The sequence below is a fragment of the Neoarius graeffei genome, chromosome 28 (assembly GCF_027579695.1).
Source record: "Neoarius graeffei isolate fNeoGra1 chromosome 28, fNeoGra1.pri, whole genome shotgun sequence".
In the NCBI taxonomy this organism is placed as follows: Eukaryota; Metazoa; Chordata; class Actinopteri; order Siluriformes; family Ariidae; genus Neoarius; species Neoarius graeffei.
Window position 1 is genome coordinate 39,280,272 of NC_083596.1, and position 60,948 is coordinate 39,341,219.

Here is a 60,948-nt window from a genome sequence, read left to right on the forward strand (position 1 = left end):
AATACGCACTATAACTGGGTGTGCAGTTAGAGAAAAATAATCAACAAAGAGGTAGCGTGATATGACCTGACATGAAGCGGGGCGACTGTTATCATACCAAAAGTTAATTATTTTCCATTAGCATAAATACTCAGGTGATTATAGAAAGGGCGGCACGGTGGTGTAGTGGTTAGCGCTGTCACCTCACAGCAAGAAGGTTCTGGGTTCGAGCTCAGTGGCCAACGGGGCCTTTCTGTGTGGAGTTTGCATGTTCTCCCTGTGCCTGCGTGGGTTTCCTCCACAGTCCAAAGACATGCGGTTAGACTAATTGACTACTCTAACTTGCCCATGACCAAAAGCAGTGTAGCAGGAGTGGCTAGCTGGCCGTACTTAGCCAAGAAACCCTAGGAAAAGGGACCCAACCCGGACTACGCTGGACAGGTGAAGATGATGATGATTATTATAGAAAATCGTGCATGCTGATTGGTTGAGAAACTGACTGTTTCTCAATAAATCACCTCGAGCGACTCAGCAAAATGGTGGCCAATAGCTTTTTCACCGCAAGTGAGGAAGAATTACAAATTATGAAAGAAAATGCTGTTCCTAAAAGCACTAAAGATTCTAGGAAGTTTGGTCTACAACTATTCAAAAGGTAAGGTGGAATTGTGATTTATTTCAAAACAAAGCATTTTATGAGAGTTGGTATGGATAAGTGACAAGTCTGCACCGTGCCGCTTTTGAAGGTTGAAATAATTTTTTTATTCGATTTTTTTAAATAAAACCACCTGTGTATTTAGACTAAAACAATTATCTGCCTCAACTTTAAAACTTTACCCAAATGTTAATGGACTCATCGAATAAGAGGATTGATTCGCTGGTTAGGGAAGTCCAGGACCTAAAAACGTCCCTCCAATACTCGAAAGCCGAAACAGACTCACTTAAAGCTTCAATCAAAGACTCAAGTAAGAATTCTAAACCGGAAGATGAATCAGAGATGGCCAAAAAGGTCGACTACTTGGTGAATCAAAGCCGACGCAACAATTGATGGGATTGAAGGAGACAATATCAGGGAAACTTGGGCAGACACTGAGGTCAAGGTAAGAGACATATTCACAAAGAACCTAAAGTTGGAAGTAAAGGATCTCGAGATTGAAAGGGCACATCGGAACGGCACTATCAACAAGGAAAACCCACGACCGAGACAAGTTGTCGTTAAACTCCTATGGTACAAAGACAAGCAACTTCGTCTCGGTTATTATTCACTTCAGCTTCGGCAAATAATTATTAAATGACCGCACATCCTGAAGTGTGAGACTGTCAACAATTGCAAGTTTAATTCATCTCATCTCATTATCTGTAGCCGCTTTATCCTGTTCTACAGGGTCGCAGGCAAGCTGGAGCCTATCCCAGCTGACTACGGGCGAAAGGCGGGGTACACCCTGGACAAGTCGCCAGGGCATCACAGGGCTGACACACAGACAACCATTCACACTCACACCTACCGTCAATTTAGAGTCACCAGTTAACCTAACCTGCATGTCTTTGGACTGTGGGGGAAACCCACGCGGACACGGGGAGAACATGCAAACTCCACACAGAAAGGCCCTCGCCAGCCACGGGGCTCGAACCCAGACCTTCTAACCACTACACCACCGTGTAGACTCCTTCCATAAAATATGTTAAATAAACATTTCACAGAAAACATCACCATATCAATCAAAGATGATATAGCTTTGTTTAATTTTTTTTTTTTTTTTAAAGGAAGGTATTTAAAAATCTGGTTATTAGGATTAGATTATGTAGAACTTCTTCCATCCTGAGTAAAGTGTTACTAGTACTGTATAGTAGAGCAGCGTATTAATATTAACCTGTAGTTTGCCTTTCAGCCGGAACTACTTTCAGAACCGCAAATGACCAATCAGACTCGAGAATTCAACAGCGCTGCGATTTAATCAGACGTCTATAATCGGGTGCAAAAGTATACGCCCCCTCTCAAGTAGGTTTTTATTGCTAAAATCCCTATGATTTATGGCAAGTGAGAAGAAAGGTAACGATATTTTACGAGTTGGTATTGTCTCGTCCCTTGTGCTACATTTGACTGCTCATTTTAAGCATATAATAAAAGCACATAATATAAACCGGAAAAACAGGGCGTCAAGGATTAAAGGAAGGCGGAATGAAGGTGGATGGAAAGACGAGTGAAGTGCTTTGGATTGCAAATGTGTGCACAAAATCAGTCAGGATTGAGGACCAAAAAAAAAAAAAAGCCTACATGACGTGTAGATAAAAAGAGAGCAATGTTTATCAACGTTGTGTGTACAAACAGGACTAACCGTCTCTCAGTCGAGTAGCAGGTGGTGATTAATGCTAACTAACTGAAAGAACATCCTCCTCACAATTTTTTTTTAATATTAAAGATAAAATTTAAGATATATTGTACAGAATATAACACTCAGACTGCTAGTCCGCTGACAGCGATGCTAACGTTATTCAGTCAGCTTAGCACGAAAGCTAGCTATTATTTCTCTGTATGCTAACCAACTTGCTAATGAGTGTAACAGTCACTTAATTTTTTTAATATGGCCAATACTAAACAATGAATTAATAAATTCAACATTTTAAACAGTTAAAGAGGCCAGAGACGGTCATCTTCCCGCTTTCCTGTCTCCACTCCAGGCTAACAGGCTAACACCTCAGCTCAGCTTCACTGAGCACTTCCTTACCTTTCCGCCTAAAAAACGACATTTTCACGCTGCGACTGCTTCCTTAGCTCACTGACAGCATCTCGTGGACTCCCGGGTGCCTTCATTCATTACTCTTTTTTGCAGACAGACTCCAAAAACATTCATACGGATTTTAATACAACGCCAAATCAGATATATATATAGATATATTTTTTTTAATGCCAATTAGCTCCAGAGCTGGTCGTGCCACCATACCGCTTCCGGAATACAGGAGCAAGGGCTGAATCCCAAATCACTGCGTGTTGGATATGTAGTGCACTACACGAGACGCAGAATCCGTTCGTTCGTAGACTGTGTAGCACAATGATCTAGGGAGTAGTGATGGGTTTGAGATTTAACCAAGATTCCTGTTAATGGTTAACGGTGAAAACGTAAAAGATGATGTCCATTCATTTTCTTGCGCTGTTAAAATGCCTCCACGTTTGACTTGTCTTTCCTGAATGTTGACAGGAATAATTAATTATTTGCATAATGCATTTATGTTTAGCCACGTGATGGCAGGCTTAAACCGCTTTTTGCAAGTATGTTTTTTTTTTCAAAAATAGTTTCCTGTATGTACATTTCATATATAGATATCTGTCAGTTGAAGTGACAGTCTAATAATAATAATAAAAATAATAATAATGTACGATTTTGTTGTGGTGAATAGACCAATAGAGAATGTACCTGGCTTGTGGTTGAAACGCGCATGCGCAAGAACTTCTGAGCACACACACCAGGGGGCGCCATTTCGACACTTTTATTCCTCTGTAATATTAACTACTCTATTATGAAACATATATATTGTACTGATGCACAATAACAGACTGTCTGTTACTTTTGAAAATTTTTTTAACCCCCCTCTACTATCTCCATTAATAGAGCATAGCTGATCTAGTATTACGTTGTGGCACAGCAGGGACACTGATTCACCATATGGCCAAAAGTTTGTGGACATCTGTCCATCATACCCAAATGAGGATCATTGTAAGCACACAACTACATACAATGTCCTTGTATGCTTTAACATTATTACAATTCCCCTTCACTGTAACTGACAGGCCCAAAACCTGTTCCAGCACGACAATGCTCCTGTGCACAAAGCTCCATGAAGACATGCTGGACTGGAAATGTCAAATGCACCCCAAACCTTCTCACCTAACATCAGTGCACGACGTCACGAACGGTCTTGTTGTTGAATGAGCACAAAACCCTCCAGACACACTTCAAAATCTAGTGGAAAGCCTTTTCAGAAGTGTGGAGTGGAGGTTATAATAACGACAATAGGGATCTAAATCTGGAAAGGGACGATTAGAAAGCATATAAACTGGGATGGATGCATGGATGCTGTCAGTCCCCCACTCGCTTGCTCACTCAAGTTTGTTGACGGCATAGTGGCTGGCTGCTTTATGTCCCGGCTCTCCCCTTTTAGTTATGCTGTCATAGTTAGTCGCCGGAGTCCCTGCTTGTACTCAGTGCAACATGCATACTGTTCCTACTTATTCAGGTGACACTGGGCATACCTAACAACCTGTGTTTTCTCTCCCTCTGAGTTACAGGTCAATCCTGGGATCAAGATGCTGACCTCTTCTGCTCCTCGGACCTGCCTGATCCATCCTGGTGCCGTGTCTGGTTGGAATCTCATCACATCGCTCCTGTGGAGGACGGCCCTATATGGACAGTTGAAAGTCACACCTAGAGGACGCTCTGGACTCTTACAGTAATGCTTTTATGGCTGAGGACTACAGCTGACTTGTAACTTTAGGACTGCAGTTGTCACGAACAGTTGTCACGAACAGTTTTGCACATCAATGAAGAGTTATAACATCAACATTGACTTCATGTTAAAACTGTTAATGTTATAGTCATGTTGTCTGTTGTTGCCTAAATGAGGATGGGTTCCCCTTGAGGTTTCTTCCTCATGTGGTCTGAGGGAGTTTTTCCTTGCCAGCATCGCCACAGGCGTGCTCATTGGGGATAGATTAGGGATAAAATTAGCTCATGTTTTAAGTCGTTCAAATTCTGTAAAGCTGCTTTGCGACAATGTTTATTGTTAAAAGCGCTATACAAATAAACTTGACTTAACATATGGCTGTACTGGTTAGGTGTCCTCACTCCAGCCATACAGTGGACATTGTGTAATTTGTGAGTTACCGTTCTAACATACACTCACCAGCCACTTTAATAGAAACTTATTGATTCTAAGAGTCCTGTTCTTGGCTGGCAGGAGCGGAACCTAATGTGGTCTTCTGCTGTTGCATGCCGAGATACTTTTCTGCTCACCACGGTTGTAAAGACTTGCTATGAGTTACTATATCCTTCCTGGCAAAAAAAAAAAAGCACGAACCAATCTGGCCATTTTCCTCTGACCTCTCTTATCAACAAGATGTTTGTTTACCCCCACAGAACTGGTGCTCGCTGAATGTTTTTTGCACCAAAATCTAGAGACTGTTGTGTGTGAAAACCCCAAGAGATCAGCAGTTTCTGAAATACTCAAACCAGCCCATCCGGCTCAAACCAACACCCATACCCCAGTGAAAGGAAATCACACTTTGAGATCACAATTTGTCCCAGTCTTATGTTTCAAGTGAACATTAATTATCTGAAGCTCTCGATTTGTGTCTGCATGATTTTATGCATTGTGCTGCTGTCAAGGGGTCGGCTGATTAGAGACCTACATCAAACAGTAGGTTCCTAATAAAGTGACCAATGCTTTGTGCTTATGGAAATTAATGTATGAAATCATACTATTGTGTATAATTTGCATGGAAACTAAATGAATGTCTCTTGCATTAACATTGGTTAAACCTGACTTAACACCATGTACAGGACACATATAGCCCGGGGGGGGGGGGGGGGGGGGGGGGGGGGGAGTGTACTACATAATTATCCTTACATGCCCCATGTAGCAAACTAATAAGGGGAGTAATGAGGCATCTAAGGTTTAACCAGGATTTCTGTTAATGAGATATTAATGGATAGCAGATAAAAGATATTTGCATAAAAATTAAATATTAAAACTGCCTATATTTAAAAGGTGGCCTTTATGTGTATTCCATAATAAGTAGAATAAATAGTAAAGACAGATTAAAGGAATGGTGCGTTATTTGCAATTTTCCACTGCACAAATGGACTTAAAAAGAGTACAAGTTAAGGAGTCATTGTAATAACTCGACCAATTTCATGAGCATGATGTTTAATGGAGACTACAAGGCATAAGGGCGTCGTCTGCTCTAAATGTAAATCAGTACAGATTTGTTTGCAGACCAAATATAATTTGCATAAAAGCCAAAAGGTCTCTTGCATTAAATTACTACTTGACAAGCAGTGAAATAAACACCATTATAAAGCTATAAGTTTAAAAAAAAAAAAAAAAAAAAAAAAAAACTGAATTGACACCTCAGTTGCTATATAAGAATTTTTTTTTTTTATTACATGAATGTTCAAAATCTTCCAATTTATGAATCATTAAAGAGTAAAGAAAGCTTAGATGTAAAACATTTGCATGGCTCAATTCTCAAAAGCATGACATAAAACCCTTTCCTGGAGTTTGCCCACTCGGAAAGTCTCCTCGGTGAAAGAGCAGAAGGCATCAAGTAACATCCGTGCCAGAGACACTTCGGAGATCACCATCATTGTTGCGCTTTCAGAGAGGTCAACAAACAGAGACGTACAAACTGAGTAGAAAGAAAGAAAGACAAAGTCAAACTATGAGATCTGGAAATTTGAGAAAAAAAAAAAAAACTAATGAGAGATTCGTTCAGCTGACTCCTCGTCTTCCTGCCCTCTATAACCCTTCATGGCATCTTAAGCAAAACACAATGATAAATTACGCCACTGATTTACTACCAAGTTCCATTTCAATTACGTATGCCGATATGAACATGGTAAAACTAATTTCAGTGCATGACAGGTTGTCTAGATATAAAGCGAGTTGCTCATCATGCATTGTTTTGTAGCAGACATTTGGTCACTTGCTGATATGTCAAGCTCTGGTTGCCGATGTATCCCTCTTATATCCAACGGCTCCTGTTGGATGTCTCAAAGTTGAGGCTCGTTACCCACCCACTTCACGTCACCAATGGTTATTTCACCCATCATCACTACAAGTCACCAAATTTTGACATTCCATAGTCTCTGGTTGCGGTCCGTTGAGACTGCCGGTCAACTGACTGCAGAAACTGATTGGCAGACACATCAAGTGTGGGAAATAAGGAATTTTAAAGGAGACTGTCACAGGACAGACAAGTCTGAAATGTCCGTCTATCCAAATTTCAGCCTGTCTAAATGACGGGCCAAAGGCCCAGAACAATGCAGAAGGGCTTTAGATGCCTGGCAATGGCTTCTCAGCTATTTCCAGGCACATTATGATCTTCAAAAGGCCAAAGGACACTACAAATTGAATATACATTTACAAGAAAAACCATGCTTAAAAGTTCTACCCAAGAAAACAGTAGCACACACAGATCAGTTCCATGTTTGGGGGGGGGGCGCTATGGAGGGCAGGGATGTTCCACTTGGTTACAACTTACTGGTACTCATACAGGTACTATAAATAAACAAACACTTACTCATGGAACAGTGTCAATGACTTTTATACCATGTTTATAATAAGTCTATAAGAAATTAACACCACAACTATTCTTACATGGAGTTAAAATTGAGCAACTTTGCAATAAAATGACTTAAAATGTCTCAAAACTAGACAGGGCCACATCATTTGGCATTCAGACTAAAATCCACTGGACTAGAACTTAAATAAAAACTCTAATAATAAAATATAAATCTACAGTGGTGCTTGAAAGTTTGTGAACCCTTTAGAATTTATACATTTCTGCATAAATGACCTAAAACAGATTTTCACACAAGTCCTAAAAGTAGAGAGCCCAGTTAAACAAATGAGACATTATACTTGGTCATTTATTTACTGAGGGAAAAAGTGATCCAATATTACATATCTGAGAGTGGCAAAAGTATGTGAACCTTTGCTTTCAGTATCTGGTGTGACCCCCTCATGCAGCAATAACTGCAACTCAACGTTTGCGGTAACTGTTGATCAGTCCTGCACACCGGCTTGGAGGAATTTTAGCCCATTCCTCCATACAGAACAGCTTCAACTCTGGGATGTTGGTGGGTTTCCTCACATGAACTGCTCACTTCAGGTCCTTCCACAACATTTCAATGGGATTAAGGTCAGGACTTTGACTTGGCTATTCCAAAACATTAACTTGATTCTTCTTTAACCATTCTTTGGTAGAACAACTTGTGCTTAGGGACGTTGTCTTGCTGCATGAGCCGCCTTCTCTTGAGATTCAGTTCATGGACAGATGTCCTGACATTTTCCTTTAGAATTCGCTAGTATAATTCAGAATTCATTGTTCCATCAATGATGGCAAGCCGTCCTGGCCCAGATGCAGCAAAACAGGCCCAAACTATGATACTACCACCACCACGTTTCACAGATTGAACATGGGCCCCCCCCAAGGATGTGTGCTGAGCCCCCTCATCTTCACTCTGCTGACCCATGACTGCACACCAACATCCAGCTCCAACCTCTTCATTAAGTTTGCGGACGACACGACTGTGGTGGGTCTCATCAACAATGGCGATGAGACAATCTACAGGAGTGAGGTGAGCCACTTGGCCATGTGGTGCAAGGACAACAATCTCCACCTGAACGTGGAGAAGACGAAGGAGATTGTTGTGGACTTCAGGAGAGCCCACACCCAGCATGCTCCACTAACTATCGACGGTGCTGCAGTGGAGAGGGTGAGCAGCACCAAGTTTCTGGCTGTGCACATCTCTGAAGACCTGTCCTGGAGCAACATCACATCACTGGCCAAAAAAAAGCCCAACAGCGTCTGTACTTCCTCCACAAACTGAGGAGAGCAAGAGCCCCGGCCCCCCATCATGCACACGTTCTACAGAGGCACCATCGAGAACATCCTGACCACCTGCATCACCGCATGGTACGGCGCCTGCATTGTGTCCTGCTGCAAGACTCGGCAGCGCATCGTGAGAGCAGCTGAGAGGATCATTGGTGTCTCTCTCCCTTCTCTTATGGATATCTATAACTCCCACCTCACCCACAAAGCCATCAGGATTGCAGGTGACCCCACCCACCCATCTCACAGCCTCTTCAGCCTGCTGCCGTCGGGAAGGAGACTGTGGAGTCTCCAGGCCAAAACCAGCAGGCTCAAGGACCGTTTCTTCCACCAGGCAGTCAGGAGGCTCAACTCCCTCCCTGTTCTGCCCCTCCTCCCCCTCTGCCCGTACACCCCCTGCCCCCCCTTCAGCATCTGACATCATGTCTCCCTCACAGTTCCCTCCCAACACACACCCTCAACATTCATTCGCACACTGAACTCAGGGACTGCACATTTCACTTTTACCTCACTCATTTGCACTATTCCACACTACCTCACCTTAACAGCTATTAGTTTATACTGCTATACCTCAAGTGCCCTTGACTTTATTTTATGTCTTTTTGCTCCAATACACACACACACACACACACACACACACACACACACGAGTGTTTAGTCTACGTCTATTTCTTATCTAGAGTGTTTATACTGTATATTGTTTATTTCAGTTATTCTATTTTTGTTTATTGCATTGCCTGTTTGCACCATGGGTCAGAGAGGACAAATTTCATCTGTGCTGTATGTCGAGCATGTATAGCATATTTGACAGTAAAGCTGACTTGACTTGATACGGGATAAGGCTCTATGCTGGAATTCAGTGTTTTCCTTGCTCCAAACATTACACTTCTCATTTAAAGCAAAAAAAAGTTCTATTTCGGTCTCATCCATCCACAAAACATTTTTCCAATAGCCGTCTGGCTTGTCCACGTGATCTTTAGCAAACTCCAGACGAGCAGCAATGTTCGTTTTGGAGAGCAGTGGCTTTCTCCTTGCAACCCTGCCATGCACACCATTGTTCATTGTTCTCCTGATGGTGGACTCATGAACATTAGCCAATGTGAGAGAGGCCTTCAGTTGCTTAGAAGTTACCCTGGGGTCCTTTGTGACTTCGCTGACTATTACACGCCTTGCTCTTAGCGCGGTCTTTATTGGTCAACCACTCCTAGGGAGGGTAACAATGGTCTTGAATTTCCTCCATTTCTACACAATCTGACTGTGGATTGGTGGAGTCCAAACTCTTTAGAGATGGTTTTGTAACCTTTTCCAGCCTGATGAGCATCAACAATGCTTTTTCTGAGGTCCTCAGTTCTATCTAATCTATCTTGTGAAGATCAGACTTTGATAGATCCCTGTTCTTTAAATAAAACAGGGTGCCCACTAGGGCTGTGCGATATGGGAAAAAATGAATATCCCGATACATTTTCTCCATTTCACAATATACATCTCGATATATTTAAATCTCCTCTAAAGGACCCCATGAAATCTTTTACTCTTTACTGTTTTCACTACAATCCCTGCAGATTAAATAACATTCTTGGTTAACTTTACAGGTGGTTTTCAACACATTTTAAATTTTCATGTTGGTGATTAATCACAATTGAGTTGAAATAAGACTATTTTTATTCAACAAAGATGTGGCACAAACTGCAAAAACAATCTTGAAAATTGCAACAAAGGGGCAACACAATACAGAGCTGCTCAGGGCTCAAGCCAATAAAGTGCAAGCTCAACACTGAGAAAGACATTTAGCTTAAATAAGAAAAGTGCTATTTCATTAAATATTATTTTTAAAAAAATAGATCTCCAAGCTATTAACCTGACTACTGAGAACCACTGGAACATTCACAATAGAGAGAGAGATTGAGGGAGAGAAGAGAGAGATCTGCAAAACAATTTTTCTCTTTGCACACTTTTGAACTGAATGTTTTCTGGCTCTGCCTCTCAGATGTGTATAATTCCAGCTGCTGCCTTCTCTGTAAAATGTCTGCAACCAGGCAACTCATATTTGGGATCAAGTGTGTTTAGTAATTTTTGGAAGCCTGGTTTTTCCACTATACTAACTGGGATCATGTCTTCGGCAATGAAGTTAGTGACTGCATCCGTTATAGCTCTCCATCTCTGACTCATTTTCTCATATGGGGGGGCTTTGGAGAACGAGGCCGCTAGGGTCATTTGTTTAGCTCGTGGGCAGGTAGTTTGGAGTTTAAGAGACTCTTCATACTGTACCGGGTGAGTTTCAGGTGATGGAACATATTTGTAGTGCTGCTGCCTTTCGTGATGACAGGGGGGTTTTTTTTGCACACTTTACAAACTGGCATTTGCTGTTCCACGTCCTCCTCGCGATATCCAAAAAAAATGCCAGATGACTGACCCCTTACTAGTTCTTTTAGGAAGTAATTTGTCACTGAAATTGACAGAGCTTACACGGTAGCCTATGCAACACCAGCGACTGCACAAACTGAGTCAGCGCTGTAAACCGGAACCAGGAAATCTTCCCGCCGGCAGTGTTGCCAGATACTGCTAACATTTTCCAGCTCAAAATATGTTCAAAACCCACCAAAATGCACTTAAAACCACCCAATCTGGCAACACAACCGAAACTAGAAAATCTTCCCGGAAGTTCCTTTCAGCACCGAGATGTCGCCCGGGATTGGTTGGCGAGTGTGTGACGTTATTGTTTTCTTTACCCTTAGGCAACCTCTCACATTACTGCCTGAGGGACAGGGAGAAAACTACCGGGAAATGTTTTAAACAAACACGAAACAAACGCAAGTCGGAAGATGACCATAAAATACTCGATAGTTACGATATAATAATTTTATGTATCGCACACAATTTGTGATATCGAGTATATTCAACATATCGCACAGCCCTAGTGCCCACTCACACCTGATTGTCATCCCATTGATTGAAAACACCTGACTCTAATTTCACCTTCAAATTAACTGCTAATCCTAGGAGGTTCACATATTTTTGCCACTCACAGATATGTAATATTGGATTATTTTCCTCAATAAATAAATGACCAAGTATAATATTTTTCTCTCATTTGTTTAACTGGGTTCTCTTTATCTACTTTTAGGACTTGTGTGAAAATCTGATGTTTTAGGTCATATTTATGCAGAAATATAGAAAATTCTAAAGGGTTCACAAACTTTCAAGCACCACTGTACATTCTACAAAGCATATGACTATCATTCTTATTATGAATAAAAAAAAAGGCACATAAAACCATTAAACAAATTCATACAACTTGATCAAATACGATGGAAAGGCCACTGTCAGGGTCCAAATCCTGACCTGTAGCAGTCCATTTTCTTTTAACGTTAGTGGTAAACCTACCCAGCTGATAACATGGTCACATGGGGTCATGCCAGAATGCTCTCCTTCTCGCTGAGATGAGACTTGTCATTCATGGAGAGCTTCCATGATCAGCCAATCACAGGCCACGTTACAACAACGTATCCGCCCAGTGTAATATTAGGAAGAGGATTAAGACCCATATCTTTACAAGTTTTCATGGGCCATCCGGTGTGATGCTTTTGCACTACAGACGGACAAATGCAAAAATTACTGGTAAATGTTCGCCGGGCTGACCTTATTTCCCACACTGCATATCAGGGACATGTCCAAAACTGCACGCACACCAATTGATTCAGAGGAATGAACTACAACTTAGTCTTTCTGGAAGTGCTAGCTGACAGAACGAACCTTTTGAACAAATTTCCGACGCTACCTGTAATAAATTGATATGCCAAGTTATACGTCACAGTGCTGCTGAATTCTCCATTCTGATTGGTCAGAAGAATGACGTTACAATTTCTACTACTACTACTAATTAATCGTTTAAAAAGATGAACTTTGTCCATAAGTGCAAGGACTATTTCTGTTTCCCCTCCCCCTCACACAGCCATCATAAAATAGAAAATGTTGCATCATGGCCATACTGACTAACTTCACCTGTTTCAGGATTCTGATTCTTGCCTAAATTGCTGGGTTTCTCGTGACGTCACATCCGCCTCATTAGTTATTCAAAACTTTAGCTGGTGGTCTACCAAAGCATTTGTACAGAGAAGGCGCGTCGCTCGCATGAAAAACGCCTTACGCTTGCATTGTTTTAGGTTGATCAAACCCTGAAACTAAAGGGTGAACGAACACAGGATTTCACAAAAAGACATCGAGAAAGGTGGCTTTTGAACCTCTCGCCAAAGTCAAAGGGAGCCGAGTCGAAGCCTGCTCGAGTTTGCAGTGATCACTTGGTGAAAGGTTTGTATCTCCCTCTCGGCTACGTCCTTAGTGTTTTCCAAGTACTTTTCTTGCTATGTGTCGTTATTTTACGGGACTTTTTTTTAGTCACGAAGCGCTAAAGTCCCCAGCTGTTCCTTTGTTTACGCCTCACAAAGTCCATATGCATGAAGGTTGCGACAAAATTCTTCCCCAGCCGTACAGTTACAATGCACCGTGATCACTTCTCTGTCTCGTTTAACGAAGATCCAGGTCTTTAAAGGGGTTTCTGATGATCTTTGTGAATGATTTACCTGAGAGATAAGAGCCAACACAAGGGAGAATCAAGCCAACTGTCATTTGTTTATACTTCAACTTGCAGCATGTCGTTGTAAAGACGTGAACAAAAAGCTTTTTTTTAAAAAAAAAACAAACATTACACGGGCGAAAACAATCCAGGATTTGGTTGGCAGCGACTTGATAGCGAGGTCCTTTACCCAGCCAAGCCTCCATACTCTTCCACGCTTTCATCCGTTTTGCGGTGTAGAAGGACGTCTGCAACACCAGATAGTTCGAGATGTCGGAGAACTCGACTGAAGGTTAGTTTTTGAGATTGTATGACAAATCCTTTCCCAGACTGTAGGCGTCGATTCCATTGCACATAGCAATCTGCTGAATGTATCTAAAGCCAGCAGTGGCTTCTAGATTACGAGTGTACTCTGATAGCTTATCACTAGTCGTTTGCGCTACGGCAGCCGTTTAAACCACCAGCTATTTCACTTCTGGTAAAATCACCGGGGGGGGGGGGGGGGGGGGGGGAGTCACATGACCGAAACCCAACAATAAACTCACTTTCTGCTTTTACATCCATCTGTCACCTACATTCCTGACACACACATGTCGTTATGGAGAAGACACTTAAATCCAAACTGCGATGTTTTGTTACCTCCAACAGTAGTGCAGGTTCATTTCCCTAAGGCATTCTCAATGGCGCGCACAACCTTGGCAGTCTTCTGAGCGTCATCCACAAAGCCGTCCCCGTTCTGTCAAAACCAGACATCTTGCGTTACATACGCAAGAGTTGCGTGTACTGAACAATTCTGGAGAGATGTTATGGTATCCTCACCTTCTTCGAGTGCACCAATGCGCCGTTCACCTGTACCTCAAACCACCCAGTTGTTGTAGGGGTGCTCTCAGCTGTCTGCAGGACAAAAGATGAACAGCAAACAAGAGGAGTTGACGAGGACTGGGCGAGCAACAGATTCACACATTAGAGCAGAGTATGATTTTTAACTTGGGTTCAAGAGGCGCAAATACTTTGACAACGATTTACCAGTGGACAACACGAATCAGAGAGGTGTGCACTTATAGGAAAGTAAATCAATGATGGGGTGGTGATGTGCTGGTATGTCATTTTCCCAAGAGAAGTTTGGTGGCGTTCTTATCCCCTTGAAATTTGCTTGTGATAACATTGTACGTCGTACTTTTTATCCGTTTATAGTTACGTACGTGTTGTGGAACGTCTATTACGTTACAGCAACTATAAACAGGAAATCGCACTTTAAAAAAAAAAAAATCCTTTACACTGTACAAAATCCAGTTCTTCATGTGCAAGTGACGTCACGCTTATTTTCCAAACCGGAAGGCCGCCACGTTGGACGATAACCACTAAGATAGCAGCGCTTCACGTATGAACTGCTGCAAAGCTTCGTGGTTTTTCTTTTGATTTCTTTACCTTTGAAGACAGACAATACCTACTTTGCGTGTGGGATACAATTGTGGTAATAATGCTACTTGTGACAAAGAGAACCAGTTCTTCAGAATTCCCAAAATAATTAAAAATGGCGACAAAACAGATGAACCTAATATTAAGTTCATTTATTATTCAGCCATAATAAAAATGGCTTAATAATAGTTAAATAAGCATACACACCCAAGTACTGATATTGCACACATTGTTTTGAATAAATGGCCAAGCACCATCTCTGCCTCATGACTCAGTAACTGTACACACAGAAAATATTAGGCATACATAATAAACCAGAGACTCTGTGCAGATTCATAATAGTGACTATTGTACTGTACTGAAACGTCGCCGTTCTGAGTACAGTGGGAGGTGTGGTATTACAGAGTCGGGCTTTTCCCAGAAAAAATAAATAAATAAAGCCACAGGTCTAAAAACCACACCCTACTCATTATCATACCTGAAATCCCACAATGCTTTGCAAACATTCAAACTACTGGATGCAAAACACCCATAATGGACGTCATGGTTTGTATAAGGGAGACAAGATTAAGGAACATGGAGTAGTACGATATTCAGACAGACATCGCTTTGGACACAGAATCCTTTCTACCAGCGTAAAAAGAACTTACAATCTCAAGGTCGCCTGGAAATTCGTCCTGAAGCAACGTCTTGAGTCTGGTGAACTGTGATGCAAACAACGACAACAAGAAAATAATCCAGTTTCACCTGAAATACACAACCAAGTGCTGGAATGCATGCAAAGTTAATTAACATACCTTGGCACCATACCCTCATCCACCACTGAGGAAAGAAGAAATAAATAAAGGTGAATTAATATTAGATTTTGACCTGCTTAAAAGCAGATACGCACAGCCATGGCTTCACTTTCGTTTATAAACACCTTGAGACCTCAAGAATGGCACAGGAATAGTTTTAAGCGATAAATCTAAGTCATTTTTACGATTAAAGTGACTTATATAGGTAGCGGTCTGAGTGAATGACCTTGACGTCCGTAACGTCACAGCAGGAAGTCTATCAGTCTCATTGCTATTTCCGCTATACTAAAAACACAGCTGACTGCAACTTCGATCCTCCATTTTGAGCCAATTTATCGCCATGCCACGTAGATGTGTTGCTGGCCAGCACAGCAACATGATAGAAGGTGGCTTTATGTTACATTCATGGCCCAAGAATGTTCAAACTGCAAAGATTTGGACGCATTTTGCGAGAAGTTCACGGACAAGTTGGGCAGCTACGAAGCGGTCTCTCCTCCGCTCTGCACATTTTACTGAAGACTCGGACGAGACCTCTGATCTGTTGAGGAGCGTTGGCTAGAAGCCCATATTGAAAGAGGGTGCAGGACCAACAATTAAAGAAAACAAGAAAAGTATTTATTTTTTTTAAAAGGAAAGGGAGTTCAGTTGCACCAGTCCTCCTGGAGTGAGCCAAGGGTTGTTGGTAAAACCGGGGACGGAACACATCGCTCGGGCAGTGACCTCCCCGCAGTTGTTGCTAAAACCGGTGACGTCCCGGGTTTTAGTAATTGCCTGAGCCCAGCAGTAATGGTGGAGTACTCCGTATGAAGAAAACAGTGAATGAGTGAAGCAGCAGTCTTATTTGTCTAAACTGGATATTGCTGCCATCTCGTGCTTACGTGGAAGAAGTGAATGAACAAATAGTGAAGTGAATAAATAAACTTTTTTAACACACATTTACCTGCATTTAGATTAATAGATGTAACTTGTATTGTGCGTTTAAGATTTTATTTGCTTCAGAATGTGATTGTCTCAGTTCATCTGATTATTTAAAGAGTCTTTTACGTTTTATCAGTGAAAATGCATGCAAGTTATAACACCTGTTTTAATGAGTCAACCCACAATCAATAAAAGTCAAATCAATCTTAGTTGAGCAAGTCGGTAATGGGATTTGTTACTTTCACCATAAATTTATTTATATACACGACTTTGGTCTATAGCTGTCAAAGGCCTCGGCCTTAAAACCGGTTACTGCTTTGACGTCACGCACGCAGGGCTGTGTAGCTTTATTTCGGTTTTATCCGTCTCTACACAACAAATACATTTCTGTATTCCAAATCTCACTACACCCTACATCTGGGCACCGCCTTACATTATATTAAATAAATAAAAAAAAGGAGTGGCTTCTAAGCACTATGTAGTGCACTAGTTTTGACAGAGATTCATTTGAGATTGAACCACTGGGATTTAAGGGTTAGATACCAAGATGATTTTATCTAATAAAGTTTTTATTTTAAGGAAAACTCCACCATGAAACACATTGCGTGTTTTATCTAGAGCAAATTGTGAGGCGTTTAGTAATGCTAATTTGCTTTGTGGCGGTGTTTAATCTAATTTGTTTAATCCAGCTCTTGTCTGGATTAAGCACTGACTGCAGGCAGCAGGTTGAGGGATGTAAACAGAGCTCAGTTTAGAGGCAGGATTGAGGCACTTCGGAGTTATTTCCTTTATTATAGTCTGGGCAGCTCGAATGCCAACTTTGCAGTCGATTTTAACAAAAAAAAAAAAGTTATTTACCAGCTGGGAGGGCCGTATCATGAAATACCGTTACCAAGGTCTGGAAAGGGTCAGTGTTCAAGGCTGAGGTCACGGTATCTCACCATACGGACTGACCTTAAGCTGGTAAATAATATATTTTTCTTTACCAAATTCTAACAGAAAACGAGAGTGCCCGAAAGGGAAAACCGAGCCGAGCCGCCATTTTGAATCCTCATTCACGGCGGTAATGTAATGCCGCTTTTCCACTACAAACGCGGCTGAGTCGGGCTGAGCCGTGCCGGGCTGAGTCGAGCTGAGCGGGGCTGTTGGAGTTGCATTTCGACTACAACCGCGCTGAACCGTGCTGGCTGGAAGTGGGTGGATACATTGGGTGGAGTTAGCAAAAGTGGGTGGACGTTACGTGATGTCGTTAAGCAGCGCAAACAGTGACATCAGTGAGCTTTTAAGCGGTAGTCTCACGACCCGAATAGTAAACAATAAACATGGAGGACATGGAGTCGTTAGTGTTGCTGGTCTTGGTTCTGTGGCTTGTTGTCACCGACAACGCCAACAGATACTGGCAAGAGCGTATAGATGAGGCGAGGCGCATAAGGCTTCATAATTCTCGTAATTCATAATTCTCCTTCTTCCGGGTTTATGGTGTTTACAGATCCCAGCGTGCTCGCGGGGCGTGTGTGGGCATGTGAGGACACTCCTCCTCACCAATCAGTGCACAGGGGAGTGTCTGCTCACGCCCCCAGCCTCACTCGGCACGGTTTAGCTCGCTTCAGCCCCACTCCAAAACGGTGCGAGTTTTAGGGGCTAAGCAGGGCTGAAGCGAGCTGAGTCGTGCTGTTTTTTGGTAGTCGAAACGCGAGCCGTGTCGGGCTGAAGTGAGCTGAAGCGAGCTGAAAAAGGGTAGTGGAAAAGGGCCATAAATGGCTTCCTCCTCGGTATACAAGTGCACTTCCATGGCAGGAAAACAACTACATTTTGCCACCCATGTAGTCCCCTATTTATACAAAATTGAATCATTCAGGATTCAGCCATGTTTTTTACTCAGCGTTAGCAAGTTAGAGGTTATCTTTCTCCTGAAATATTTTATTTTATTTCTTCAGGGTAGTAAAACTAGCCTTCGCTGTGAAGACTATCGTTATCGATATCCATGATGTAGAACTACTGCTATTCTCCTGAGAAATGCTTATCAAAAATCTTATAAAATCTTATTTAAAAAAAAAAAAAAAAAAAAGCTGCTACCATGTTTGTTGTGAAAGAGCGAGTCGCCAGAGGTCCGTAATGTAAGATACGGACCCGCTCACCAGCCAATTAGAGCGCAGGATTTGATGGAAACCGCACCGCAAAAAAAACCAAAACTTTATTCCCATTTATGCAGCATACAAGAGTCAGACTCTCCAGGATTTCGAGATTTGCAACTTCAACGCAAATTCAACCAATCCCCACGAATTCAGGGCGGTGTTGCAATAATATCCAATCACCGCAACTTTCCCACAAATTTGACCAATCGTTGGTGTCGTCTTCAGGTGACGTCGACAAACTACCTTCCGCCTTACTTCCAGTGTTTCCAGATTGGGCGGCTTCAAGTGCATTTTGGCGGGTTTTGAACATATTTTGGGCTGGAAAACATCAGCAGTATCTGGCAACACTGCTTACTTCCATGTTTCCGTTCAAGAGAAGCAGCATGTGCGAGTCAGTGTTTATGTCAGCTTAAATTCAGTTACTGAAAGTGTGTTTACAGTGAAGGACTGTGTGCACTTTACATTATTTTTTTTACTTAATACAAGAAATTAATGGATGCCAACATTTTTGCCAAAAAATGGTATTTTATTTTCCATTGTTTAGGCAGCTTCAGCATCATACTGTGAGATTCTGTTCAAATTGTTTTTTTTTTTCCTTCTATGAAGCCTGAGGCATTTATTTTATTAGTTTATAATTATTGTTTAATTTAGTCTTCAGGAGAGACTGCCTGCACACAGTACTAGTATTAATAGTGTTTTTCTTACATGAAAGCTGAGGCATTTATATTATATTTTAAGGTAACTTCATGTTGTGCTGTGAGGTTCTATGCACTTTAACTTTTGAACCAACAGGTGCATTTGGATAAGTAAAGCCTATTTTTCTGCATTTTTGTAGTCCTGGTAAAAGTTGTTTATAGGACCATTTCTCAGTGTCTGTTTTTTAAATCAATAGTTTTTCAGTAATAACTTAATATTTAACATATTACTCAATTTTAAATCACAAAAAGAGAAAATCGCAACAATTTCTCGCAACTTTCACTTCCTCCCGCAATGTAAAAGCAACAAAAACCTAAAAAACACCGAAACTTTCATCACAATTTTTTGGAAAACCCCCCGCAACAATCACAAAAAAGGCCTGCGGAATCCTGGGGGGACTGAAGAGTCAAGGATGGACATACTATCCACTCAGAAATTTATTTAAAAATAAAAGGTTCTGCGTATCTCTTAAAAAAAAAAAAAAGGCATTAAACTTAAAAAAAAAAAAGGTGACATGTTGCTCAAGAAAATAAGCAGGCGTGAACTCAACACCACTTCAGTGAAACGTTTCTCCTATTAAACTTCATTAGATTACTGTCGCCCTGTGACGTCATCAGGTACCCAACCACTAACTTCTCACAAAAATAACGAGTACACAAATTAAAAACAAATTAGCATTACTAAACGCCTCGCAATTTGCTCTATATAAAAGCGCACGCAATGTGTTTCATGGTGGAGTTTTCCTTAAAATAAAAACTATTAAATAAAATCTTAGCATCTAACCCTCAATAAATCCCAGAGGTTCAATCTCAAATTAATCCCAACGTCAAAACTAGTGCACTACATAGTGCTCAGAAGCCACTCCTTTTTTATATAACGTAAGGCGGTGCCCAGATGTAGGGTGTAGCGTGAGATTTGGAATACAGAAACGCATTTGTTGTGTAGAGACGGATAAAACCGAGATAAAGCTACACAGTCATGAAAGATTCACGAAAATTTAAGTTTATTTATGGAGTTTTATACACTTATTTTTGTTTTAATATCAATAAATCCCTCTCATCTCTATTCATGTTAGCACGATGAAGCTGCGGTCAATGAACCTAAACAGCTCCTGCGGCTAAAGTACATATATGGTGCATCTATAAATATCACTATGGTGGACTTACCAGTAAATTACATGTATTTTGACCCCCATTTCGGCGGTTGTCGCAGCTCTTGTCCGGATTAAGCACTGACTGCAGGCAGCAGGGTGAGAGATGCAAACAGAGCTCGGTTTAGAGGCAGGATTGAGGCGTTTCAGAGTTATTTCCTTTATTATAGTCCGAGAGGCGAGGCGGAGCAAACAGAGTAACATAGTGCCACAGATCGGCGCAATGACAAGCAAGAGGTGTCACTCAAATCAACTTCCTGGACACCTTTCTGTCACTTGTTTCGCAGTCAGAATCAGAATTATGTTTATTCTGTTTATTTAAGTATCTTGACACACGTAATATAAGAAAGTGTGTGTGTATATATATATATATATATATATATATATACACTAGTGCATCTCAAAAAATTAGAATATTGTGAAAAAGTTCAATATTTTCCATCAGTTATTTAAGAAAGTGAAAATGTTATATATTATAGACTCATTACACATAAACTTAGGCCCTGTCTACACGGCAACGGATTCAGGTGAATCCGATACAATTGTTTATCGTTTCGGCCTGGCGTCCACACGCCACCGGCGTTTTGGGTGCCCCAAAACGCAATCTTTTGAGAACGGGTTCCAGAGTGGAAAGATCTGGCAATGTTGCCGTTGCAAAGTCGTCTGGATGAGTAGAACGGATTTGTTTACGATGACGTCACAACCACATGACTGTGAGTGCTTCACGCCGGGTAGAAGTGTAACAAACTCGATGCGAGTTGTCAACAAATCCTATAACTTGGTTCATGAAACGCGCTTACAAAATATTTTCACTGTGAATATTTATTGTGTAATGGTGCAAAGTGAGAGAGAGAGAGAGAGAGAGAGAATAGCTCTTAGGGCAGAGTCAATCCCGCCAGCAAAAATAGGGAAAAAAAGGAGCGATCTCACCTCTTCAGATGTTGGTTTAAGTCCTACAATACATTCCTCAAAAAGGGTGTAGAAGAACAAATTAATCAATCAACGTGTAGCATTCAATTTATTCCGGACCATTAAAGACGACGCCTTCCGCGTAGAATCATACGTCATCCTCGCCGCCATATTGGATGGGTCAAAATGGAGAATAAAGCTGCCTCATTCATGTGCTGCATTTAACTGTACCAACAGGTTTACCGTCCAAATGAGATCACATGGGATTACCTTTCACAGGTGAGACTGGAAAAATACTTTTCATTGTATTTGGTCATTATAATGTAATTTTACGAACAGATTTTTCTGACTTTGTGGCTAATATGAAGTCTCGCGCATAATAGTTTATGCGCATGCGTCCTTACTTCTTCTATTGTTCTGGTGTCTCCGAAGGGACCGTCTTACAGCGCCCCTAGAGGTGTGGCATGTGTATTGCATCATTTTCAGCAAGCGTTGCGTTGCCATATGGACCTGATATTTTACTGATCGTTGCCCATTTGGACGCGATATTTTTTTAAATAACATCTCGTTGCCGTTGTCGTGTGGATGTAGCCTAAAATGTTTCAAGCATTTTTCTATTTTAATTTTAATCAGTATGGCATACAGTACAAAAACATAAAAAAAAACATCTCAAAATATTAGAATATTTCATTTCGAGTTTGAGTAAAACAGTATGAACACAGTGCATCTCTCAGTCTAGTTCAGTACACACAACCACAATCACGGGGAAGACTGCTGACTTGACTGTTGTCCAGAAGATGATCACTGATGCCCTCCACAAGGAGGGTAAGCCACAAAAGGTCATTGCTGAAAAGGGTGGCTGGAAAAGGTGCACAAGCAACAGGGATGGCCGCAGTCTTGAGAGGATTGTCAAGAAAAGTTGATTCAAGAACTTGGGAGAGCTTCACAAGGAGTGGACTGAGGCTGGTGTCAGTGTATCAAGACCCATCACGAACAGACATCTTCATGAAAGGGGATACAACTTTCGCATTCCTAATATCAAGCTACTCCTGAGCCAGAGACAATGTCAGAAGTGTCTTATCTGGGCTAAGGAGAGAAAGAAATGGACTGTTGCTCAGTGGTCCAAAGTCATCTTTTCAGATGAAAGTACATTTTGCATTTAATTTGGAAATCACGGTTCTAGAGTCTGGAGGAAGAGTGGAGAGGCACAGAATCCAAGGTGCTTGAAGCCCATTGTGAAGTTTCCACAGTCTGTGATGATTTGGGGTGCCATGTCATCTGCTGGTGTTGGTCCACTGTATTTTATCAAGTCCAAAGTCAACACAACCATCTACCAGGAGATTTTAGAGCAAGCACTTCATGCTTGCATCTGCTGACGAGCTTTCTGGAGATGCTGATTTCCTTTTCCAGCAGGACTTAGCACCTACCCACAGTGCTAAAACTACTACCAAATGGTTTGCTGACCATGATATTACTGTGTTTGATTGGCCAGCCAACTTGCCTGACCTGAACCCCATAGAGAATCTATGGGGTATTGTCAAGAGGAAGATGAGAAACACCCAACCCAAAAATACAGATATGCTGAAGGCCACTATCAAAGCAACCTGGGCTTCAATAACACCTCAGCAGTGCCACAGACTGATCACCTCCATGCCACACCGCATTGATACAGTAATTCATGGTAAAGGAGCCCCAACCAAGTATTGAGTATATAAATGAATATACTTTTCAGAAGTTGGACATTTCTGTATTGTAAATCCTTTTTTTGATTGATCTTTGGGAATATTCTAATAATTTGAGATACTGGATTTCTGATTTTCATTAACTATAAGCCATAATCATCAAAATTAAAACAAAAAGGCTTTAAATATTTCACTTTACATGTAATGAATATAGAATATATGAAAGTTTACCTTTTTGAATTAAATTATGGAAAAAAAGGAACTTTTTCATGGTATTCTAATTTTTTGAGATGCACTAGTATATAGGGTGGTGTAGTGGTTAGCTCTGTCGCCTCACAGCAAGAAGGTCCGGGTTCAAGCCCAGCGGCCGGCAAGGGCCTTTCTGTATGGAGTTTGCATGTTCTCCCCGTGTCCGCGTGGGTTTCCTCCGGGTGCTCCGGTTTCCCCCCACAGTCCAAAGACATGCAGGTTAGGTTAACTGGCGACTCTAAATTGACCGTAGGTGTGAATGTGAGTGTGAATGGTTGTCTGTGTCTATGTGTCAGCCCTGTGATGACCTGGCGACTTGTCCAGGGTGTACCCCGCCTTTCGCCCATAGTCAGCTGGGATAGGCTCCAGCTTGCCTGCGACCCTGTAGAACAGGATAAAGCGGCTAGAGATAACGAGATGAGATGAGATATATATAGGGTGGTGTAGTGGTTAGCACTGTTGCCTCACAGCAAGAAGGTCCGGGTTCGAGCCCTGCGGCTGGCGAGGGCCTTTCTGCGCGGAGTTTGCATGTTCTCCGCGTGGGTTTCCTCCGGGTGCTCCGGTTTCCCCCACAGTCCAAAGACATGCAGGTTAGGTTAATTGGTGGCTCTAAACTGACCATAGGTGTGAATGGTTGTCTGTCTCTCTGTGTCAGCCCTGCGATGACCTGGCGACTTGTCCAGGGTGTACCCCGCCTTTCGCCCATAGTCAGCTGGGATAGGCTCCAGCTTGCCTGCGACCCTGTAGGGCAGGATAAGCGGCTACAGATGATGGACGGATATATTATATATATATATGTATATATATATAATATATATAATATATATATTATATATTATATATATATAGAGAGAGAGAGAGAGAGAGAGAGACATTACACAGTATAACAAATATGCAATCTATCCATCCATCCATCCATCCATTATCTGTAGCTGCTTATCCTGTTCTACAGGGTCGCAGGCAAGCTGGAGCCTACACTGGAAAAAATTGAAAACTGAATTTGAGGAGAAAATTACTTAATACTAGTGAAATTATCTTGCTGCACTGACATATTTTTACTTGATAAGACATCTTAGAATAAGTTGGTTGCAATCTAGAACTAAGTTTAATAATCTCAGAATTGGTGTCTTGTATTCTTCTAATAGGAAATGTTAGATAGTTTCAACTATTTTCAAGATATTTTCACTTGCTAAGATATCATTTTTTGCAGTGTATCCCAGCTGACTATGTATGTGCGAGAGGCGGGATACACCTTGGACAAGTTGCCAGGTTATCGCAGGGCTGACACAGAGACAAACAACCATTCACACTTACCTTCACACCTACGGTCAATTTAGAGCCACCAATTAACTGCATGTCTTTGGACTGTGGGGGAATCCGGAGGAAACCCACGCAGACCGTGAAGAACATGCAAACTCTACACAGAAAGGCCCTCGCCGGCCACTAGACTCAAACCCAGGACCTTCTTGCTACGAGGCAACAGTGCTAACCACTACACCACCGTGCTGCCCATATGCAATCTACAATAACTTATTATAACTAATCTTTGGACTACGGGAGAAACCGGAGCACACCCTTGCAGACGCAGGGAGAACATGCAAACTCCACACAGGAAGGCTTCCGTCGGCCATTGGGCTCAAACCCAGAACCTTCTTGCTGTGAGGTGACAGTGCTAACCACTACACCACCATGTAATATGTAATATCTGTCTGTAATCTAAATATCTAAATTTATTCTATCCACATTCACTGGATATGAGCAATTGCACGCTTTGATTGGCTACTCTACGACTAGGCTGTCAGCTCGTATACTGTGAGTAGAGAAAAACTCTACTGCTGAACCAACCGAGGACGAAATAAACTGTACTCGAAAACAAAACCTCAAAAAATAAAAATAAAAAATCAACAGAATATAGAATGAAAGTATTTGATGGTAAGAATGTATCTTTTTTATTTTTCAAGAATTATTATTATTATAGCATTTTTCACAAATTGCTACTGTCATTTCGCCAGTTTCTTTACTTGCTAAGCGGAAATTATTTTGGCAGATGTTTTGTATAAAGTTTTTATTTATCAAATTTGCAAAAAATAAAAATAAAAATGCTCTGTTTCTCAAAATCCAGTGAATGTGGATAGAATAAAACAATTATTCAACTCAATCTCATTGTGCATGGCTTATAGACAACTTGGTGCGACGTGCTTCGTCGGCTATCGGTTCATGTATGACTTGATTTCGTGGAATAACTATTAACTATCTATCTGTAATAAACACTATCTATAATATACAGTATCTATATTATGCATAAAAATATCTATATCAATAATATACAATATCTATAATATTCAGAATACATTATAAAAATTTATGCTATCAACAATATAAACAGTACACCATATACAGACAATATGCATGATATTTACAGGCAAAACATCTCATCTCTCATCTCATTATCTGTAGCCACTTTATCCTTCTACAGGGTCGCAGGCAAGCTGGAGCCTATCCCAGCTGACTACGGGCGAAAGGCGGGGTACACCCTGGACAAGTCACCAGGTCATCACAGGGCTGACACATAGACACAGACAACCATTCACACTCACATTCATACCTACGGTCAATTTAGAGTCACCAGTTAACCTAACCTGCATGTCTTTGAACTGTGGGGGAAACCGGAGCACCCGGAGGAAACCCACGCGGACAACATGCAAACGCCACACAGAAAGGCCCTCGCCGGCCACAGGGCTTGAACCCGGACCTTCTTGCTGTGAGGCAACAGCGCTAACCACTACACCACCATGCCGCCCCACAGGCAAAACATAATATGCTAAAAATATACATGACACTCCGAGTACACAGTGCAGTGGGGTAGTGCAAACAGGAGTATACATGAGGTACAATTTTTATAGTAGTATAATGGCAAGGATGGATCAAGTCAGATATTTATGACGTTAATGGCACTGGGAAAGGAGCTGCTCTTCTGTCTTGTGGTTCTGATTCGCTGTGCTCTACAGCGCCTGCTGGAGGGGAGGAGTTGGAAAAGGTTGTGACCAGGGTGTGAGGAGTCCTTCATGATCTACTCTGCCCGCTTCCTGGTTTGTGAGATGTACAAATCCTGGAGGCTGGACAGGGGAACACCGATGATTCTTTCTGCTGACATTACTGTTTGCTGCAGTCTGTTCCTGCCCTACTTTGTGGTTGCTCTGAACCAGACTGTGATGGATGTGCACAGGACTGATTCAATGACAGTCAGTGGTGTAGAACTGTGTCAGCAGCTCCCGCGACAGACCATACTTCCTGAGTTGCTGCAGAAAGTACATCCTCTGCTGGGCTTTTTTTAAGGATGGAGTTGATTTTGGAGTCCCATTTCAAGTATTGTGAGATGATAGTTCCCAGGAACTTGAAGGTCTCCACAGTTGACACAGGGCTGCTGGATATTGTGACGGGGAGCATCACAGAGGGGTGTCTCCTGAAGTCCACTATCATCTCTACTGCCTTGAGTGTGTTTAGCTCCAAGTTATTCTGATTGCACCAGAGCACCAACCGTTTAACCTCCCACCTGTATGCAGACTCATTGTCATCTTGGATGAGGCCTATGACCGTAGTGTCATCTGCAAATTTTAGGAGTTTTACAGTTGGGTCCATGGAGGTGCAGTTATTGGTGTAAAGGGAGAAGAGCAGTGGGGAGAGGACAAATCCTTGAGGAGCACCAGTTGCTGATTGACCGCATGCCAGAAGTGACTGCCCCCAGCCTTATTTGCTGTTCCCTGCCTGTCAGGATTCTGATGATTCACTGACATATGGCAGGTGAGACATTGAGCTGGGACAGTTTGGAGGAGAGGATTTCCGGAATTATGGTGTTGAATGCTGAGCTGAAGTCTACGAACAGGATTCTTGCGTAGGTCCCTGGGCAGTCAAGATGTTGCAGAATGTAGTGCAGTCCCATGTTGGCTGCATCATCCACAGACCTGTTTGCCCTGTAAGCAAACTGCAGGGGGTCTAGCAAGTGACCTGTAATGCTCTTCAGGTAGGCCAACACTAGTCGTTCAAAGGGCTTCATGACCACAGACATCAGAGCAACAGGCCTGTAGTCATTTAGTCCTGTGATGGAGGGTTTCTTGGGGACTGGAATGATGGTGGAGCACTTGAAGCAGGAGGAGACTTGACATAGCTCGAGGGATCTTTTAAAGATCTGTGTAAAGATTGGAGCCACTTGGTCAGCACAGGCAGGGGGATACTCCATCTGGGCCTGGTGCTTTCCTGATTTTCTGACTCTGAAAAATCTGTCTCATGTCCTCTTCACTCACTTCGAGTGCAGCTGTAGCATGGGGGGGGGGGGGCTGTTGTTGATGGGCTGGGATAGGTGAGGGGTGTTAATGTGTTCTCCTCAAACCTGCAGTAGAAGGCATTCAGGTCGTCAGCCAGGTCTTTGTTTTCCTCAGCAGGGGGATGGTCTCCTGGAGTTGGTGATGTCTTGCAGGCCTCCCCACACTCCCACACTGATGCAAGGTCATTGGCTGAAAACTTGTTTTTCAGTGTAGTATCTCTTAGCTACTCTGATTTCCTTAGTCAGTGTGTTTCTAGCCTGCTTGTAGAGGGTCCTGTCCCCACTTCTGTAGGCATTCTCCTTGGCCTGCTGGAGTTGCCTTAGTTTGGATTTGAACCGTGGTTTACTATTTGCATGTGCAGTAGGTCTTGGTTGGTACAACCATGTCTTCACAAAAGTTGATATAGGAGGTCACAGTGTCTGTCAATTTGTCCAAGTTGTCAGTTGCAGCTTCAAAAACACTCCAATCGGTACAGTGAAAACAGTCTTGCAGTTCGTGTTTTGCCTCACTGGTCCATTTCTTCGGTTTTCACCACAGGTTTTGCAGATTTTAATTCCTGCCTGTAGGTTGGGATGAGACGGACTAAGCAGTGATCAGAGAGCCCCAAAGCTGCATGGGGAACAGAGCGATATGCATTCTTTAGAGTTGTGTAGCAGTGATCCAGGATGCTATTATCTCTGTTGGGACAGTTAATATGCTGTATATATTTTGGTAGTTCCAGGTTTAATTTTGCCCTGTTAAAGTCTCCAAGAATTATGAAAAGTGCATCTGTGTGTTTTTGTTCCTAGCTGGCTAGCTGATCAGCCAGGGTTTGCAGAGCATCATCCACGCTGGCCTGGGGTGGGATGTAAACATCAACCAGGATGAAGGAAGAAAACTCCCGCTGTGAATAAAATGGCTTGCAATTTAGGAACAGTAAGTCAAAATTCAGACTGCAGTATTTACTAAGCACTGTAATATCTGTACACCAACCTTCATTTATGTAGAAGCAAATTCCGCCGCCTCTCTTTTCGATAGCTCCACTATGCAATCTGCTCGGTATAAGTGAAAACCTGGGAGCAGTAGACCACTGTCAGGGATTGAATCACGAAGCCAGGTCTCAGTGAAACAGAGGGCAGCAGAACATGCAAAGTCCTTGTTCGTTCCATTGAGAAGATGCACCTCATCCATTTTGCTGGGCAGGGAGCAAAGATTTGCCAGGTGGATTGATGGAAGCAGAGTTCTAACCCCCCCCCCCCACACACACACACAGTTTCATAAGAGCACCGGCCCGCTTACCCCTTCTGCGTCTCCTCCATGTCCCATACAGTGTCACTCCTCCAACTAAAATTTCCTTTAGAAAACTTCCCATGTTCGTGAAGTTAGGTGAAAAGTTATCTGGAGTGAACTGCCCGATGCTAAGCAATTCTTCTCTGGTGTACGTGCATGGTTTTGAATTGCCGGACATAAAGAGAATAAACAAAATGCTAGAGAGCGCAGTGCCAAGACTGCCGTCTGTGGCACCATCTTGAACATCTATCTCAATAGCAAACATGCCCAAATCTTTATTTTATTTAAAAAAAACCCCTCCTTTTATTGTAAACATAATGTTAAATGTGTAATTCACTCCTGAAAAAGTAAAATTATAAATTCATATTTGACAAAAAGTCCCACTTTTATTTTTGCTGAATCATAGTGTACTCATCAATTTTTCATCCAATCAGATGCTCTCCAGAACACATTTGCCCCGCCCCGTAAACAAACTGACATGACAGGACATTTCCCATAATCCAACTTATGCTAATATAAGTAACTCACGCTAATTAGTTGTGGCCAGAAGTTTACATACAGTGACATGAATGTCATCTTGGATATGAATATCATGGCAATATTTGGGCTCAGTAATTTCTTTGAACTGTTCTTTTTCTGTGGCAAAATGATTGTACTGCATGCATCTTTAAAAAAAAAACAGTAGAATTTAGTGCACAAGTTTTAATTTTCTTTGGGTTTTCTGAAATCAACACAGGGTCAAAATTATACATACAGGGTCAAAAAATATACATACGCTCACTTAGATTATTTTATTCAGAGCAGCTGAAACTTCCAAAATGTCTCTTATCTTGCTAAAGCCGAGGTCTCTTAACTTCCTGTTAGTGATCATGATTGACTACAGCCGGTAGCTTCTCTGTGCCTTCATAAAAAGGTTTTGTTTACAGTACTCATTGGATTGACCAACACACAATACAATGGGAAAGTCCAAGGAGCTCAGTGCAGATCTGAGAAAAAGGATTGCAGATATACACAACTCCGGAATGTCTCTTGGAGCCATTTCTAAACAATTGCAAATTCCAATATCAGTTCAAACAATTGTATCCAAGTTATTGTAAGGTGTAGTCACTTTGCCAAGCCACTTTGCTTCAAGCAAACTCAAACTGTCACCCTCAGCTGAAAGGAAATTAGTTTGGATGGTCAGGAACAACCTGGGAACCACCATGGCACAGCCCTGCCATGAACTGGAAGCTGAGGGATCACTGTCTACAGTTCAGATCACCATGGACTAAGAGGCTGCTATCCAAGAAATAACCCCCTGCTCCAAAATTGACACATTTCAAGCTTAACTAAAGTTTGAAGCTGACCACACAGACAAAGAAAAAGCCTTCTGGAGGAAAGCTGTATGGTCAGATGAGACAAAGATTGAGTTGTTTGGCCACAATGACCACCATGTACAGAGGGACACTGTACCAGCTGGTGGTGGTGGTAGGATCATCATGCTCTGGGGCTGTTTTGCTGCCAGTGGAACTGGTTCATTGCACAAAGTGGATGGAATAATGAAGAATGACCTCAGAACTTCAGAACTCTTCAGCATAAACCATCAGAAACTTGAACACGACTTGGGACTTACAAAAGGACAGTGAACACAAACACGCATCAGAGCTGGTTTTGGAGGATAAAGCAGGCTAACATTAAGCTTAAAACAAGTCCTGACTTCAACCCTATTGAAAATATATGTACCGTGCTTATAAGTCGAGTCCATGCCAAGAAAAAAAAAATTTAATTGAACTCTACCAATTCTACCATGAAGAGTCGTGAAATATCCAACCAAAATTCTGCCAGAAGCTTGTTCATGGTCAACAAAAATGTTGGTCAAGGTGAATCTTACGAAGAGACATTTTACCCAAATATTCGGTGTGCTGTACGGTATGTATAATTTTGACCCTGTGTTGATTTCAGAAAACCCAAAGAAAATTAAAACTTGTGCACCAAATTCTAGTGTTTTTTTTTTTATTAAAGATGCATGCTGTACATTCTGCCACAGAAAAAGAACAGTTCAAAGAAATGAAATAAGCATAAGGATCCGAGCAACTTTGCCAAGGGCCAAATTGTGATGCCTAGATGACTGGGTCTGAGCATCTCTAAAATGGCACATCTTGTGGGGTGTTCCTGGGATGCAGTGGTTAGTACCTACCAAAAATGGTCCAAGGAAGGACAACCGGTGAACCAGAGACAGGGTCATGGGTGTCGAAGGCTCATATATTCACAAGGGGCAAGGAGGCTAACCCATATGGTCCAGTCCCACAGAAGAGCTACTGTAGCACAAACTGCTGAAAAAGTTAATGCTGACATCTTTCTGTTTTAACCAGCGTTAAATTTTTCAGCAGGTGACCACTTCACCTGTCAGTGGTCATGATGTTATGGCTGATCGATGTATTTTACATCACTGCTTCTAAATGTCGTCGACCCTCAAAGTGTGATCTTTTTAATTTTTTTTCATAAAATGATGATGATGATGATGAAGAGCACTGTTAACTAGCATTAACTACTGTTGTTATAGCTGTTATAGTTATTATTTTATCGTATTAATAAGCTTACACAATTGTTCTTCTGAGTCCAAATTTAAGAATTTTTTAAATAATGGTACATTGCTGTATTGTGGCATTATTGGCAAAATATCAAATTATTTCAATTCATGTTTTACTAAAATGACACTAATGGAACTTTCAGTGAAGTTCTGGTCAGGTCTGGTGGTCCAGAGAGACAACATGATGGGGGCACGACATCGTTTGTCTTACCTTACTGGGCAAGGCACTTCGTTAGGAGAGGAGAATAGTATGCAAGATCTCACAAGGCCAGACATTCCATGGCGGCTTGGCTGGGCCATTCGTGCTGCCGCTGCAGGTGACTCTGTTGCTCTGGTGCGGGCCTTGCGGCCCATCTGTGTTTCTGCATATCCTCATGAAGCTAGCAATGGACAGCCAATGACGACACATGAAGGAATCGATAAAGTGTGCTCTAGGAATGTAAACCTCTGCTGCCTAAGAGATTCTGCTTCACGGCTCGATCTGGGAGCAAACAGTCACTGACACAGACACAGCTGCTCAGAGATGTTTCTCAGTTTATTGTAGGACAAACATGAGTAAATATTCACATTCAAGAGTGTGTTGTAGCTATGTGATTGGATGATGATTTAATTGACGAAGCTAAGTTATCTATGTATAACGTAAATAGATAATGAAGCATTACATCCCTGGTTTAGACGACACTACTGTATGAAAGAAGAGAGGCATTATGTACTGTTACATCACCCATCAGGATCATAGTCTTATGAAAAGAAGAAAGGCATTTCCGGTCAACATCACTTTCCTTAAGCAGAGAGCAGAATATGCGAGTGAAGATAAATCTAACCAAAACAAGTAACAATCAGACCAGCCTGTACCAGTTCAAGCATGCCAAACATATATTTCTATCAAAAGATTTTCAACATACAAACTAATACATTTATAGCTAATACATTTACATAACATAGAATACATCTGAGGGGCGGCACGGTGGTGTAGTGGTTAGCGCTGTCACCTCACAGCAAGAAGGGTCTGGGTTTGAGCCCAGTGGCCGATGGGGTCTTTCTGTGTGGAGTTTGGATGTACTCCCTGTGTCTGTGTGGGTTTCCTCTGGGTGCTCTGGTTTCCCTCACAGTCCAAAGACATGCAGGTTAGGCTAATTGGTGGCTCTAAATTGACCGTAGGTGTGAATGGTTGTTTGTCTCTATTGGCCCTTTTTCAGCTCACTTCAGCTCACTTCAGCTCACTTCGGCCCGACACCGCTCGCGTTTCGACTACCTCAGAGCAACACTACTCAGCTCGCTTCAGCCCTGCTTAGCACCCAAAACTCGCACAGTTTTGGAGTAGGGCTGAAGCGAGCCAAACCGAGCCGAGTGGGGCTAGGGGCGTGAGCAGACACTCCCCTGTGCACTGATTGGTGAGGAGGAGTGTCCTCACACGCCCACACACGCCCGCGAGCACGCTGGGATCTGTAAACACCGTAAACCCGGGAGAAGAAGAATTACGAATTACAAGAATTTCTGAAGCCTTATGCGCCTCGCCTCATCTATACGCTCTTGCCAGTATCTGTTGGCGTTGTCGGTGACAACAAGCCACAGCACCAAGACCAGCAACACTAACGACTCCATGTCCTCCATGTTTATTGTTTACTATCTGGGGCGTGAGACTACCGCTTAAAAGATCACTGATGTCACTGTTTGCGCCACCTAACGACATCACGTGACATCCACCCACTTTCGCTAACTCCACCCAACGTTTCCACCCACTTCCAGCCAGCACGGTTCAGCGCGGTTGTAGTCGAAATGCAACTCCAACAGCCCCGCTCAGCTCGACTCAGCCCAACTCAGCATGGCACGGCTCAGCCCAACTCAGCCACGTTGGTAGTGGAAAAGCGGCATATGTGTCAGCCCTGCGATGATTTGGCGACTTGTCCAGGGTATACCCCACCTCCCGCCCATAGTCAGCTGGGATAGGCTTCAGCTTGCCTGCGACCCTGCACGGGATAAGTGGTTACGGATAATGTATGGCTGGAGAATACATCTGAGGGCACTCGTGCAGACAAAGAATTGAGTTTCAGCCAACGGCCCTGGGCATCTTATTAAAGATGTTGAAAAGAGGTTTCAGTTGGAATATTTTGATTCAATTACACTACGAGCGTAACAGCACTGCCTGCATCTACAAGAAAAGAAAGAACAACAAGAAGACCTTTTTATGGCTAATTCCTGGCTCTGATTTTCCCATCTTTTTTTCATGAGTATCTTAATTGTATTCTCATGGTTTTTCGATCAAGTTCTTCATCTGAGATGAATGGCAAAACTATTTTGTTTGTATCCTCCTCAGAGACTTTTGCTTGTCATCACTCCTATCTCTAGAGAGATTAGGTGTGCTGCTTGGTAACAATGACACAGCATGTTTTTCATAGACCTAAGTGCTATCTAGCAAAACTTGTTAGGTGTGTGTGCAAAAAGAGTTCATAATTTATAGACTGAGATTTGAATACAAAGGAACAGCATTTTCGCTTTCCAGCTATGAATCACTATGAATCAGCACTATTTTAGGAGAATAATAATTATAAATTCAAGTAAATATGTAGTTGATGGACTCAGCCTCACAAATCATGCCCTCTTTACCAGGTCATTAAGTTTTCTCAGGGCAGAGTTTCAAGGTAGGTTCTGGATCTCATTAAAAATATCTTCTTCCTCTCGCTCAAACACCATTCAGTTCTCTGATGTCCTGAATGGAGAGGACCAAAAGGAGCCGATGTAGACCCTTAGGACTTCCGGAGTGCAAATTACTTTGCCCAGCGACCACATCAGCGCACCGTAAACCCGCATCAGCTGCTGCGAGTCCACCATGTCGGCCTTGTTGAGCAGCACGCACAACTTGTCTTTATGTCCACGTAGGGCCACGATGGAGTGTACATTACATTGTACCTTTTATCTGTTCATAGTTAGGTTTAATGTTGTGGAAGATCTGTGTAACTCATTTATCATGCAGGGTTTTTTTTATCAAACCAGTTTTGCAGCTTATGTTACCAAGAAACCAAAAAGCCCTCCACCCTGAAGACATCCCACCAGAGTCTGAAAACATACAGTTACAGCTTTGACTGTTACAAAACACGGACACTGAAGATTCCTGGCAATAATGCTCAATATAAAGTCTCCTCACAGAAAACCTCATATTATATATAGTTTAACTCCAGTTAGCAGATAATTCATAGTGCACCAATCAGCCATAACAATATGACCACTGAGAGGTGAAGTGAATAACATTGATTATCTCATTACGGTGGCACCTGTCAAGGAGTGGGATATATTAGGCAGCAAGAGATCAGTCAGTTCTTGAAGTTGATGTGTTGGAATCAGGAAAAATGGGCAAGTGTAAGGATCTGAGTGCCTTTGCCAAGGGCCAAATTGTGATGGCTAGATGACTGGGTCTCAGCATCTCCAAAATGGAGCATCTTGTGGGGTGTTCCTGGTATGCAGTGGTTAGTACCTACCAAAAGTGGTCCAAGGAAGGACAACCGGTGAACCAGCGATAGGGCCATGGATGTTGAAGGCTCATTGATTCACATGGGGCACAAAGTCTAGCCCATATGGTCCAATCTCACAGAAGAGCTAGGCAGCAAGAGGACAGTCAGTTCTTGAAGTTGATGTGTTGGAAGCAGGAAAAACGGGCAAGCGTAAGGATCTGACTGACTTTAACAAAGGCCAAATTGTGCTGGGGAAATCATGGCCTAATGGTTAGAGAACTAGCTTTGTGATCAAAAGGTTACTGGTTTGAGTCCCTGGACCAGCAGGAATGGCTGAAGTGCCCTTGAGCAAGGCACCTAACTCCCAACTACTCCACAGGTTGCTTTGGGTACATTATATGTTGTTCTGGATAAGCGCATCTGCTAAATGCCTGTAATGTAAGCGCTATTATAGCTGAAAAAGTTAATGCAGACACCTTTTTATTTTAGCCAGTGTTAACTTTTTCAGCAGTTTGTGCTACACTAGCTCTTCTGAAGGATTGGACCATATGGGCTAGCCTTTGTGCCCCATATGAATCAATGAGCCTTCAACACCCATGACCCTGTCACTTGTTCACTGGTTGTCCTTCCTTGGACCACTTTTGGTAGGTACTAACCACTGAATACCAGGAACACACCACAAGATACGTCATTTTGGAGATACTCACACCCAGTCATCTAGCCATCACAATTTGGCCCTTGTCAAAGTCACTCAGATCCTTACACTTGCCCACTTTCCCTGCTTCCAACACATCAACTTCAAGAACTGACTGTTCACTTGCTGCCTAATATATCCCACCCCTTGAAAGGTGCCACTGTAATGAGATAATCAATGTTATTCACTTCACCCTTCAGTGGTCATAATGTTATGGCTGATCGGTGTATGTACTGGATAATCACAGTGTCTTGGTAATTCTTTAATATGAATGAGGGGATTACGGGATTAAAAGAGAAATGTTACTGTCAGATTAGAGGTTAGAGTGTCATACAGAATTACTCATTGTGTTCAGTTGGGCCTAATGTCTGAGATCTGATACGTGCCTTACTAACATTTCTTTATAACTACATGTGATTGTCTGGAAAAACCTTTACAATGTTGCAGTGGCTGAATTTTGGCCAAAACATAAAGACTTAAACATAGACTTCCTCCTTCTAAGATCATGTTGGTTAAGGAATCAGTTGAACAGTGGTGAAAACAGTTTCGGTGTCTAAGGATGTCCATGGAGTGATTTCCTCCAGTTCCTTCCAGACTGGGAGAGTGGAAGTCTGAGAAGCCGTAATACTTCTCCAAAGGAAGCAACTTTTGTCGGTAGAGAAACTTCAAACCCTCAGTGACTGTCTGGACTTCCTTGAGAGATTTCCCGCCCCTGTTCTTCATGTCTTTGGAAGCCATTAAGCAGGAAACCGAGTCTGTAAAACTGGAGATTAAGAGGCATGCGTACCGAAACATGGATTACTCTGGAACAATGTTTACGTTGAAACCGACATACGATTTCCATCTCTCTAATGACATAAGCATATATCAAGTAGCAACAATTAAGAACTGCTTTAGAAAGGCTTAGGAAATAGTAACCAGGAGGAAACACAGATTCTGAGTGAACTGTAATCCAAGCCAATTCCAATGCATTTTTTTAGACAGAACTAATAACCTGCAGATGTTACAGCATGTTCGAGGGTTTAAAAAAAGCCAAAACAAATCACATGACGATTGAGTCATACACAGCAGTTCAACTACTGCAGCTGCACCAACTGTTTCACAGCAACGTGAAAGAACACATTAAATACAAGATTATATTTACTGATTTGATTTTTTGAGTGAATCAAACACCACTAGATCTCAAACAGCCTGCGTATATACTATATATGTATATGAGGGATGGAAGTGAATATAAATACATTATTTGGTGAGCAGATAATGTGTTCTGAACAGATATATAAACAAGATGCACTATTTTATTTAAAGGAAGCTTGCCAGAAAGGTTCAAAGGACATCTGATTGGGAGTAGAAATGTGCATCAGGACTCAGATTCTGTGGGATGCAATAAAAAAAGTCATACAAGTCTGAGGATTTTACTTTCATGGAGGTGCGAGCAAGCAGTGAGATATGAAGCTCATGGTACAAACAAAGACCAGGTTCATTAACATGGACGTGCAGTGTTCATTCATTCATCCTCAGTAACTGCCTGGACAGGGTCTCGGTGGTTAAAATGAGGCTGCTAGTTTGTTTATATTTTGGGAAACAGAACCACCAAATTAATTGGAAAATATCGCAGGGAGGTGCAAACAAAAAATACTCCATGAGTCAGATTCAAAAACATGTCTAGTTACTCGAGTGATGTAGCCGAGGCACTGGCAGAGCCATTATTCACACACAATGTTGACAGTGCTGGTATTTCTACATCTACGTGGGTTTTTTTCAGCATTTCATGAGGCATAGTGGTAAGGTTCATTAAAATAAGCCTTCAGGTTTGGACCACACCCACTTGGATACAGATACAGATAGTAGCACTACCTTAAAACCTGTAATGTACCATATACACTGTCAGAAATAGGGGTACAACAGGAGTCCATTTCTGTTCCCCAAGGTACAATCTATACTAATGTACCCCCTAGGGGTCATTATTGGACCTCAAGATAACCACGTGTACGTTTTTAGAGCCAAAAAGGTACATATATATTCCCAAGCAGTACATAAAAGGTACAAATAAGTACCTTAGAGGCAGGCTTGTAGTACTTGAGTCCAGGACTCAGACTTGAGTCTGACTCGTGCCCTAATTTTAAGGTCTCTTGAATTGACTTGGACTTGAGCACTGATGACTCGGACTTGGACTCAAACTCGTGCATTAACTGCATTCGGACTCATAAATTGGAGACGAAGACTCTGATTTTTTCTTTATTTTTTTGTAACATGCCATAATAATTTGCCATAAGATATTTATATCTACATTCATTTTTATACTAATTTCGTGCAAGAGAATGCACATTCACCTGTTCATACGTCATGTTCAGGAACAAACTAACGTTAATAGTGCTAAAATGCCTGGAGAGAACGCTCCTAGTATTGTCCTCTTTGCCTATACAGACTTCTTGTGCAGTGGAAAAAAATGCACTGCTATGTGTTCCTTATGTCTCGAGTTGACGACGGGGACAACCTTGAACTTCTATTGTCATTTGGCAAGACTCCACCCAGAGAAGTAAGTGACATGCTATGTTCATTGCTCTTTTGATAGCGGGGCTTGCTTGCTGAGCGATGAACTAGCTAGTGTTAACCCTCTCTCATGCTATTTGCCCTGTTGATAGTGGGCGGGGCTTGCTGAGCAATGAACAAGCATTTTTTCTGTAGCCTATTAACTAAAATGGGGCAGTCGAGCAGTAATGTTAGTCCAACACAGTAGCAGAGATGGTTTCACAAATGGTGTGGTTGGAGTCTTGTTCTCGGACTCGACTTGGCTCAATAATGGACTCAACTCGACTCGAAATTTTCTTTAATGACTTGGACTTGAACACTGGGGACTCAAGACTAGACTTGGACTTGAGATTTAGTGACTGGACTACAACACTGCTTAGAGGGTGCTGCTTCAGTGACAAGCCATTGTACCCCTAAAGTAGAATAATGTACTTTATTTTCTATAAGTGTATGCAGTATGTTCATTTTTTAATGTATACATTACATTACATTACATTACATTACAGGCATTTAGCAGACACTGTTATCCAGAGCGACGTAGAACAAGTGCAAAAGTCAGGTACAAGAAGTGCTGAATTTCTAGACAAGAAAGTTATAGTGCCAACTGATCAAGTGGCAGAATGACAGTGTAATATTCTGTCGAAGTAACAACAATTAGCAAACCATCAAGTAAAACAAAACAATTCAACCATACAAATGAGCTGACAAAGTACAATTAGATTGAGGAAAAGAAAACCCCAACGGCTAACCCCAAGTCATCATGACCAGGCTAGAAAGTACATAGACTGGGTTGGTCAAGACCGATATGCGGTTACACAATACAGATGTTTACACATGTGTTTTTTAAGACTTTTAGAAGAGAACAAACCTCTCAGTGCATATCAACTGGGAGGTGTTTTTGCAAATTGTACTAATCCAGCATTATTTGAATATTATGAAACTGCACTGGCTGGCCCTGAACTCAGTGGTCATGATGTTATGGCTGATCAGTGTATTTTACATCACTGCTTCTAAATGTTGTTGAATGTTGACCCTCGAAGTGTGATTTTATTAATTTTTTTTCATGAAATGATGATGATAATGATGAAGAGAACTGTTAACCATCATTAACTACTGTTGTTATAGCTGTTATAGTTATTTTATTGTATTAATAAGCTTACACAATTGTTCTGCTGAGTCCAAATTTAAGAATTTTTTAAATAATGGTACATTGCTGTATTGTGGGATTATTGGCAAAATATAAAATTATTTCAATTCATATTTTACTAAAAATGACAAAAATGGAACTTTTATATGCTAGACACAACCAAGAGTTGATTTTAAGTGCATAAGTCATAGAAATCTTTCGTGAGTAAACCTTGCTCAGTCATCATTCATCCACTCGAACTAGCATCAGAACAAAGCTGTATATTTAAAGACAAGCGTCTAAGCTTCCCTGCAGTCTTCCCTGTTCTCTGTGCTCGAGGTTTTACGTCTTCTTTTAGAAGGTGGGACCAGGTCAGCAGGGAGCTTGGGAGGAAGCCCAAAGCCCTCTAATTTCACCTCAATAAGGTGGCTGGCCAAAGCAAACTCTTCATCATCGAGCATGCCATCTCCATCCACATCTGACAGCTTCCAAATTCGGCTAAGGACCGAGTTCGGCAGCCGAGTGCTGGTCATCCAGTCCTTTACTTTGATCCCGCTGAGCTTGCCATCCTGAGGAGACAGGTTGTAGAAGATCTCATCATATTTTGGCTTATCTTTAGAGACTACCCAAGCTTCTTCACTCAGTTCCTCACACTCTTGACTGGCTCCTGAATAATAGAACGGGTTCCCTTCAAAAAAAGGGCCTCTGTTCGTTCCGGGTAAAGGACCTCCTTGGACGCCAGGCTGGTCAGCTATCACGAGTTCCTCTTGGCGCAGAAGTGGCATCAGCTTAGCGATGTCGGTCGTTAGGAGCTCCTCCAGGCTTGCTATGAGTTTGGGTTTTAGGGTTTTAAACTTGGTGAAGTCACAATCCATTAGTCGCTCCTGGAAGATAATGTCAGTAAGTAATGCAATTATAATGACATGTATGTTTTGAAATAAAATTCTGTTTTGTAGTAGCATCTTCAAAGTGGCCAATATTCTCAACAAATCAGCAATGTTTCCATTTATTATAGCAGGTAAGGGGCCAAACTATGCAAAAATACACTTGATGAAATTTATTTTAACTGTAACAGACCTGCATCTTTGCACAATCAGGAAAATCACCAGCTGAGATCTGATGCCGCTGTTGGATCCTTGAGAAAACGACTGGAAGGTCATAAATCAGGTCACGTTTTTTGTTATTTCGGCGAAACAAGGGCATTTCCTCTTTCAGAAAGCTAACTATATAAGCATGAGTCTGGAATGAGAAGAATACAGAAACAGCAGCTTCAATAACACACAATGGCTCCATTCACATTACCAGGCTGAAGTGACTCAAATATGACACGGATCTGATGTTTTCATGGTTGTGTGGACACAGAAATCTTGAATTGATCTTGTCAAATCAGATTTGAGTCACTTTCATATGTGGTTCTAGATCAGATACATATCTGATTTGCATTCATGCAACATGAATGGGAAGGCGTTTTGAGTATACACATGCTCTGAGTGCTGTTGTCATCACCAGCATCATAAAACAGCGCCGAAAACCAACAATGGAGAAGAGATACAATAGCTGCAAAAACAGCAAAAGCTAGCTACTTGGCTTTTTGTTGTCTTCTCGACCTGAACATGTACAGCTGATTAGCTGTTTGACGTCCTCCAGAGCAAAATGCTGTAGTATCATGAGTCATGGTACCATGAGTCATCTCACAAATATAACGTTTTTGGTTGGTGGTGATGCAGATGACTCGTGCAAACATGTATCAATGTGCGCATGTGTGCCGTATCAGAGGACAGACACATTCACATTACAGTCAGTTACACGTCACTTGTATCACAATTATGAATGTGAGTCGTCAAGATAGGAAAATCCAATCTGAGCAAAAAATGGGAATTGAGCAATAAGGCTTGTAATGTGAACGTAGACAATGATAGTGATAAGAATTGTGGCTCTTTCTAGTGTGTCAGATCATTTGACTTGGCTCGCCAATAAGAGTCAGTTCTTTCGGCTTCCAAACAAATTGCCGTTTTGTCCTAATCTCGACAACGTTTGTGATATTTTGAAAACTGAACAGAAGTCAAGTCAATTTATTTGTATCATGCGTTTTACTGATAGATATTGTCACAAAGCAGCTTTAGAGAAAATTAAAGATGTTAGGGATTGATCTGTCTGTAGTGAAGGAATTGAATTAGTCCTGGGTATGACTTTAAACTGCAACCAGTGGTGAGTCTCAGGTCCAGGAGGACTTGAATATTGGGGAAAGTGGAGTTACCCCTTAATCACCATTGCTCCCAGGTCCGCTCTGACCCGGAGTGGTAGCACCTGCCTGGGCTCCAGCTATGGGTTAAATAGTACATCACCAATAAGGCGCTGACAGCAGGGCATGTTTCGGTGCAATGTGGCAGATGAACCCAACAGGGACAATGGCACACCACCTGATGACATGTGGAAGAGCCACTCAAATGGCCAATGGATGGCATCACTCGGCAAGTCAGTTGTCATTGTGGGGCAACTTCCATACCCTTCAGTTCTGTGGCACTTTTGTGCACCACTTGATATCAGGTCTGGAGGTCCAGAGAGACAATATGATGGGGGCATGGCATTGTTTGTCTTACCTTACTGTGCAAGGTGCTTCATTAGGAAAGGAGAATAGTATGTGAGAGCTCATGAGGCCAGACATTCTGTGGTGGCTTGCCCGGGCCATTCATGCCGCCGCTGCAGGTGACTCTGTTGCTCTGTTGCGGGCCTTGCAGCCCATCTGTGTTTCTGCACATCCTGATGAAGCTAGCAATGAAGCGCTTCATCTGAGATGAATGGCAAAAGTATTTTGTTTGTATACTTGAGTAGTCTCCTCCTCAGAGACTTTTGTTTGTCATCACTCCTATCTCTAGAGAGATTAGGTGTGCCGCTTGGTAACAATGACACAGCATGTTTTTCATAGACCTAAGTGCTATCTAGAAAAACTTGTTAGGTGTGTGTGCAAAAGAGAGTTAATAATTTATAGACTGAGATTTGAATAAAAAGGAACAGCATTTTCACTTTCCAGCTATGAATCACTATGAATCAGCACTATTTTAGGAAAATAATAATTATAAATTCAAGTAAATATGTAGTTGATGGACTCACCCTCACAAGTCGTGCCCTCTTTACCAGGTCATTAAGTTTTCTCAGGGCAGAGTTTCGAGGTAGGTTCTGGATCTCGTTAAAAAGATCTTCTTCCTCTCGCTCAAACAGCACGCGGTTCTCTGATGTCCTGAATGGAGAGGACCAAAAGGAGCCGATGTAGACCCTTAGGACTTCCGGGGTGCAAATTACTTTGCCCAGCGACCACATCAGCGCACCGTAAACCCGCATCAGCTGCTGCGAGTCCACCATGTCGGCCTTGTTGAGCAGCACGCGCAACTTGTCTTCGTGTCCACGTAGGGCCACGATGGAGCGTGAGAACTCGTCTGAGAGCTCCAGTTTGTGGGCATCGCACAGGAGGATGATGAGGTCCACATGTTCAGCGAACCAGCGGAGGACTGCTGGGAAATCATAGCCTAGGACAAGAAGTGATTTTCTAGGTGTGAGTTACAGATTTGTCAAGCACAGCCAGCAAATAATGTCCATGTTGGCTCGTTTTTTTTTTAAATTTTGTGAATAAGATTATTATAAGGATGCAAAGGAACCTTTGAGGTCATCACGTCTATTTGGAGATGTTTTATGAATCAAATGAATATTATGAATTTCCCAAGTGCTAGGACACTATCTGTTGGAAACTATCTGAAGGCTTTATGGTCATGTCCAAGAGCTGTTTTGTTGAAACTGTCTTCTTCTGTAGTGTTTCAAAGACTTACCCACTGCTTCTAGATTACTTAAGGAGTAAAACATGACTGTGTGTGCTGTTGTAGGAAAAAGTGATGTGATGCAGGCTTGTATTACTCGAGTCCAGGACTTGGACTCGAGTCTGACTCATGCCCTAATTTTAAGGACTCGTGACTCGACTTGGACTTGAGCACCGATGACTCAGACTCGTGCATTAACTGCATTCGGATTCGTAAATTGGAGACAAAGACTCAGATTTTTTCTTTATTTTTTGTAACATGCCATAATAGTTTGGTATAAGATATTTATATCTACATTAATTTTTATACTAATTTCGTGCAAGAGAATGCACATTCACCTGTTCATACGTCATGTTCAGGAACAAACTAATGTTAATGGCGTTAAAATGCCTGGAGAGAAGCCCCTAGGATTGTTCGCTTTGCTTATACAGACTTCTCGTGCAGTGGGAAAAAATGCACTGCTGTGTGTTCCATATGTAGAAGAACTATCGAGGAGACGACGGGGACAACCTCGAACTTTGATCGTCATTTGGCAAGACTCCACCCAGAGAAGGAAGTGACATGCTATGTTCATTGCTCTGTTGATGGTGGGGCTTGCTTGCTGACCAATGAACTAGCTAGTGTTAACCCTCTATCATGTGATTTACCCTGTTGATAGTGGGCGGGGCTTGCTGAGCGATGAACAAGCTTTTTATCCGAAGCCTATTAACTAAAATGGGGCAGTCAAGCAGTAATGTTAGTCCAACACAGTAGCAGAGATGGTGTCGCATAAAGGCAGCAACAGCCACTATGAAACGGTGCAGTTGGAGTCTTGTACTCGGACTCAACTCGGATCAATACTGGACTCGACTCAGACTCGACTTGAAATTTTTCTTTAATGACTTGGACAAGAACACTGGGGACTCGAGACTGGACTCGGACTCGAGGTTTAGTGACTCGACTACAAAACCGATGTGATGTAGAGTAACATCACCCTGAGGTTGATTATTTTCCTATAATACTTTGTCTTGAAGTGTTTTATTCCTTTATGTTTTATTGCCAATGTTAACAATTTTTTCATGATTAAAAAATGACATACACCTTTTATCTGTTAATACTGTAGTTACATGAAATGTTGTAGAACATCAGCAAAGCAAGTTTGTTGCTGTTATCATATATGTTACAATATCTACAGGATAAACAGGCGTTTACACAATAATAGCTATTGAGGTGGTAATAAGCTCAGTGATTATGCAGGTGACATCAGCATACAGCTGCACTTCAGCAAATGATCTGTACAGTCAAAGAAACAAACGCAGTAAAAATGAGTCCAATATCCATATGTCTCATCTCATCTCATTATCTCTAGCCGCTTTATCCTGTTCTACAGGGTCACAGGCAAGCTGGAGCCTATCCCAGCTGACTACGGGCGAAAGGCGGGGTACACCCTGGACAAGTCGTTAGGTCATCACAGGGCTGACACATAGACACAGACAACAATTCACACTCACACTCACACCTACGGTCAATTTAGAGTCACCAGTTAACCTAACCTGCATGTCTTTGGACTGTGGGGGAAACCGGAGCACCCGGAGGAAACCCACGCAGACATGGGGAGAACATGCAAACTCCACACAGAAAGGCCCTCGCCGGCCATGGGGCTCGAACCTGGACCTTCTTGCTGTGAGGCGACAACGTTACACTGTAAAAAAAGAATAGTTGAGAATACTTGAAATTTCAAGGCAACAGTCTGCATTAAGAATTTTATGTTTTGCCAATGATGTGCCCATGATAATCCAAACTATGATAAAACTGTTATCTTTATTAAGAATTCTTAATTAAGTCAATTTTCAATTCCTCATTCTGCCAACATAGATTTCTCTTTTTGCTGAACAGTGGCATTCACAGTAGTACAAAAAGGCAATTGAGGTTATCAGACTTTTTTGGGGGGCTTTTTTCACCTTTATTTGGATAGGACAGTGTAGAGACAGGAAATGAGCAGGACGGGGAGGGATCAGGAAATGACCTTGGGTCGGAATCGAACCTGGGTCCCCGGATTTATGGTATGGCGCCTTATCCACCTGAGCCACGACACCATACCCACAACATGGGTTTTAAAAATTTTTGTAATTGTGTAGAACAATGAAAAAGGCATGTATAGTTTAATGATAAATTGTGATAACCTTGGGGACGTCGTGGCTCAGGTGGATAAGGCGCCATACCATAAATCTGGGGATCTGGGTTCGGTTCCGACCCGAGGTCATTTCCCGCTCATTTCCTGTCTCTACGCTGTCCTATCCAAATAGAGGTGAAAAAAATCTAAAAAGAAAATTGTGATTGCCTTTTTGCACTACTGTGAATGCCACTGTTCAGCAAAAAGAGAAATCTATGTTGGCAGAATGAGGAATTGAAAATTGACTTAATTAAGAATTCTTAATAAAGATAACAGTTTTATCATAGTTTGGATTATCATGGGCACATCATTGGCAAAACATAAAATTCTTAATGCAGACGGTTGCCTTGAAATTTCAAGTATTCTCAACTATTTTTTTTTACAGTGTAACCACTACACCACCGTGCCGCCATATCCATATGTAGTATTCAATATTGATTTCTGAATACTTAATCAAAATGCCTTGGAAGCAACTTGAAATAAATCTATGTAGTTTCTTGCCTCTGCTCATCCTTTTCTTCGTGCTGGACAAAATTCCTGGTGTGTCAATGATGCTGAGGCTTTCCAAGACCTGGTTTGGAAAGTGCACACACTGGAACCTAGAGGAATAGCAAACAGTTTCATAAATACAGTATTAATTACAAACACAATTCATTTCTCATCTCAAAAGCTGATCAGAGTTGCTGAGTTATTTTCAATTAAATTGCTTTTTTTCTTTTTTTACTGCCTCCCATCTCCAACCCTGTGTCCGAAATCACTCACTACTCACTATATAGTGGACTATATAGTGAGTTCGCCATTTTGTAGTGCTGTCCGAATGTATAGTGAGAATTATTGCACCCTATATGGTGGACTCATGGTAGCCCACAATGCACCATGAAAAGTAGTGTATAACCGATGGTCACTAACCAAGAAATATACAGTATACCATCATGCATTGCGGTCGCGCTGAAAGAAAAAAGTTTCATAAGGACCGTTAAGTATTTTAGATTGAGTACAGCAGTAGTATGTTTTTCCTTATGACAATGGGCATGAGACAAATTTATAAGTTGTGGTGCGAAAATCTCATCTCATTATATTATCTCTAGCCGCTTTATCCTGTTCTACAGGGTCACAGGCAAGCTGGAGCCTATCCCAGCTGACTATGGGCGAAAGGCGGGGTACACCCTGGACAAGTCGCCAGGTCATCACAGGGCCGACACATAGACACAGACAACCATTCACACTCACATTCACCCCTACGGTCAATTTAGAGTCACCAGTTAACCTAACCTGCATGTCTTTGGACTGTGGGGGAAAACGGAGCACCCGGAGGAAACCCACACGGACACGGGGAGAACATGCAAACTCCGCACAGAAAGGCCCTTGCCGGCCACGGGGCTCAAACCCGGACCTTCTTGCTGTGAGGCAACAGCGCTAACCACTACACCACTGTGCCACCCTGGTGCAAAAATGTCAATAATATTGTAGTGTGTTGAGGTGAATGGACGGAGGAAGAAACACGTTATAAATGGACATTCAAGTACTACTAAAATTAGTAAAATAATAGAAATTAAACTAAAATAGAAATAGACAGAAAAAATACAAGAATAAAAGAGTGCAGAGCGAGGAATTAATAAAAAGTCTCAAATTTGATTTAATAAAAGGCAGTGGCAAAGAAGAAAGTATTCAGCTTTGATTTAAAAGACACAAAGTACTTTGTATTTGTTAATGTGGATAATACACTGGGGCGGCACGGTGGTGTAGTGGTTAGCGCTGTCGCCTCACAGCAAGAAGGTCCTGGGTTCGAGCCCCGGGGCCGGAGAGGGCCTTTCTGTGTGGAGTTTGCATGTTGTCCGCGTGGGTTTCCTCCGGGTGCTCCGGTTTCCCCCAAAGACATGCAGGTTAGGTTAACTGGTGACTCTAAATTGACCGTAGGTGTGAATGGGTGTCTATGTGTCAGCCCTGTGATGACCTGGCGACTTGTCCAGGGTGTGCCCCGCCTTTTGCCCATAGTCAGCTGGGATAGGCTCCAGCTTGCCTGCGACCCTGTAGAAGGATAAAGCGGCTAGAGATGATGAGATGAATGGGATAATACGCTCAGTATAATATGTATTTATCATGAAAATACATGCATGTATTTATTATTTTAAAAACCCACCAGCCAACTGATCTGGCACGTTTTAATTGTGCAACAGTAATGATGTAAATAAGAGCGGCGGAGTAGTGTCCAAAAGTTTTTTTTTAAATTTTACCAGTGAGCTCACTGTATAGTCCTCTATATAGAATTCCCTAGATAGTGACTAGGAAGTAGTGAATGAGTGAGTGATTTCGGACACAGCCCATGTCTGCAATGTCCAAGCCTCGACCATTCCAAAGATTGGCAAAGCTCAGACATTTCACGTGCCAAACATGACACACAGCTGATCACTTTCCACACTCACCCTTTCTCAAGAGGCTGGATACATAGCCACTACTTCTGTTTCAGGTTAACAACTCCCAGATTTCTGAAACAGTCATCTATCCTAATCCTGCTGGCTTTCTGTCACTCATTTTTATTCACCCTCTCCTACTCACCGATTGAGGAAGGTGTTGCCAAAATAATTGAGCTTGCGGAAAGGTTTGTTGGGGTCCATAACAAGAGCATTGCCTGGGATCACCCCCTCAACATTCTTATGCATGATAGCAGTGAAACAGTCGGTTGTAGGTTCAGGCCCAATTCTACCTCCTGGGTAGTCTTGTTCAAGAAGATACCTGAAAAAATGACAACCATTATATACATAATCATATACAGGTTTCTGTTTTTTCAGCTTCAAGAGCAGCTTCTTTCCAAATGCTTCTAGACTACTTAAAAAACATCAGAGGGCATGCAGTTTTAGGAAAATAATCACCAACAGGGTGGTGGAATGCAACAATTTTCCATGATTACGTTTTTTTTTATTAAAGAAGAGTACATTGTACCTTTTATCCGTTCATAGTTAGGTTTAATGCTGTGGAAGATCTGTGTAACTCATTTATCATGCAGGTTTTTTTTTTTATCATACCAGTTTTACAACTTATCATGTTACCAAGAAACCAAAAAGCCCTCCACCCTGAAGACATCCCACCAGCATTTGATAACATACAGTTACAGCTTTGACTGTTACAAAGCATGGACACTGAAGATTCCTGGCAATAATGCTCAATATAAAGTCTCCTCACAGAAAACCTCATATTATATATAGTATAGTTTAACTCCAGTTAGCAGATAATTCATAGTACACCGATCAGCCATAACAACATGACCACTGACAGGTGAAGTGAATAACATTGATTATCTCATTACATTGGCATCTGTCAAGGGGTGGGATATATTAGGCAGCAAGAGATCAGTCAGTTCTTGAAGTTGATGTGTTGGAAGCAGGAAAAATGGGCAAGTGCAAGGATCTGAACGACTTTGCCAAGGGCCAAATTGTGACGGCTCAATGACTGGGTCTCAGCATCTCCAAAATGCTCTTGTGGGGTGTTCCTGGTATGCAGTGGTTAGTGCCTACCAAAAGTGGTCCAAGGAAGGACAACCGGTGAACCAGCGATAGGACCATGGGTGTCAAAGGCTCATTGATTCACATGGGGCACGAAGTCTAGCCTATATGGTCCAATCTCACAGAAGACTTAGGCAGCAAGAGAACAGTCAGTTCTTGAAGTTGATGTGTTGGAAGCAGGAAAAACGGGCAAGCATAAGGATCTGAGTGACCTTGACAAGGGCCAAATTGTGCTGGGGAAATTGTAGCCTAATGGTTAGAGAAGCAGCTTTGTGATCAAAAGGTTACTAGTTTGAGTCCCTGGACCAGCAGGAATGGCTGAAATGCCCTTGAGCAAGGCACCTAACTCTCAACTGGTCCACAGGCTGCTTTGGGTACATTGTATGTTGCTCTGGATAAGAGCATCTGCTAAATGCCTGTAATGGAATGTAAGAGCTATTGTAGCAGAAACTGCTGAAAAAGTTAATGCGGACACCTTTCTGTTTTAGCCAGCATTAACTTTTTCAGCAGTTTGTGCTACAGTAGCTCTTCTGTGGGATTGGACCATATGGACTAGCCTTTGTGCCCCATGTGAATCAATGAGCCTTCGACACCCATGACCCTGTCACTTGTTCACCAGTTGTCCGTCACTTGGACAACCAGGAACACCCCACAAGATGCACCATTTTGGAGATGCTCAGACCCAATCATCTAGCCATCACAATTTGGCCCTTGGGAAAGGCACTCAGATCCTTACGCTTGCCCATTTTTTTCTGCTTCCAATACATCAACTTCAAGAACTGATTGTTCTCTTGCTGCCAAGCACTTCTATGGGATTGGACCATATGGGCTAGACTTCGTGCCCCATGTGAATCAATGAGTCTTCGATACCCATAACCCTGTTGCTGGTTCACTGGTTGTCCTTCCTTGGACCACTTTTGGTAGGTACTAACCACTGCATACCAGGAACACCCCACAAGATGTGCCATTTTGGAGATACTCAGACCCAGTCATGTCACCATCACAATTTAGCCCTTGGCAAAGTCACTCAGATCCTTACACTTGCCCATTTTTCCTGCTTCCAACACATCAGCTTCAAGAACTGACTGTTCTCTTGCTGCCTAATACAACCCTGATTCCAAAAAAGTTGGGACAAAGTACAAATTGTAAATAAAAATGGAATGCAATGATGTGGAAGTTTCAAAATTCCATATTTTATTCAGAATAGAACATAGATGACATATCAAAAGTTTAAACTGAGAAAATGTATCATTTAAAGAGAAAAATTAGGTGATTTTAAATTTCATGACAACAACACATCTCAAAAAAGTTGGGACAAGCCCATGTTTACCACCGTGAGACATCCCCTTTTCTCTTTACAACAGTCTGTAAACGTCTGGGGACTGAGGAGACAAGTTGCTCAAGTTTAGGAATAGGAATGTTAACCCATTCTTGTCTAATGTAGGATTCTAGTTGCTCAACTGTCTTAGGTCTTTTTTGTCGTATCTTCCGTTTTATGATGCGCCAAATGTTTTCTATGGGTGAAAAATTTGGACTGCAGACTGGCCAGTTCAGTACCCGGACCCTTCTTCTACGCAGCCATGATGCTGTAATTGATGCAGTATGTGGTTTGGCATTGTCATGTTGGAAAATGCAAGGTCTTCCCTGAAAGAGACGTCGTCTGGATGGGAGCATATGTTGCTCTAGAACCTGGATATACCTTTCAGCATTGATGGTGTCTTTCCAGATGTGTAAGCTGCCCATGCCACACGCACTAATGCAACCCCATACCATCAGAGATGCAGGCTTCTGAACTGAGCACTGATAACAACTTGGGTCTTCCTTCTCCTCTTTAGTCCGAATGACACGGCGTCCCTGATTTCCATAAAGAACTTCACATTTTGATTCGTCTGACCACAGAACAGTTTTCCACTTTGCCACAGTCCATTTTAAATGAGCCTTGGCCCAGAGAAGACGTCTGCGCTTCTGGATCGTGTTTAGATACGGCTTCTTCTTTGAACTAGAGAGTTTTAGCTGGCAACGGCGGATGACACGGTGAATTGTGTTCACAGATAATGTTCTCTGGAAATATTCCTGAGCCCATTTTGTGATTTCCAATACAGAAGCATGCCTGTATGTGATGCAGTGCCGTCTAAGGGTCCGAAGATCACGGGCACCCAGTATGGTTTTCCGGCCTTGACCCTTATGCACAGAGATTCTTCCAGATTCTCTGAATCTTTTGATGATGATATGCACTGTAGATGATGATATGTTCAAACTCTTTGCAATTTTACACTGTCGAACTCCTTTCTGATATTGCTCCACTATTTGTCGGCACAGAATTAGGGGGATTGGTGATCCTCTTCCCATCTTTACTTCTGAGAGCCGCTGCCACTCCAAGATGCTCTTTTTATACCCAGTCATGTTAATGACCTATTGCCAATTGACCTAATGAGTTGCAATTTGGTCCTCCAGCTGTTCCTTTTTTGTATCTTCAACTTTTCCAGCCTCTTATTGCCCCTGTCCCAACTTTTTTGAGATGTGTTGCTGTCATGAAATTTCAAATGAGCCAATATTTGGCATGAAATTTCAAAATGTCTCACTTTCGACATTTGATACGTTGTCTATGTTCTATTGTGAATACAATATCAGTTTTTGAGATTTGTAAATTATTGCATTCCGTTTTTATTTACAATTTGTACTTTGTCCCAACTTTTTTGGAATCGGGGTTGTATATCCCACCCCTTGACAGGTGCCACTGTAATGAGATAATCAATGTTATTGACTTCACCCATCAGTGGTCATAATATTATGGCTGATCAGTGTACAGTTGTGGTCAGAATTTTACAGCACATACACTGACATGAATGTCATCTTGGATATGAATGTCATGGCAGTATTTGGGCTTTCAGTAATTTATTTGAACTGTTCTTTTTCTGTGGTAGAATGTACAGCATACATCTTTTATTTAAAAAACACACTAAAATTTGGTGCACAAGTTTTAATTTTCTTTGGGTTTTCTGAAATCAACACAGGGTCAAAATTATACATACAGGGTCAAAAATATACATACAGCACACCTAATATTTGGCTAAAATGTCTTTTCACAAGATTCACCTTGACCAAACATTTTTGTTTACCATGAACAAGCTTCTGGCAGAATTCTGGTTGGATATTTCATGACTCTTCATGGTAGAATTGGTAGAGTTCAATTAAATTTGTTTTTTTTTCTTGGCATGGACTCAACTTATAAGCACGGTCCATATATTTTCAATAGGTTTGAAGTCAGGACTTGTTTTAAGCTTAATGTTAGCCTGCTTTATCCTCCACAACCAGCTCTGATGCGTGTTTGGGTTCACTGTCCTGTTGTAACTCTCAAGTCCCAAGTCATGTTCAGGTTTCTGATGGTTTATGCTGAAGAATTCTGAGGTAGTCCTCCTTCTTCATTGTTCCATCCACTTTGTGCAATGAACCAGTTCCATTGGCAGCAAAACAGCCCCAGAGCATGATGATCCTACCACCACCACCAGCTGGTACAGTGTCCCTCTGAACATGATGGTCACTGTGGCCAAACAACTCAATCTTTATCTCATCTGACGATACAGCTATCCTCCAGAAGGCTTTTTCTTTGTCTGTGTGGTCAGCTTCAAACTTTACTTAAGCTTCAAGGTGTCAATTTTGGAGCAGGGGGTTATTTCTTGGATAGCAGCCTCTTAGTCCATGGTGATCTGAACTGTAGACAGTGATCCCTCAGCTTCCAGTTCATGGCAGGGCTGTGCCATGGTGGTTCCCAGGTTGTTCCTGACCATCCAAACCAATTTCCTTTCAGCTGAGGGTGACAGTTTGGATTTTCTTGAAGCAAAGTGGTTTGGCAAAGTGACTACATCTCACAATAACTTGCATACAATTGTTTGAACTGATCTTGGAATTTGCAGTTGTTTAGAAATGGCTCCAAGAGAAATTCCGGAGTTGTGTACATCTGCGATCCTCTTTCTCAGATCTGCACTGAGCTCCTTGGACTTTCCCATTGTATTGTGTGTTGGTCAATCCAATGAGTGCTGTAAACAAACCCTTTTTATGAAAGCACAGAGAAGCTACCAGCTGTAGTCAATCATGATCACTAACAGGAAGTTAAGAGGCATTGGCCTTGCCAAGATAAGAGACATTTTGGAAATATCAGCACCTCTGAATTAATAATCTAAGTGAGCGTATGTAAATTTTTCACCCTGTATGTATAATTTTGACCATGTGTTGATTTCAGAAAACCCAAAGAAAATTAAAACTTGTGCACCAAATTCTAGTGTTTTTTTAATTAAAGATGCATGCTGTACAATCATTCTGCCACAGAAAAAGAACAGTTCAAAGAAATTACTGAGAGCCCAAATATTGCCATGATATTCATATCCAAGATGACATTCATGTCACTGTATGTAAACGTCTGAGAACAACTGTATGTATTGGATAATCACAGTGTCTTGGTAATTCTTTAACATGAATGAGGGGATTACAGGATCAAAAGAGGGATGTTAGAGTGTCAGATTAGAGGTTAGAGTGTCATATAGAATTACTCATTGTGTTCGGTTGGGCCGAATGTTTGAGACCTCATTGTGCATCACTAACATTTCTTTATAACTGTGTGTGATTGTCTGGAAAAACCTTCACAACGTTGCAGTGGCTGAATTTTGGCCAAAAACAGGAAGACTTAAACACAGACTTCCTCCTTCTAAGATCATGTTAGTTAAGGAATCAGTTGAACAGTAGTGAAAACTGTTTGGGTGTCTAAGGATGTCCATGGAGTGATTTCCTCACATAGAGAATGTCATACTTTGATCAAGTTGTTGGGTAGCTATGTGCTTTAGCGAGAACAGATATAAGCCTAGTCAGTTATCTCCCTTTTCACACACATAAGTTCTGTTATTCACCTAATGAAAGTCGTCTTCCCCGTTGAACACTGACCCATCACCAGGATCATGGGCTTGTTGTCAAAGTCTGCATCTTCCAGACTGGGAGAGTGAAAGTCTGAGAAGCCGTAATACTTCTCCAAAGGAAGCAACTTTTGTCGGTAGAGAAACTTCAAACCCTCAGTGACTGTCTGGACTTCCTTGAGAGATTTCCCGCCCCTGTTCTTCACGTCTTTGGAAGCCATTAAGCAGGAAACCGAGTCTGTAAAACTGGAGATAAGAGGCATGCGTACTGAAACATGGATTACTCTGGAATAATATGTTTATGTTAAAACTGACATACAATTTCCATCTCTCTAATGACATAAACGTATATCAAGTAGCAACAATTAAGAACTGCTTTAGAAAGGCTTAGGAAATAGTAACCAGGAGGAAACACAGATTCTGAGTGAACTGTAATCCAAGCCAATTCCAATGCATTTTTTTAGACAGAACTAATAACCTGCAGATGTTACAGCATGTTCAAGGGTTTAAAAAAGCCAAAACAAATCACATGACGATTGAGTCATACACAGCAGTTCAACTACTGCAGCTGCACCAGCTGTTTCACAGCAACGTGAAAGAACACATTAAATACAAGATTATATTTACTGATTTGATTTTTTTGAGGGGGCGGAACGGTGGTGTAGTGGTTAGCGCTGTCGCCTCACAGCAAGAAGGTCCGGGTTCGAGCCCCGTGGCCGGCGAGGGCCTTTCTGTGTGGAGTTTGCATGTTCTCCCCGTGTCCGCGTGGGTTTCCTCCGGGTGCTCCGGTTTCCCCCACAGTCCAAAGACATGCAGGTTAGGTTAACTGGTGACTCTAAATTGACCGTAGGTGTGAATGGTTGTCTGTGTCTATGTGTCAGCCCTGTGATGACCTGGCGACTTGTCCAGGGTGTACCCCGCCTTTCGCCTGTAGTCAGCTGGGATAGGCTCCAGCTTGCCTGCGACCCTGTAGAACAGGATAAAGCGGCTAGAGATAATGAGAGAGATGAGAGAGATTTTTTTGAGTCAATCAAACACCACTAGATCTCAAACAGCCTGCGTATATACTATATATGTATATGAGGGATGGAAGTGAATATAAATTGATTATTTGGTGAGCAGATAATGTGTTCTGAACAGATATATAAACAAGATGCACTATTTTATTTAAAGGAAGCTTGCCAGAAAGGTTCAAGGACATCTGATTGGGAGTAGAAATGTGCATCAGGACTCAGATTCTGTGGGATGCAATAAAAAAAGTCATACAAGTCTGAGGATTTTACTTTCATGGAGGTGCAAGCAAGCAGTGAGATATGAAGCTCATGGTACAAACAAAGACCAGGTTCATTAACATGGACGTGCAGCGTTCATTCATTCATCCTTAGTAACTGCCTGGACAGGGTCTCGGTGGTTAAAATGAGGCTGCTAGTTTGTTTATATTTTGGGAAACAGAACCATCAAATTAATTGGAAAATATCGCAGTGAGGTGCAAACAAAAAATACTCCATGAGTCAGATTCAAAAACATGTCTAGTTACTCGAGTGATGTAGCCGAGGCTGAGGAACTGGCAGAGCCATTATTCACACACAATGTTGACAGTGCTAGCATTTCTACATCTAGGTGGGGGGTTTTCAGCATTTCATGGGGCATAGTGGTAAGGTTCATTAAAATAAGCCTCCAGGTTTGGACCACACCCACTTGGATACAGATACAGATAGTAGCACTACCTTAAAACCTGTAATGTACAGTAATATATACACTGTCAGAAATAGGGGTACAACAGGAGTCCATTTCTGTCCCCCAAGGTACAATCTATACTAATGTACACCCAGGGGTCATTATTGGACCTCAAGACAACCATGTGTACGTTTTAAGAGCCAAAAAGGTACAACCCCAATTCCAAAAAAGTTGAGACAAAGTCTCATCTCATCTCATCATCTCTAGCCGCTTTATCCTTCTACAGGGTCGCAGGCAAGCTGGAGCCTATCCCAGCTGACTACGGGCGAAAGGCGGGGTACACCCTGGACAAGTCGCCAGGTTATCACAGGGCTGACACATAGACACAGACAACCATTCACACTTATGGTCAATTTAGAGTCACCAGTTAACCTAACCTGCATGTCTTTGGACTGTGGGGGAAACCGGAGCACCCGGAGGAAACCCACGCAGACACGGGGAGAACATGCAAACTCCACACAGAAAGGCCCTCGCCGGCCCCGGGGCTCGAACCCAGGACCTTCTTGCTGTGAGGCGACAGTGCTAACCACTACACCACCGTGCCGCCTTGGGACAAAGTACAAATTGTAAATAAAACGGAATGCAATGATGTGGAAGTTTCAAAATTCCATATTTTATTCAGAATAGAACATAGATGACATATCAAATGTTTAAACTGAGAAAATGTATCATTTAAAGAGAAAAATTAGGTGATTTTAAATTTCATGACAACAACACATCTCAAAAAAGTTGGGACAAGGCCATGTTTACCACTGTGAGACATCCCCTTTTCTCTTTACAACAGTCTGTAAACATCTGGGGACTGAGGAGACAAGTTGCTCAAGTTTAGGGATAGGAATGTTAACCCATTCTTGTCTAATGTAGGATTCTAGTTGCTCAACTGTCTTAGGTCTTTTTTGTCGTATCTTCTGTTTTATGATGCGCCAAATGTTTTCTATGGGTGAAAGATCTGGACTGCAAGCTCGCCAGTTCAGTACCTGGACCCTTCTTCTACGCAGCCATGATGCTGTAATTGATGCAGTATGTGGTTTGGCATTGTCATGATGGAAAATGCAAGGTCTTCCCTGAAAGAGACGTCGTCTAGATGGGAGCATATGTTGCTCTAGAACCTGGATATACCTTTCAGCACTGATGGTGTCTTTCCAGATGTGTAAGCTGCCCATGCCACACGCACTAATGCAACCCCATACCATCAGAGATGCAGGCTTCTGAACTGAGCGCTGATAACAACTTGGGTCGTCCTTCTCCTCTTTAGTCTGAATGACACGGCGTCCCTGATTTCCATAAAGAACTTCAAATTTTGATTCGTCTGACCACAGAACTTTGCCACAGTCCATTTTAAATGAGCCTTGGCCCAGAGAAGATGTCTGTGCTTCTGGATCATGTTTAGATACGGCTTCTTCTTTGAACTATAGAGTTTTAGCTGGCAACGGCGGATGGCACGGTGAATTGTGTTCACAGATAATGTTCTCTGGAAATATTCCTGAGCCCATTTTGTGATTTCCAATACAGAAGCATGCCTGTATGTGATGCAGTGCCGTCTAAGGGCCCGAAGATCACGGGCACCCAGTATGGTTTTCCGGCCTTGATCCTTACGTACAGAGATTCTTCCAGATTCTCTGAATCTTTTGATGATATTATGCACTGTAGATGATAATATGTTCAAACTCTTTGCAATTTTACACTGTCGAACTCCTTTCTGACATTGCTCCACTATTTGTCGGCACAGAATTAGGGGGATTGGTGATCCTCTTCCCATCTTTACTTCTGAGAGCCGCTGCCACTCCAAGATGTCATCTCATCTCATTATCTCTAGCCGCTTTATCCTGTTCTACAGGGTCGCAGGCATGCTGGAGCCTATCCCAGCTGACTACGGGCGAAAGGCGGGGTACACCCTGGACAAGTCGCCAGGTCATCACAGGGCTGACACATAGACACAGACAACCATTCACACCTACGGTCAATTTAGAGTCACCAGTTAACCTAACCTGCATGTCTTTGGACTGTGGGGGAAACCGGAGCACCCGGAGGAAACCCACGCGGACACGGGGAGAACATGCAAACTCCACACACAAAGGCCCTCGCCAGCCACGGGGCTCGAACCCGGACCTTCTTGCTGTGAGGCGACAGCACTAACCACTACACCACCGTGCCGCCCCACTCCAAGATGCTCTTTTTATACCCAGTCATGTTAATGACCTATTGCCAGTTGACCTAATGAGTTGCAATTTGGTCCTCCAGCTGTTCCTTTTTTGTACCTTTAACTTTTCCAGCCTCTTATTGCCCCTGTCCCAACTTTTTTGAGATGTGTTGCTGTCATGAAATTTCAAATGAGCCAATATTTGGCATGAAATTTCAAAATGTCTCACTTTCGATATTTGATATGTTGTCTATGTTCTATTGTGAATACAATAGTTTTTGAGATTTGTAAATTATTGCATTCCATTTTTATTTACAATTTGTACTTTTTCCCAACATTTTTGGAATTGGGGTTGTACATATATGTTCCCAAGCAGTACATAAAGGGTACAAATAAGTACCTTAGAGGCAGGCTTGTCGTACTTGAGTCCAGGACTCAGACTTGAGTCTGACTTGTGCCCTAATTTTAAACATTCTTGACTTGACTTGGACTTGAGCACTGATGACTCGGACTTGGACTCTGACTTGTGCATTAACTGCATTCGGTCTCGTAAATTGTAGACAAAGACTCGGATGCTTTCTTTATTTTTTTTGTAACATGCCATAATAATTTGTCATATGATATTTATATCTACATTCATTTTTTATACTAATTTCATGCAAGAGAATGCACATTTACCTGTTCATACGTCATGTTCAGGAACAAACTAATGTTAATAGCGCTAAAATGCCTGGAGAGAACGCCCCTAGTATTGTCCTCTTTGCTTATACAGACCTCTGGTGCAGTGGAAAAAAATGCACTGCTATGTGTTCCATATGTATTCAGGAGACAACGGGGACAACCTCGAACTTCAATCGTCATTTGGCAAGACTCCACCCAGAGAAGGAAGTGACACGCTATGTTCATTGCTCTGTTGATGGTGGGGCTTGCTTGCTGAGCGATGAACTAGCTAGTGTTAACCCTCTCTCATGTTATTTGCTCTGTTGATAGTGGGCGGGGCTTGCTGAGCGATGAACAAGCTTTTTATCTGTAGCCTATTAACTAAAATGGGGCAGTCGAGCAGTAATGTTAGTCCAAAACAGTAGCAGAGATGGTTTCACATAAAGGCAGCAACAGCCACCATCAAATGGTGCAGTTGGAGTCTTGTTCTCAGACTCGACTCCGATCAATAATGGACTCAACTTGAAATTTTATTTAATGACTTGGACTAGACTCGGACTTGAGCACTGGGGATTTGAGACTGGATTCAGACTCGAGTTTTAGTGACTCAACTACAACACTGTTTAGAGGGTACTGCCTCAGTGACAAGCCATTGTACCCCTAAAGGTAGAATAATGTTCTTTATTTTCTATAAGTGTATGCAGTATGTTAAATTTTTAACGTATACATTACAGGCATAGCAGACGCTGTTATCCAGAGCGATGTAGAACAAGTGCAAAAGTCAGGTACAAGAAGTGCTGAATTTCTAGACAAGAAAGTTCTAGTGCCAACTGATCAAGTGACAGAATGACACTTAGTGTAATATTCTGTTGAAGTAACAACAATTAGCAAACAGCCAAGGAAAACAAAACAATTCAACCATACAAATGAGTTGATAAAGTACAATTAGACTGAGGAAAAGAAAACCCCAACAGCTAACCCCAAGTCTTCATGACCAGGCTAGACAGTACACAGACTGGGTTGGTCAAGACCGATATGCGATTACACAATACAGATGTTTGCACATATGTTTTTAAAGACTTTTAGGAGAGAACAAACCTCTTAGTGCATATCAGCTGGGAGGCGTTTTTGCAAATTGTACTAATCCAGCATTATTTGAATATTATGAAACTGCACTGGTTGACCCTGACACACTGTGTTCTTACATTCCACTGTAGAACAAATGGGAGCATATCGATACTGCCAAAAACTGCAATAAGGACACAAAACAACAACAGCAGCAACAACTCCCATTTCCATATGAGTTATTACAAAAAGTATGATATAACAAATGCACCAAATAAAAACTTACATTCAAACACTTTTGAGACGCTAAACTGAGTTGCCAGGCTATATACAGGTGGTTGGTGCATTAACAAATAAAAACACTTTTTATTTATTTCACAAATGTGTTCAGAAAAATAACTATTTTGCATCAATACTGCCAAGCTGATTCTGAGCTAAGGCAAAGTTTACAGGCACATTAAACTTCAAGTCCTCCTTATTCCTTCTCCTGTATGAACTGAAACTGTAAAGCTGCTTCAGCTTTAGAGAACTGAAACAGCAGTAATGGAAAATCTTACCTCTTTTAGGCAGGTTTGAAAATTGATACTGCTGGAAAATAACGTTCAGCTGCAGTACTCTACACAATCCACTAAATTCTTCTCTTCACCCTTTGTCACAATTTTCCCAACTGCCCTGTGTCTAGACTTGAATCTCACGCACTTTTACATGTTTTCTTGTTGCAGATTCGTAAATGAGAGTGAAAAGAGCCTCTTTATTTTGTCCTTTAGTCTCAGTATGATCTGGGTTCAGAAAGTTGGAGGATTCTGGTGTGTGCTCGGCTCCAGATGTTTCTGGTGGGTGGGGTGCTGGATTATTCACAAGCTCTATAAAACACAAAATGACAGAAATTTATTGTGTCATCATATAAAACCAACAGTACTTTTCAGAATTAAATTGAAAGCACTTGTTGGTGCAGCACTGCATGGAATAAGATAATAGGTAGGTAATGACACACTGACTATAATGTTTCTATAAAACACAGTGTTAATATTAAGCGTAAAAGCTTGGAGCCTAATAGGGAAGCACATTTACATTATATATGTTATTATAAGGATATACGTATACATTCATTAGCAAGCAGTTTTATGTTGCTGTGGCAGCGGGGGCGTGGTCAAGCGTCGGTCTGTGAATGGAGGGCGGAGTCAGGGAAGGTAAGTGGCAGAATCACTACACCTGATGTTTGTTAACCTGTGTTTGTGTGTCTTCCCCAGTGACCACGCCCTATAAAAGGAGAGAGAGCAGAGGAAGGGAGAGTGTGTGTGTGCTTGTGTGTGTGAGCGTGTGACTGGGAGAGTGGAAAGTATAAAAGCTAAAAAGCTAAATAAAAGAGTTTTTGGAACTCAGTTCTGACCTGCCGTACTTCTGCTAAATTATTAATATTGCCATCTCTACATGTTTTAAACTCTTTACTTTTACAGTCTCTCCATGTTTTAAATTTTACTTAACTTTTATTCTATTTTATTCTGCTGTTTTTTTTTTTAATTGAACTTTTATCTCATTTTATTATTTTATTTCTACTCCATTTATTTTATGTAATTTTATTTTCTATTGTTTACTGTTTTGCTTTTACTTCTGTAAAGCACATTGAACTGCCACTGTGTATGAAATGTGCTATATAAATAAACTTCCCTTGCCTTGACTTACATCAGCAGAAAGCTGTCGGTGCGTGAGGGCCGCTACAGCACTATAGAGAAAGAGTGCATTGCCATCAAGTGGGCGATCTTCGCCCTCTGCTACTACCTACTGGGACGCCCTTTCACCCTCTGTTCGGACCACGTGCCCCTCCAGTGGCTCCACCGCATGAAGGATGCCAACGCATGGATCACCTGTTGGTATCTGGCACTCCAGCCGTTTAAGTTCAAGGTG

The 60,948-nt window shown here is 42.0% G+C and overlaps 3 protein-coding genes across 6 annotated transcripts in view; all 3 read right to left on the reverse strand.

Moving 5' to 3' along the window:
• The window catches only part of akap10 (A kinase (PRKA) anchor protein 10), a 30,343-nt gene extending 27,413 nt beyond the window's left edge, over positions 1–2,930 (reverse strand). For all 4 annotated transcript variants that reach the window (XM_060912954.1, XM_060912955.1, XM_060912956.1 and 1 more), the window contains exon 1: positions 2,703–2,930. In XM_060912954.1, coding sequence (XP_060768937.1) covers positions 2,703–2,724 — 22 coding nt within the window. In that variant the 5' untranslated portion in view covers positions 2,725–2,930. The remainder of the gene's footprint in view (positions 1–2,702) is intronic.
• Positions 2,931–5,881: 2,951 nt separating this feature from the next.
• On the reverse strand, positions 5,882–20,481 carry selenow1 (selenoprotein W, 1). The gene is made up of 6 exons (XM_060913011.1): positions 20,292–20,481; positions 15,377–15,401; positions 15,230–15,283; positions 13,980–14,054; positions 13,800–13,896; positions 5,882–6,379 (listed from the first exon to the last, which is right to left on the reverse strand). Exons 1-5 carry the CDS (start codon positions 20,477–20,479, stop codon positions 13,819–13,821), a joined length of 420 nt encoding a protein of 139 aa, XP_060768994.1. The 5' UTR covers positions 20,480–20,481; the 3' UTR covers positions 5,882–6,379; positions 13,800–13,818.
• A 17,286-nt stretch (positions 20,482–37,767) lies between these two features.
• Positions 37,768–59,892, reverse strand: ehd2a (EH-domain containing 2a). Its single transcript, XM_060912143.1, has 7 exons — positions 59,601–59,892; positions 53,439–53,687; positions 47,594–47,770; positions 45,539–45,636; positions 42,188–42,600; positions 40,154–40,315; positions 37,768–39,960 (listed from the first exon to the last, which is right to left on the reverse strand). The coding sequence occupies exons 2-7, from the start codon at positions 53,660–53,662 to the stop codon at positions 39,376–39,378; spliced, it is 1,659 nt and encodes a 552-aa protein (XP_060768126.1). The 5' UTR covers positions 53,663–53,687; positions 59,601–59,892; the 3' UTR covers positions 37,768–39,375.
• Positions 59,893–60,948: the final 1,056 nt, after the last annotated feature.

Excerpts from the sequence above, each read along its gene's own strand:
- ehd2a (XM_060912143.1), bottom strand. The coding sequence starts at position 53,662 with ATGGCTTCCAAAGACGTGAAGAACAGGGGCGGGAAATCTCTCAAGGAA. Across the intron at positions 42,601-45,538 it reads GAAGAAAAGGATGAGCAGAG|GCTATGATTTCCCAGCAGTC; the intron begins GCAAGAAACTAC and ends TTCTTGTCCTAG. Across the intron at positions 40,316-42,187 it reads AGAGGGCACGACTTGTGAGG|ACTCATGCTTATATAGTTAG; the intron begins GTGAGTCCATCA and ends TTCTCATTCCAG.